At 40.4% G+C, this 51,504-nt stretch overlaps 1 protein-coding gene and 3 long non-coding RNA genes across 4 annotated transcripts; 1 reads left to right on the top strand and 3 right to left on the bottom strand.

The window, feature by feature from the left end:
- Positions 1–7,475: 7,475 nt before the first annotated feature.
- Positions 7,476–17,478, bottom strand: stm (starmaker). The gene is made up of 15 exons (XM_051955528.1): positions 17,412–17,478; positions 16,836–16,895; positions 16,697–16,753; positions 16,604–16,630; positions 14,852–14,884; positions 14,711–14,737; positions 14,547–14,582; positions 14,408–14,437; positions 13,879–13,920; positions 12,636–12,677; positions 11,772–11,813; positions 9,826–10,719; positions 9,108–9,152; positions 8,900–8,949; positions 7,476–7,825 (listed from the first exon to the last, which is right to left on the bottom strand). The coding sequence occupies exons 1-14, from the start codon at positions 17,476–17,478 to the stop codon at positions 8,939–8,941; spliced, it is 1,413 nt and encodes a 470-aa protein (XP_051811488.1). The 3' UTR covers positions 7,476–7,825; positions 8,900–8,938.
- Positions 17,479–25,015: 7,537 nt separating this feature from the next.
- On the top strand, positions 25,016–25,355 carry LOC127536194 (uncharacterized). The gene is made up of 2 exons (XR_007945183.1): positions 25,016–25,145; positions 25,249–25,355. It is a non-coding gene; the product is annotated as an uncharacterized LOC127536194 (long non-coding RNA).
- Positions 25,356–25,807: 452 nt separating this feature from the next.
- LOC127536195 (uncharacterized) lies at positions 25,808–26,716 on the bottom strand. Its single transcript, XR_007945184.1, has 2 exons — positions 26,358–26,716; positions 25,808–26,274 (listed from the first exon to the last, which is right to left on the bottom strand). It is a non-coding gene; the product is annotated as an uncharacterized LOC127536195 (long non-coding RNA).
- A 4,033-nt stretch (positions 26,717–30,749) lies between these two features.
- On the bottom strand, positions 30,750–34,294 carry LOC127536193 (uncharacterized). The gene is made up of 4 exons (XR_007945182.1): positions 34,231–34,294; positions 33,391–33,432; positions 33,245–33,277; positions 30,750–31,388 (listed from the first exon to the last, which is right to left on the bottom strand). It is a non-coding gene; the product is annotated as an uncharacterized LOC127536193 (long non-coding RNA).
- Between the last annotated feature and the right edge of the window lie 17,210 nt (positions 34,295–51,504).

The raw sequence follows: 51,504 nt of genomic DNA on the forward strand, positions 1-51,504 counted from the left end.
ACTTCTCTGAGGGAGAAAAGAATGAACTGAATTCTCTGCTACAATGAAGGAGAATGTTTTCGTAAATTTTGACAGAAACTCAAACAGACGTAAATCAAGCAACAGCTGTTTCCAGAGAAATTAAACAAACTGCAGGAAACATGATCAGTGTTCAGGTGAACAGTGTTAACCGTCAGCCAGTGGAGGGCACAGCTAACCTGCTAATCTACACACACACACACACACACACACACACACTCAGCTGATCAGGTTTCAGCTGTAATTAACTTCAACAGACGGTTATTGTTCAGCTGAAAGATGCGTCCGTGAAAACCTCCAACAATAAAATGAATATTGCAGGAATGTGAAGGCAGCAGATTTGTTAACAACAAACAGCCTAACAACAGAAACATGCGCTGCTGGAAACAGAACAACGTGAAACTCAGACATGTCTTCTGTTAGTAGATCAGTTCGAATGACAGAAACCAGAGAAATGGGGAAAAAAGTGGAATTTCTTTGGTTATTTATTCTGCAAAAATATTTTTAAAAAATGGAACCAACATGTTTCCTTATTAGAATTTACTACTCTGGAACTAATGTTGTCTCCTCAAACTGTAGATGCTTTTCTATCTTGCTTCCTCTCTAGATGTTTCCTTTCTACTCTGCTCATCAGCTGTAGAAAGATGTTTCACCATGCTGAATATATCTCCAACAACCTGCTCCTCTGTTCACTGTTTCTTAGCCATGCTGCATTTTTTATTGATCCAGTCTCTCTGTCTGCAGTTCAACTTGAAATAATTGTTAAATGATGTTTACAGGAAGACATCAAAAAAATTGCAATCATTGGTTCCCTAAAATAACATTCCTAAAACTAAACAATAAATGAACTCTTTGAGTAAAAAACTACTTTTTTTCTGAATTTATTTAAAGTTCTTGTGTTGAGTTGACCTAATATTTTGGTGTTTCTGTCTGACATCATTTATTCACGTTGGTCAGACTAATTATTCTGGATTAAAAATTACATTTTAAATAAAGTTTATCCAAATTAATGAAGATTCACGATTTCAGAGACTTTTATTCTTCATTCGTTCTCCTCACTTCCTTACCTCTGTCCCTCCTCACCCTCCTCCTCCTTCCTCACCTCTTCCTCCTTCCTCACCTCCTCCCCTCCTCCCCATCTTCCTCACCTCCTCACCTCCTTCCTCACCTCCTCCTCCTTCCTCACGTCCTCCCCTCCTCCCCATCTTCCTCATCTTCTCACCTCCTTCCTCACTTCCCTCCTCACCTAATCCCCCTCCTCACCACCTCACGTCCTCCCCCACCTCTTTCCCTACCAACTCACCTCCTTCCTCACCTTCTTTCCTCCTTCCTCACCTCCTCACCTTCTTTCTCACGTTACTCCCTCCCTCCTCTCCTCCCCTCCTCTCCTCCTTCCTCACCTCCTCCCCCTTCTCCCTCTTCACCTCCTCTCCCTTCCTCACTCTTCTCTCTTCCTCACATCCTTCCTTACCTCCTTACCTCCTCCTCCTTCCCTCTTCACCTTGTTTCCCTCCTCCCATCCTTCCTTCCTCACCTCCTTCCTCACCCTCTCCCCTCTTCACCACCTTCCATCCTTCCTCCTCTCCTTATCCTCCCTCGCCCTAAAAACTAAGTATAAAATTAAAGCCTTGTTTTCATCAGATTCCTGTTTATTCTGCTGCAACAAAAAATGTTTGTCAAGGTAAAAGATTTAAGAACATCAGGAACTTTACAGCTTGAAACCACCCAGAGTTTTATTGTTTTATGCTTTACGGGCTGATTTTATAGTTTTAGTGTTTTCATGTTTATACCACTGGTGTAGTCCAGGGTATACGGCGGTATACGGCGTATACCCACTTATTTTTCAGTTAGCATTGTCTATACCCACTTCTAATGCTCCCTGGTGCGCATTATTCAGTAATATCTGTGTGCCAGGTAGCCCTCTTTTCCTTAAGGATGATGAAGCCATGAACAACCCTCCTCTGCCTGTAATTGGCTGGTACATGCTACCTTCACTGATTCGATTGGTTAACTTTAGGGATGAGCCAATCAGAGGCAGAGTAGGGCGGGTCATACAGAGGAAAATTTTGCTAACACCTCTGTGGCACTCCAGTTGATTGACAGGTCTGCTTGAAAGATGCGTGGAAATGCGAGAAAGTCAGAATAAACACCTTTCAAGTGAGTGGCACGTACCTACTTTCATGGACGATATAATTCTCAGGTAAGTTTTAAGGTGGTTTCCAAATGAATCATTGTTTTAAACTACTGGCAACATGACTGCACATTTCAAGGAGAGGATATTTTGTCGCCATTGGTTAAAGCTGCAGTCAATTCCAGCCATTTTCAGTACAAAAAATCGCTAATATTCTATTTGTAAATAAAAAATATGACGAGAAATACAGGGAATATTGGACGCGCATCGTGAGGTGCATTTCCTTGAAAACGACCTATTCGTGGAGTATATACCGTCTTCAAGACATGTTTTGGACAAAATAGTTTACTGGCTTGTGTCGTCTGGATGTCTAAGGTTGGATTATGGCCGTTTTTTGTGGAATATTTTCATCTGTATGTAATAATGAACCTGGAAATGTGAGTCGCACTGTGTACGTTGAAGCCGTGTATAGAGAACGGATGGATGGATATTCGTTGTTTGTCGGACAAATGTGTTTATATTACCGCTGTGGTAATCACATCTGAAAGTGGTTTATATCGGCGGATTCATGAGAATCTAAGCTTTCCATCGGCGTATAGTGTTTGTATAATCGTGTTTGCAGTTTCAGACATTTAGCAAATTGCTTATGCAGATCTCAAAGTGTACCGCGGGCGGGACACTGAAGCATAACTGAAGCGCAACAGGTTAAACTGAGTGTCGGGCGAGTCTGACTAACGTTTTGAAAGGCTAACGTTATTCTAACGTAAGTCTGAAGCTAGCTAGATTGGGATAATGTGGGAAAACCTCCAGGCTGGTAGTTGATTTTAAAGTAAGTAAAAACACAAGAATGGGGACAGGTAGTTTAAGATTCGACCTAAAACAATATTGAAGTTTTTTTCATGATGAAATATGAACAAGGATGCACTGTCAACTTCATATTTGAAGTATTTTATTTAAATAAATGTTCAAAAGTAACTGAAACACCATGCTTGCCTCATGATAAATACATGTTACATTAATCCAGTTTGCTTGTGTGACCAGTAACAACTACAAACTGCTCCTAATCAAGTCATGATAATTTTATAATAGTGGGCAAGTAGAAATGACTGAATAAATTGAACAGAGTAGTCTTCTATGTCACTGTTTCTAAAACAGGGCGTTTTTCTGGACTAATTAAAAAAAAGGTGAAAATTAAGAGTATACCCACTTCTCCAGGGACCACTACACTACTGGTTTATACTTGTATAGTCTTTATGTTTTATTGATTAATTACTGTTTCACTTTGATCCTTTAATTTGTGATATTTCATTATTTTGATGTTTGTGGGTCTGTGTGTTGCACTGCAACCTGACAATAACTGGACTGTCAGTCCTGAGTTTGTTACTCCTGAAGATTACAGTGGATCAGACGGAGTGAAACTCGGGAAACCCGGCGACCTTCTGCGGTTTTATTTGGAGCTGAGTTTCGTGCTGTCTGTGGGAATCGGGGCAGAACATGAGTTTGCATCCATCTGCTGCAGGACGTCCTGAAACCGGAGGCGAGCTGGAGCCGGTCGGCCTCCGGGATCCGGTCCAGAACAGGAATTAGGGGCACTTTAAGGTATAGTCTGGTCCAGCTCGGTTCTGAATGACTGGAGCTCACCTGGACCTTTGATCCTGATGTCCGACTGAAACCAAGAGCTGTGGGAGCAGCGGGAGAGACCCAGAAACTCCAGGACCAGAACCAGATCAGATAAATATGGACTAATGTCCTGAATCATATTCTACTGACAGTAACTCTGCTTTGATGGACATTTAAACACTTTAACTCGTTAATAAGTGCAGGTTTAATAGTTTAACTCTGCTTTAATAAACATCCAAACACGATGAACACCCCCACCTGCTCAGGTGTGTGTGTGTCTCAGGTAAAAGGTAAATCTCTTCTCACAGATATCCGCCTATCAGCTGCTTCCGTGTGAAGCTTGCCTGCACAGTTTTATTTTACATCACTCACAGTTATAAGTCAGGCTCCACTGAGTCGCCCCTGCTGACCCCCATTAACCAATCAGGGCTCGATCTGGAACAAATGCTCTTTATCTGGCAGGAAGTCCCCTCCTCTTCTTCTTCTGTGGTGTGTGTGCGGCGGTTAACCTCCGAGGACCCGCAGGTCAGTTTTCATTCATCTTCTCACAGAAACTTCATCCTTCCATCTCAGGAGTCACTCTTCCACACCAGCAACCCGTGCAGCAGGTAACCCGACTCCTCCCCCCAACTCACCTGAAATCAGCTTCAGGTGAGCTGCCCCGAATACCTGGAAATGTCACAAGCACCGGCCTGACAGGTGATGTGAAATGATGGTTCAGGCTGCAAGAGTGAATGAAAAATAGACAGAAAACCTGAAAACATGTTGAAAATGTCCAGAACAAAAACACTCAAAACACAGGTGGAACAACAGGTGGAACAACAGGTGGAACAAAAGGTGAAACAACAGGTGAAAACGTGGATAACAGGTGGAACAACACATGCAAAATAGTTAGAAGAACAGGTAGAAAGCTGGTGGAACAACAGGTAGAAAATAGGTGGAATAAATGGTAGAAAACAGGTGGAACAACAAGTGAAACAACAGGTGGGAACATGGAAAACAGGTAGAACTACCAGTAGAAAACAAGTGGAACAACAGGTGGAACAATGGGTGGAAATGGTTTTTTGCGCTTTTGATCGATCGTGACGGTTTATTAAACTGCTGCAGTCCTGGTTTGATGTGCTACTTGTATGTTTTAGAGCTTTATCTTTGTATTTTTGACCCTTGAATTAATATTAAGGTGAGAAAACACAAATTTAGATCTGCCTGTGTTCGTGGCTGAACATGTGCATTTGTCTGTTTTTGCAGTTCCTATGTAAGCCACTAGAGGCAGAGCTTCCGTTTCACTCGTCGATGTAAACAGGTGAGTTTTTCGGTCTCAAGGAACGTGAAGCCTATACATGTTATTAACAGTGATATAGGCATGTTACGCAGCAATAATTAGAAATATAACTTCCTTGTTGTTGTGCTATGCCAGCCCCCTCCCCCATCTCCATTCTCACCCCAACCAGTGGAGGCAGACGGCTGCCCTCCCTGTGCCGGGTTCTGTTGGAGGTTTTACTTTCCTCCCTGTTAAAGTTTTTGTTGTTGTTGTTGTTCTTTCCTAGTGTCGCTGACTGCTGCTCAGAGGGAATCAGAAATTAGTGATTCAGAGTTTGAGGAGTTTTGTTGTTATAAAAATAAGCCCCGTCCATTTCAGACATCCAGTCCATAATAAGCTGTGGTTACTCTGATTGGTCAACCCGTAAACCTCAAACAGATAAAGTGTGTTCACTCTGCTGCTTCTGAGGAACGTATTCGAGTCAGTAAAAACTGACTGAAGGAGCAAACAGGTGAGCTCAGGTGTGACGCTGCTGCCATGTTGTAAGAACGTTATGAACACAATGCGAGTGGAACAAACAGCAGAATGCAGACGGGAAACATCGGGAATCTGATCCAACCTGCTATTTACAGTAAAACTCATGAGTGCATGTAGTCCCGCCCACTGCCACAGGTGAAACAACACATTCAACAACATGTACTGCATGTACACAAACCAGCCATGAAGCTTTTACAGCTGTAATTATCTGTGTGTTGTTGTTGTTTATTTGTTCTGATATCATGAGGGTGTTTCCAGGTGTCATCATCGGTTCAGTCATGTGACTACAGGTGACACCTGAGACAGCTGACTGCACGTTCACCTGAGCTGCTGTAGGAATCTTTATTTCATTTCTCTTGTTCATGAACTCGAAGTGTAACTACTAATTATCTTTGCATGAATATTTACAACAGCTAAACTGGTTATTTAGTTTTGATGAATAAATAAGTGAAAATAAAGAATCTTCTTTGTGTTTCTGGTCTCTGCTCTAGACTTCTTTATAGATTAGATTGATTGTACTGTCATGATTTTCACTAATTAGTCATTGAAAGACAGAAGTAAGCTTCAGTCCAACTTCTTTCCATGCAGTGAATTTTATTTCTCAGTTCATGTTCTATCTGCTAAAAGGAGACTAAAAATAGACTGAAAATGAGAAAACTTAGACAAAAAACAACAAAAAGAGATTGAAAATTTGTTAGTGGTTAGCAGTTTCACTTTGCAGCTAGAGGATCCCCGGTTGGCGTCCTGGCCTTCCCAGGATCCTCCTGCATGAAGTTTGCATGTTCTCCCTGTGGATGTGTGGCTTTTCTCCAGGTTCTCCAGCTTCCTCCCACAGTCCAAAAACATGTGGAGGTTAACTGGTGATTGTAAATTGTCCATAGGCGTGAATATGAGTGTGACTGTTTGTCTCTATGTGTAGCCCCGTGATGGACTGTTATCTGTCCATGTGTACTAAGTCGGCTGAGATAGACTTAGTACCCACGCGACCCTAACGAGGTGTATAAATAATAGATGATCAAACTCTTAAGTGATCTCATTAAAATCACATTTAAACTGTTTCTGTTTGTGTGAACGACACTCTGCATCTTCTGATTTGTTTCGATGCGTATTATTGTTTTCGAGTTATTATATTCTCTGTATGTTTTTCGGTTGGTTTGCAGAAACAAACATGACCTGAAAGTGAAACAGCAGTTTGCTGCGACTGTCACTGCACATTTCTGGTTCAACTTTGATCTCAAAAACGGGTAAAGTTGCTGCAGTGAAGCCCGCGCTTCATGGATGTAAAACAGGTGGTGAAAGCGCCACCATGTGGTGAGACATGAAGTCGTGAACATGTTTTGGATCAAGTGTAGAAGCTGAAGATGTTGGATTAGGCTCCGCCCCTTTACCCCGTCAGTTTTTTTTTGCCATTTTGATTGTTTTTGTTTGATCCATAGTCAACATTTTTCATCATTTTGACACCAGACTTGGATGGAATATTTTTGGATCAGAATAAATTCTAACCAGGTGTTTGGTTTCCTTCATCACTGTTTCATGATTGGCTAACAAACTGTAGTGGGCGCGGTCAAATCCTGAAAACCTTTCTGGAGTTATAAGTTTAACCTGACTCTCTGGATCAGATTTAGATGTTTTTTTAGCACAAGGTGGCCCTATAATAAATGACCAGAAACGACTAAATCAGCTTGTTGAGGTTCGAACAGCTCCAACAAAACATTCACATTTCTACCTTTCAGTATCTTCGGCGTCGGCAGCAGCTCCGTTTGGCGTCTTCAGCTTCACTCTGGGATGTTTTCTAGATTTAATGTTTTTTATCTAACGTACCACATTAGTTCTGCTGGGTCATCTTCTGATCTGAAAATCTATGTGCATCATCAACGCGCTCATAAAAACATTGAAATAAAGACTCTGTGAGGTTCTGACAGTTCAAACTTTATTAGCACTTCGTCCGTGTACAATCAGCGACTTTGTGCTTGTCCCTCGGCTCCTCTTAAAAATCAGTAAACGATGGACTGTATGTACACGTTAATGTGAAATCAGCAGCAGTTTAATGTTTCTGCGGAGCGTTAAAGGTCACATGACAGCGACGCCGGCTGGCGACTGGTGGAAGAGTTCAGGTTTATCGCTACGGCAACCAGAGGAGGAAGAGACAGACGACCAATCAGGATGCAGGCGGGAAAACAAACAGAGGGTAGGGGGGTTTCAGATGCGTTTAGCGGGTTGTTGTCATGGCAACAGTATTCCACTGTGGAGGTGTGGCTCTGTGGAAACAGGAAAATGATGTAAATCATGTTTACATGCTTCTGTTGTCAATAGTAAGAGTCATCATTTATGTGTAACAAATTAGTATTTAAATTCAGATTAAGTCATGTAAAATGAAAAATACATAAAAAAATACTTAAATGGAATATTTAAATTAATCAGGTAAAATTATATAATAAATGAAATTGTAACAATAACATGTAAAATAGTCAGGAAAATTTACAGAATCCGTTCATAATATTGTCTTTACCTGAATATTTAAATAATCAGCTTAATGTACAGAACTAATAATATTGTTTCAGGCCTTACTTGATTATGTAATAAATCAGGTTAATTTACATAATTAATAACATTGTTTAAAACTCAGTAAAATGTACATATTAAATTATATTGTAGACTTGTCATGTACATTATTTGAATTATTAAGATACATTTATATAATAAATAACATTGCAGGGTGTCAACTTTAATATTTAAATTAGTATGGTATATTTACATATTAACAAATATTTAAATCAACTGGATACGTTTACATAATAAATAATATTCTAGGGTCTTAACTGTAACATTTAAATTAATCAGATAAATCACATAATAAGTTACACTGAAAAAGCTAAACTTTAACACTTTGCTCAGGAAAGTTTACATAATCCACTCATAATATTGTTTTACCTGAATATTTAAATTCAGGTAAATTTATGTAATAATTAATCAGGTTAGTTTACAGAATTAATAACATTATTTTAAATCCAGTAAAAAGTATAATATTTGAGTTATTTAAATACATTTGTATAATAAATAATATTGCAGAGTGCTAACTTTAATATTTAAATGGTAAGGCATATTTATATAATAACTCATATTTAAATTGGAAAGGTACATTTACTTAAGATTAGTATTGAAATTATTCCAATAAATGAACATAAATAACATGGTAGTTTCTGAACCATGATATATAAAATGGTTAACTGATAAAACTGTGGTGTTACACTCTGGCTCTGTGTCTGTTGTTTTAGAAGTTCTGCGTAATTAATAACTATATTAAATAAAGTGTGATTAGTGTTAGGTGATACCTGAAGTCTTCGAGCTTCCACAGTTCAGACGATCAGCATCTAATTTGAAGCTACAAGAAGAAAAACGATTTAAACAGAGTCCGAAATCATCAGTAAACAGCTGGAAACACTGTCTCTGTCTGTCAGAGCTTCAATGTGATTGGCTGTGAAACTTGATTGGCTGTGAAACGTGACTGGATGTGAAATGTGATTGGCTGTTGAACTTTACCCTGTGTGGTGTCATCAAGCTGGTCTGGTTTGTCAGACGCCGTCGCTGCAACAGAAAACAAACCATAAATGTGAAATTCTCTGTCGGAGATTTTGTGACTGTTGAGCTGTAAATAAATTAAGTAAATTAATCTCACATGTGAACGTTCAGATTATTGGGTTTTTATCATTTCTCTGACCGATCACTTTTAAATTATTCATCTGGACCATTAATCTTTCAGCTTGAAGTCTTGTTTATGCCAACCTCCAGAGAACCTTTTCAGTTCTTGTCTTTGCCATTCCTTGAATGTCTCTTTGCGATTGTTTTGAGTCTCTTTGTGGTTGTTTTATGTCTCTGAGACTGTTTTGTATCTCATTGTGTTTGTTTTATGTCTCATTGTGATTGTTTTGTCTCTTTGTGGTTGTTTTGTGTCTTGTGATTGTTTTGGGTCTTGTTTAGGCTGTTTTGTATCTATTTGCGGTTGTTTGGTTTCTCTTTGTGGTTGTTTTGTGTCTCATTCAAGTTGTTTTGAGTCTCTTTGTGATTGCTTTGTGTCTCGTTTAGGTTGTTTTGTATCTCTTTGTGGTTGCTTTCTATCTCTTTGCGGTTGTTTAGTTTCTCTTTGAGGCTGTTTTGTGTCTCTTTGTGGTTGTTTTGTGTCTCTTTGAGGTTGCTTTTCTATACACATTGATCTGTGTTGTGTTCTGTCAGTCATCAGTTTAATAAATCAGCAGTTTACCTTCAGTGGAGTCTTCAGGGTTTGGAACCATCACCACCTCCTCTAGCTCCTTGTCCTCCTCCTCTGTGTCCTCGTCCTCGTCTGGCTCCTTGTTCTCGTCCGACTCCTTTTCCTCCTCCTCCTCCTCTGACTCCTTCTCCTCCTTCTCATCCTCCTGTTTTTCTTCCTCCTCTTCTGCTTCATTCTCCTCCTCTGAGACGGACTCGGAAGTGTCACTGATCTCATCACTGACATTCTCAATACTCTCACCTCCTTCAGTTTGACTTTCATCGTCATCAGCTGTGATTTCAACCTCTACGTTATCTTCTGTGGCCTGCTCTGAGCTCTTCTCATCTTTATTGCCTCCTTTATCTCCTTCCTTATTTTCGTCACTCTTCACATCCTTGTCTGACTCCTCAGCCTCCTCTCCATCCTGAACCTGACTTGCATCTTCGCTTGCCTCTACATCAACTATCACCCCCTCCTCTGACTCCTCCCCCTGCTGCCGTTCCTGCTCCTCTGTATCATCCTCTACCTCAGCCCCTTCGACACTCTCCACTCTGTCATTCTCATCGCTATTAATGCTGTCGACTCTTTCTTCTGTACTGTCATCTCTGTTGTTTTTGGCATCACCGTCAGGACCGTCATCAGGACCATCATCGGTGCCGTCATCAGGACCATCATCGGTGCCGTCATCAGGACCATCATCGGTGCCGTCATCAGGACCATCATCGGTGCCGTCATCAGGGCTATCATGATCAGCGCCATCGGTGACGTCATCAGTGTCTTTGCCTTCATTGATCTCCACATCATCAGAGCTGTTGTCTTTGCTGTTGTCGGTTGCTTCGTCCTCATCAGCTTTGCTGCTGCTGTCATTGTCTTTGGCATCTTTTTCTTCATCGGTCTCTTTCGTGTCTGTGGATTAAAGATGTTGCATCATTAATCCATTTGTTGCGATTCTGAATGCAAATACAGGAGCAGAAGTTCAGACTCATTTAAGGATTTCACTTTGTAGGACATAACTGAAGACCTAAAAAATGTGAAAACATATTCATGAATTTATGTGGTGAACAAAAAGGAGAAACACGTCCAACACTTTCAACACCTCCAACATCTCCAACACCTTCAACATCTTTGACACTCTTGACATCTTCAACACTTCTGATATCTCTGACACCTTTGACATCTGCAACACCTTCAACACTTTCGACACCTTCAACATCTTCAACACCTCCAAAACTTCCAACGTGTCGGGCACACCCAACACCCCCGACACCTACAACATCTCCAACACCTTCAACACCTTCAGCACATTGAACATCATCAACACCTCTGACATCTTCAACACCTCCAACCTTTCCAACATGTCCGAAATGCCCGAAACCCCGACACCTCCAACAACTCCAACACCTTCAACACCTCCGACACCTTTGACACCTCCAGCACCTCCAACAATGTCAATACCTAATCACCTTCGGCATCTCTGACACTTCTGACATCTCTGACACCTTCAACACCTTCGACATCTCTGACACTTCTGACATCTCTCACACCTTCGACATCTGCGACATCTCCAGTACCTTCAACACCTTTAACAGCTCCAACACCTCCGACATCGTTGATATCCCCGACACTTCGGACATCTCTGACACCTCCAACACCGTCAGTACCTCAGACACCTTCAGCATCTCTGACACTTCTGATTTCTTTGACACCTTCACCTTTCCTGTCTTTTTCTCCTCATTTTGTGGTTGTTTTGTGTGTTTTGTTCTTGTTTTAGCTTGATTCTCTCACATTTTCTCACTCCATAATCACATTTGTGTAACTTCAGTGTCTCCAGTTTGTTCTACACAGTAAAATTAAAGGAGAACCCTTGAATGAGATGGTCTGTGTGAGTTATCGGGGTTCCTCTGTTCTCGCCTGGTTCTTCTCATTGTGTCAGCTGGATGAACATTCAGTGTATTTACCAATGTCATTGGCCTTCTCTGTAGACTCTCCGTTATCTTGAACTGCAGACACAAAACATCAGAACAACGTTTTAACAACACTGAATGAATGCAGCAGATCCGTCAGTGTGAATTAAACAAATATTAGTCAGACAGATTAGCAGCATCTGTGGAGACAAACGTGTGTCAAGATGGAGGTTAATCAACCAGTCAATAATTAAATATCACTATTGTACTGCTGCATCACTGACTTCATGTCAGATTGACAAAACAATAACAGAAATGCACATATTACACCAAGAGACCCCAAAAAGAGACAAAGACACAGAAAAAACAGAAAGAGACACAAAAGAAAAAGAGACATAAAAAACACAAATAGATGTTGGTTCAATGCAAACACAGAAAATAAACAATTTTTAAATGAAAAAATGGACTGCTAGATACAGAATGACTGAAAAGAGATGCAAAAGAACCACAAACAGATGCAAACTAACACTACATAACTACAGCATTATTGACACAAGATGCGAAATGAAATCAAATACAAGTAAAAGTGATCCACAATGACCACAATGACACAAAATTACTCAAAGTAAATAGAAAAGCACAAACAAATAAACACAAATAGAGGAAGATTTAGTGCAAACATTAAAACATACAAACCAATAAAACAGAGGTGGAGAATAAACATAAAAAAATGCAAAACTTCCAGTCAAGACACGCAAAATGTCTAGAAGGGAATAAAAGTGACTCTCACAAACAGGAGACACAACAACACTCGAAAACAAACACAGACACGACAAACTAACTGGTGTCAAAGAAGTCGTTGGTGTTTCTGGATCCGTGAAAAACACCAAAACCACAGATGTGAAACCTTTATCTCACCTTCAAGGCTGCTGATGTCGGTGCTGTCTACGTTGAGGTCCTCTGAACCAGCATTTTAAAAAAGGACAGGATTTGGAATTAAACAACGCAAAAATAGAACATAAAACACAGACATAGAATTAGAATGAAGTAAAACACTGAGCAGCCGTGGAAACACTGCCTGCAGTTCAACTGAAAGCTTTTCACTGTCATGGAGAATCATTTGTAACGAAGAGGGGAAAGGATTTTTTAAAATAAAACGTAGAATAAAATAAATTTGAATAAGCATGATGATTTGACTTTGACTTCACCACAGAACTGGAAATCATCCGTGACACGTTCATGAACATCTGAAAACCGAAAATCTGATGATTCTTTCTGTTTAACTTATCGGTCCCCTGTTCCCTTGTCTGAAAAAAATCCAAAAATTCAGCAAAAAAAAATTCACAAATTTATAAAACAAATTTGCAAAATCTTCAAGAAGAAAATTTCAAAAATTCCTTGAAAATTTCCCTTAAAAATTTTATTTAGAAAAATTAAATAAAATTGTAAATATTTTCAAAAAAAATGAATAAAAATCTTTCAAACAAAATCCTAAAAATATCCCAAGTGATTACATATATATCAAGAAAAATTATAATATTTTCTTGAAGAACATTTGGAAAAAAATCAACCAAAATCCAGCCAAATTCGCTGGATTTTGGTTGATTTTTTTCTGAATGTTCTTAAAGAAACGTTTTTTTAAAATAATTTCTTTTTTCCACCCAAAAATGTTAAAAACATTCCCAAAAATGTTGAAAATGTGAAAATTTTCACTGTGAAATTAATTTTTTTCCCACATTTTCAAACTTTAAAACGGGTCAATTTGACCAGCTGAATGATACGAGGGTTAAATGATTTCCAGCTGATAATTTGATTCAGATTCACAGATGTTTTAAAAGATAACATGCCTTCTAAAAATGCACACTTGGTCTGGACTTCAAAGTTAATAAAACATCCAGATGTGACAGCTGAAGGTTTTAATGTATTTCTGGTTGCTATATTCACTGCTGTTTGATTTACAGCCAGTGTGTTGTGATGCCAGCAGAAACATTTCCCAAACAACAAACCGGTTTCCAGTTAGAAGATGTGTCTATTTGTGGTAATTTTATTTCTGTCATTGCTCTTTTTGTGAGTCTCGCTGGTCATTTTGTGTATCAGTAATCACCTATGGCAGCACATTCAGAAACTACAAAGACTGACACAAATAAAACGTTGATCTCACCCCCAGCACTGCTGCTGTCTGCATCTGAGGTCTCTGAAGCAGCTTTAAAAAATAACAAAGTTTAGAATTAAACTATTTACAGAAAGCAAGTCATAGTATCACTAATCAGGGCTGCAGTTATAAAATAAGACATTCTACTAATTAGGGCTGCATTGGCTTTCCTCTCAGACCAAGGCTTTCTATCTTCTGACTTTTTCACTGAAGATATTTTTAAATGTAAATATGTGTGAGTTCTCAGCAGTCGTTGTTTTTAACTCCTGTATTTAGTGACTTATCTCGTTCTGCTGTGGGACAACAGAAACATCTGTCAGTGAGAACAGCTTTGTTGTAGTTCAGCTGTATTAAAATGCAGTTTAATGAGCACAGAGAGCAGGAGAGAAGCTAACAGATGGAAACATGAAAACACTGTACCCCATTCGGTCCTGGTTTACCGGTTTTAATAACCATCTCTGAATGTCTCACAGTGTTACAAGTTCAACATTATTTCAGTTTACTAATGAACTGAAATAAGCTTCAATAAAACACAAACCTGGTGATTCAGTTGAACCATCTGTAGGAGCTGAAACACACACCAGTAAACGCATAGGTAAACACACAAGTAAACACATAGGTCTGTTAATTGTTATTAGAACAAAATATGACATAAAAGTATAAAAATTTGATCTCACCTTCGCTGTTGCTGCTGTCACTGTCGTCTGACGAAGCTGTAAAAAAGACAGAATTTAAAATTAAACTGTCAAAAATAAAACACAGAAGCAGCAGGATAACATTCATCAAACAAAGTTTAAAGTGGAAAATAATTTCTATGTGAAAATATCAGATCTATACTGACTTGATGCTGCAGTAGAATCTGGGACAGCTGCAACACAAACACACAGGTAAACACACACACAGGTAAACACACATACAGGTAAACACACAGATCGTTATTAGAACAGAACACAACATTAAAGATATAAAAACTTGATCTCACCTTCACTGTTGCTGCTGTCACTGTCGTCTGAAGCTGTAAAAATGGCATAAAAACACAAATAAAATAATAATAATGAAACTTAGAACACCTGTAATCCAGGTCAAAAAACCTGTCTTAGTCTCTCTCTCGCCTTTCTCTCCCACTCACCTATTTTGTCTCCCCAAATCTCACGTTATTCTTTGGATTTCGCGGGGGTAAATGTCATGGGACTATTATCCAATTAGTACCCTCCATTCAGTAACTCCGTTCTCTTTAGTATGGCGCTGCCTGTCATTCCAGCAGCCGTGGGGCAGGCAACACGTGTTCGGAGCTACAGGTCTGTTTAAACCCCTTTAATTGTGCTATTTCTGCGTCACTTTCGCTTAGCATTTACTATTTCGAATTGCTAAACTTGTAGATTCCCCCTACCGTGACCCTATCCGCGTGGAAACGGGCGTTTGGGTGGTGATTAGACTGGGAACTGGTGAGTGTTTGTATGTCCTCACGCTAGCCGCATTAGCATTAGCCTAGCCGCCTCCATTCATTTACATGGAGCACTACCCTGTTTATGCCTTGTTCATCAAAGCATTGCAACCAAACAAGCATAACTGTGTCTGAAGTTCTATGGAAGCATATTTATGGCAAAAGTCCTTTTGTGATTTAATGTGGGTTTTTTTTTATTTTTGGTGTTTATTCACTGAGCTGAGATATTAAGCACATTTATTTTTTTTACCCATTTATTGAATAAAATTGTGTACATTTTTCCTTTATAAAAATAATGTAGGCAAAGCTTATTTTTGAACTCTTTCAATTGTAATTGGTATACATTGCTTTTGATATTTATGAGTTTTGTATGCATTTATATTTGGAAAATGTATTTTAGAATCTCAACTTGCATTTATCATGCAATAAGCGCCATTTAATTCTGAATTTTGTATACACTTAACTGTTTGTAGCTACTTAGATTATTTATGTAAATTTGCAAATGATTCATTAGAGCTTTTTGGTCCTGTTTAGGCCAAGGTTTTCAGATGGCGAGAAGAAGCCTCGAACCTAAAGAACTGGCAACTGCTTCGATCACATTCCCTCCGCCAGGTCGGTAGGGGGCTCTGTAGCCCATAAAAACTCTCCTCATGGCTAATTAGCCACTGCCACCTAAACCTCATAAGCGCTAAACTTCCCTTTCGCAAACTCTTTCTGACTCCCCTTCCCTCTGGACAAACAATTGCAGCCCAGACGTGGGTTCTGGAAAACTTTGGGTGGCCTGGACTGTGGACTTGGGTTTTTTTGTTGTCACGAAGTTTTGTACTTTGCGTATGGACTATGGACTTGATTTTAAATGCTCTAAATGTTATGCATTTGATTGTTGTTGGTTGCTCCTGATGAATATGACGCGTTGGTATGTTTGAATGGCCATTCACATTTTCTATTCGAATTGTTCACTGTAAATATTTTGCACTTTATTTCCTTGCACTTTACTGAAACCAAAATAACTGTACCATCAAAAGCATTCAGTGTCTTGTCAACTCTCTCCTACAGCCAAAACTAGACCTTCTGTTCACTAGCCTATCACCTCTATTACAGCTGTGTTAGTTTACATAGACATACTTTATGCTAGTTAAATATTTGGCAGTCTTTAACTATACTTCTATGCTTTTCCACCAGATAGTTGCTACACACAAACAGCAGCAGGAGAACATTAATGAAACATTTTAATGGTTAAAGTGGAAAATAATTTGCTTTTATAGATGAAAATATCACACACACACTGACCTGATGCTGCAGTAGAATCTGGGACAGCTGCAACACAAACACACAGGTAAACACACAGGTAAACACACACAGGTAAAAACACAGACAGGTTACCTTCAGGTTGCTCTTGACTTGCAGTAGCTTCTGTTGGCTTCACAGTCACATTATCACCTGTAACGTAAACAACAGAGTCAACAACAACACATGCGTGTGTGTGCACTTGCGTGTTTGTGTGAGTGTGTGTGAGTGTTACCATTCAGCAGGTCCTGAGGAGTTTTGTCTGAAACAGAAGAAACAGAAACATTTTTATTCTCTCACAATCTTCCTCATTCAAGAAAACAAAGTTTTAATTGGAGAGCTGCAGCCTGCAGGGGGCGCATTCCCTTCAGTTAAAGTACTGATACCACACACTGAAAGTACTCTGCTACAAGTACAACTGAAGCAAAAGCAACATAAAGTACTATTGCCACATAGTAAACATACTGTGTCAAGTTAAAGTGCTAGAAATACTCTGGTACTTGCAAATCTCCTGTAAAAATACCTTAAATACTCTGAAATATGAGCAGTGAATCTAAGCTGTATTTGATATTGTACATACACCCCCGTCACCCCGCCTCCTCCACCACCCCTGACCTCTCCATAACAGCTGATCAGGTGTGATGTGAGCCAAAAAAGAACAAGAAAGGCCAGAGGTCCTGATGGACTCAGCTCCAGACTCCTTAAAGACTGAGCAGACCAGCTCTGTCAGGTGCTCCAGAGTCTGGAGAGGGTTCCTGTGATATGGAAGTCTTCCTGTGTAGTTCCTGTATTGAAGACTTATGACCCTCACTTTCCATCTGATGAAGACCATGGAGAGGAGGGTCCTCAAAAACCTCCATCCTCAGGTGAACCCACATCCGGATCCACTGCAGTTTGTGTACCAGCTGAACATTGGAGTGGATGATGCAGTCGTCTACCTGCTGCACAGATCACTGTCTCCCCTGGAGAACACCGGCAGCACTGTGAGGGTCATGTTCTTTGACTTCTCCAGTGCTTTCAACACAATTCAGCCTTCTCTGCTCAGAGGGAAGCTTGGAGGAGCGGGAGGAGACTGTCACCTGGCTGCATGGACCATCGACTTCCTCACCAACAGTACGTGAGGCCGCCCCCCACAGGGGACAGTGCTCTCTCCCTTTCTCTTCACCTTGTACACATCGGACTTCCACTACAACTCTGGGAGCTGTCACCTCCAGAAGTTCTTGGATGATACAGCCATTGTCGGGTAACTGATGGGAACGGGCTGGAGTACAGGACGGTCATCTCTGACTTTGTTGACTGGTGTGAGCTAAACCATCTTCAGCTCAACGTCAGTAAGATAGAGGAGATGATCATCGACTTCTGCAGGAGGAGGACACCTCAGACTGCACCGGTGAACATCCAGGGTTTGGACATTGAGATAGTGGACTCTTACAAATACCTGGGTGTTCACCTCAACAATAAACTGAACTGGACACATAATACAGAGGTCCTGTACAAGAAGGGCCAGAGTCATTTCCACCTACTAAGGAGACTGAGGTCCTTTGGAGTGTGCAGGACTCTGCTCCGGATGTGGTGGCTTTTTTTCATTTCTATGCAGTGGTCTGCTGGGGAGCAAGGAGCAGACAGATACAGAAAGAGACTGAACAGGCTGGTCAGGAGGGCCAGTTCTGTTCTGGACTGCTTCCTGGACTCCATAGATGAGGTTAGGGTTAAGGAGGAGGATGTTGGCAAAGCACACATCCACTATGGTTGAACCCTCTCACCCACTGCATGTGACCGTAGGGGCTTTAAGCAGCTCCTTCAGCAGCAGACTAAAGGCTGGACTATGCTTTCCACATGAACGTGACGCGCAGAAATGAGACGCTCGGAATTCTACTCCGTCTGCTCCCAAACTGCAGGGGCATTGTACCGTAAACCCACATCTACCATGGAACTAAAGTGGAGTAGAAGAGGTTTTCCATCGTGTACACCACTTACAACATGGCATTTTAACAAATAGCTGCATTTCAGCAGGTAGTTTGAATTGTTCATAACCCAGTTATCGCGGTGATCTGTGTGATGAATCGGCTGTATTTCTGAACATCTACTGCTTGGAGCTCTTGTTCTTCTGCTGTTTTCCCATAGACTGTTTTCCACGTCTCTGTTTGTGTTGTTTGAAAAATGTGGAGGATGATGTAACATGGAAATTGAACCGTGCGGACATATCAAGCATAAAACAAGCTTGAGATATCCACCCTGCAAGAAGCAGCGCTGTCGCAGGTCATTCATACCACCTGCTGTAAGACTGAGCAGCATCACTGGATCTCTTTTATTTCTCTTTTATCACTCTCTACCCTTTTATCCCTTTTAAAATTTTCCCTGCTTGTAGTCCTTCTTTCTAACTTGGTGATCGTAATCTATTACTGTCTTTTATTGTCTCTTCAGCTGCTCCCTTAACCCCTTCGTTCTTTTAACCAGCTTTAAATTAGCTATTCATTCTGTACATTTTGTAATTTTTTATGTTCTGTCACAGCACTTTGTGAAGGTTCTTCTTAGAGATTCTATCCAAAAGTTGTTGTTATTGTTATTATTAACTGGACTGAAGTCATATCGTCTCAACTTGCAATAAAACATTTTCAGCAATTTTGGCACTGCTTGTATTTTGCACTTTATAATGCTTTTTACAGTATGAATACTGTATTTATTCATTTTCATTTTTCATCCTTGTAGATGCTGTACATATTATTATTAATACATACATGTGTTTATTGCTGCTGTAATAATGCAAATTTCCCCCGGCATGGGGAGCAATAAAGGATTGTCTTATCTGATCTAAACTGTATTTCAGTAAAGTACTGTAACGTGGCAGCCTGTGGGGGGCGCCGTTGCTGTACAGTCTTTGCTAAGGTGCATCGCTCTGATTGGCTGCTCCCTTCTATGACTCATCCACTGATTGTGATGTCACAGGAGGCGGGGCTATCGGCAGGTCAAAGGTCACAGCTGAAGCAGATATTTACCATCTGTTGATCTTTCTGCAAGGAGACAAAAATATTTGAATCGTGTTAAATAATGTGGTAAAAAATTTTAAAAACCTAATGTTAAAGATAGTTATAAGTTTAAAAGTAAGTTAATAATGATATGAAAAATAAATAATAAACAATAGCTTACAACATTAATCACAGTGAGTCATATTGAGACAGACAAATAATCAATATTCATAAACAAACAGCTGTTAATGGCAATAAGTTAATTGATTATTGATGTCATATCTTACTGTGAACAGGAGCCGAGAGAGAAACGGCAGCCAAGGCAAGAATCAGCAACACAACACACCTGCAACACAAACAGACACACACAGGTTTGACTACAGCAGGTGATTTGACTGCAGCAGGTGATCTGACTGCAGGTTTGCATGTTGTTTTGTTGTTTTATTTGCATGTGTTTTTTCTGATTCCGCATTCAAACAGCAGCGATTTAAAGTTTCCCAAAGTTCCGTTGAAGTTCTTTTGCAAAATGTCACTGAAACAGGTCGAGCTGAAGGAGGCGGAGTCTAGAATGTCAGGTGATCACAGGTGAGCTGAGTGGCGCCTGCCTAAAGGGTTAAATAACGGCGTCTCTTTGTGTCTCAACAAAGCCTCTCTTCTTTTCCGACGTATAGAAAGAATCGAGCTGCAAGAGGAAACCGACTCTGAGGCTGAAACACTGAAGGATTCATAAGCAACTTCCTGGAAAAATCATCAAATCTGAAAGATTTAATCCCTAAAACTCAACTTTAACTCTTTAAACTGCAGCTCTGAATCATTTCGAGTCAGTTAATCCAACATTAGTCTGAAAAGTACTCAGGTCAGAGATAAAAGTACCAGAAATACTCTGTTACAACTAAAATTTAAGTAAAAGTATCTGAAATACTGTTACAAGCAAAACATGAGTAAAAGCATCAGAAATACTGTTACTGACAAAAATGTAAGTGCTAACACAAATACAAATAAAACTAAAATTAAAGTGTCAGCAATACTCTGTTACTAGTAAAACTTTCTTTAAAGTACCAGTAATATAAGCAAAACTTAAATAAAAGTACCAGAAATACTCTGCTACAAACAAAATGAGTGAAAGGGATCAGAAATATTGTTACAAGTAAAATTTAAGTGTAACAATACTCTAAAAGACAAATAAAGCTGAAAAAAGTACCAGAGATACTTTGTTAAAGGTAAAATTTAAGTAAAACTAACAACAATACTCTAAAAGACAAATAAGACTCAAGTAACAGTAACAGAAATACTCTGTTACAAGTAAATTTACTTAAAAGTACCAATAATATAAGTAAAACTTCAGTAAAAGTACCAGAAAAACTGTTAAAAGTGCAATTTACATAAAAGTAACAACAGTACTCTGAAATACAAATACAACTCAAGCAAAAGTACCAGCAATACTCTGTTCTAAACATTTAATTTAAGTACAAGTACCAACAATACTCAGATATGTAAGTAAAACTAAAACAAATTAATTAGAAACACTCTGAAATAGAAGCAAAACCAAAGTAAAAGCACTACCGATATGTTAGAATGCAAGCAAAACTTTGGTAGAAGAACCACAAATACTTAGACAGAAGCAAAACTACCACAAGTACCACATTATGTTGATCAGGCCAACAAAAACTACTTGTTATCCCTCTAATCAAGCACAAAACCCTGGTGATTGTGCTTTCCAAGCTGTGGAATGCTCTTCCTCTACAGCTGAGATCGGTCCTGTGAAGCTTTTATGAGGCAGCAGAAAATACGAGCTTTTGGTCGACCTGAAGCCGCTTTATTTTATTTTGTTTATTGTTTTTGATGCACTGTATTTTAGCTGTTGCACCCCGGTTTAAAAATTTACTACCTTTATCGTCATTTTTACTCAAGCAAATGTGAGCAAAACTGAAGCAAAAGTACTAGAAATACTCTGTTACTAGTAAAAGTACCACTACTACAACATAGAATTATTCTATCCAGCAAAAATCTATTACAAATAAAACCTGAATAAAAGCACCAAAAATGCACAATATTACACCAAACAAAGTAAAAGTACTCAGTATCCAGGAAAATGTGTATTACTGGACAACAGTTACTTTAATGGTGCAGAAGTTAATTACTACAATCAATACGTTATATGGCTAATCTGTAACATACAAGAGTACCTCTGTGGAGTACTTGAGTAAATATACTTAGTTACTTTTCAGCTTTGTCTGCCAGCAGAGATCGATGTGAGATATTTTAAAGCAATCTTCTGAAATGCAGAAATGAAGAACTGGGCAGTGATCAGACGGTTAGTTACTGATGACAGAAGTAATCTGATTACAGAAGTAATGTGTAATCTGACCGACGGGTAGCTTCGGCTGTAATAACTTCAGGTTCAGAGATTCAGAGAACTAAACTCCTTCAGGTTTAAAGTGAATCTGAACTCACCGTCGCAGCATGTTGTTGTTGTTATTTTCGTTGTTCTTTCTTGTTTTGTTGTCGTTAATCGAAGGTCGACTGGAAACTTTGTGAGTCGGAGCTTCAGGTCGTGGAGTTTTAGATCTGAGCTGAAACTGAGCTGCAGCTTTTTATACTCGGACTGTGGCCATCCTTCAGCCCGCCTCCATCTGCCTCCTCCTCCCGCCGGACCGCCTTAAATCCGCCTTAATTCAGTCTGAGCTGATGTCAGGGAAACACAATTTGCATCAAGTCAAACTCACATTTGCATCAAAACCTACTGTGGTCATGTGTTTGTTTCAAATCTAGACTAAAATGGAAATTTGAAGAGAGATTTGACTTCGAGAGCATCAGAATTTCAGACCAGATTTGGAGGGTTCAGATCAGATTTATATCAGAATGAACATAGCTCTGTCAGATTTATATCAAATTTATCTCATTTATAACACTTAAAGCAGTTTCATACCAGACTTATATCTGATGAATACCAGTGTTGCTTTCTAGAATTACTCCTGAGTATTTACATATAAAAACAGGAACTGTGTATACAATAACAGTTGGCTGATCCAGATCCAAGACCAAATTTATGCCAGTTTCACACTAGATTTATATCAGATTTAACCTCATTATGAAGGAGTTACAAGAAAGAGAAAAGTGGGCGAGGCTACCAGGACACCTATGAGTCCTCTGTTCATCCAACAAGCAGTCAAAGCTTTATGAAGGAAGAGAGAAAGATGCCTTACATCTTCACAAACCATCCCCATTGTGAACCATTGTCATGATGCAAAGCATGGAGGTGGCAGCATCATGATGTGAAGCACAGCATATTTACCGCACAAAAGCTTTATTTAAAAACTATTTTTTCTGTGCAAGATTTTTATTTATTCATTGTATATTTACTGTATAATAACTTTATTTATTAATTATATTAATTGTGCATTTACTGCCTTCGTTTATTAACTGTATTTTCCATGATGTCCACAGAGCTCATGTCAGATCCGTCCTGCTGCAGCAAATCTACTGATTCAGTTCAAGAAAAACAGATTTTCACATCAGTGCTCTTAATAGTTCAGCATTTTGATATTTACAGAATTTACCTCAACATTGGATCCTGAAGCTGTGATCTGTTGCTGCTGGTTTTATTTCACCTGTTGTTGTATTCATTTCTATTTCTGTTAACCGAGATGTTTGTGTTGATGCTGGATTCTCTTTGCCTGGGGACCAGACAGCCTTTATATTGTGTATTACAAATACACATAAAGTCAGTCTGGAACTGCTCCATTGAACCAAATCTAGCCCAGAGGCGGGACTACCGATCACAGCTTGAATTGGAGAGAGCCAATCAGCGTAACACATGTGTGACGCAATCACTAAGCGACCTAACAACTGCCTTTCCGCCATGATGTTTTGTAGTTTTAACAGCTTCCTTCGCCGTACAGGGGTCCTGAGGAAAATCTAAGCTCTCCCTTTCAACAGTGGAGGGCAGCATTACGCATTCTATCGTACAGCCTGCCGGAATTAAAAGAAGAAGAAGAAGAAGTAGTCCAAACAGTTATGGCGACCAGTTTTAAGGACAAATTCAGCCCGTGCAAAACAGAGGAAAGCGCACGAGAGAAACCTCGCTCTGTTGCGGTCGCCATTTTGTTTGTATGCGGGAGGTGCACAGGTGTTAGATGGGTAATCTCGGCCCTGAAGATGACGCATCGTTAACTCCAGCCTCTGGTGCTCTGATTGGTTCGGTCTGATCTGCTCGGAGCTTGACAACCTGTCAAAATGTGTCAATGGAGGGCTAGACCGTATTCCCGTATATCCCTTATAACGGGAATACAAAGTCCAGCTAAGCTAGGCTAGGATTCTCTGACGCAGAAATATGGATCCATCCTTATATAGACATTTATAGGACTGACATGATAATTTTCCATTTTCTTCCCATTTCTGTAAGCCAGATTATCACTTATTAGCATAATTTTTTTAATACAATTGTGACTCATTCTGGAAAAGTTTAAAGACTTTTGATTCCTTTTTGAGAGTTTTTAAGTTTATCTTTTTACGACAAATTCTGAGTAATTTTAGATAAATTCGTAAGCATTTCGATCAATTTTGTGTCATTTAGGACAGTTTTCAAGTTAAAAATGGACAAAAATGGACCTTTGTGTTGTCAAATTTCCACACATCAGGGGTCTGTTTCACAAAGCAGGTTCAACAAAATCTGAGTTTAACCCTGAACTCTGAGTTGATCTACTTTGAGATAGGAAACTCTGAGTTCCACGACAACTGATTAGAGCTGGTTTAATCAACTCGGAGTAGTTTCACCTGGACGTAAGCACATGCACCACAACTATAAAAAAACAGTATCAATGGAGCACCGATTCAGCGAGTCACCATGGCAACAGGGAAGTGGAGGGCTGCGTTTTCTGCACCACTTAAATTGGAAATCTTAATGTGCGCTCATACGGCGAGTTTGAACATGTTTTTAGAAAGAAGTTCAACACTGTTGTAGCTGCAAAAGAGAGAGAGACGGCGTGGAGAACACTGCAGCCCAGGTCAGTGTGTAAGTTTAAATGTAGTCCTTTGCAATCAGAATAATATTACAGGGATAAGTGTTTGAATGGTAGCTTAAGTTATTTCATTTAGGTGAAATCCCGTGGGGGAGAAGCGCACGTGGCAGCAGCTTAAGATGAAATATAAAAACATTTTTCAAACAGGTCAGACCTCAGCATTATCTCATGGAGGTACTTCATGTTGATCATGTTTTACATTTTAAAGTAGCCTAAATATTAAGTGGCTGTTTGACTGTGCACTTGTTTTATCCACACATAGTCTAAATGTCTGCATCCATATCATGTTCTGTTAAATAATTAAGACTATTTAAACTAATCAGCCAACAATAAATATTTTAAAGCACATTCATACAAATATTTATTTCTCTTTCGTGTCTTTTTTGTCTTTTGGCCCCTTCACACCACAACAGACCTTGTAACTGTAAGTGGCCAACACTCCAAAGATTTATCCAAATGGTAGTTTAAGTTTACTGAAACATGTCACTGATCTAGGATGAAGAGGATGAAACTGTGTCTGCTGCCTTTACAGAGGGGGATCCAGAAAGGCATACAGAGGTATGTTACTGATAGTTCTCTTCTCATTCACATTTTGGGTGGAATATAGAGTGTGACATTTAGCCTACACTGAAGTATTGCACATTCTCATCCTTTTTAACAGAGCATGGCTGGACAGCAGCAGGATGGTTCCTCAGCTTCCACTGCACAGACTGACACAGTGAGATGGATGTTCAGGAAACACCAGAGCTTCATTCTGTGGAATTCATGTGCAACTGTATAATTTAATGTCCTCTATGTATTAACAGTTATCAGTAAAACAGATTTACAAACTGCATTTGCTAAGAAAATCCAAAAAAACAGATGAAGAGTTTATTTGCAAAAACAGATAACTGTTTTGATAAATTTCTTTTTCTTTTATTGTTTACTTCAGATAATATCAATCAAACTGAAGTTGAATGGATTTGACCCAGTAGAAAAATACATGACAAAATAGAGAAAAAATAAATTATTATTATTTTTATTATCTCAAGTAAACAATAAAAAAATAAGTTTTCGGAAAATTTCAAAAATAGTTATCTGTTTTTCCAAATAAACTCTTCAGATAAAGAAATGCAACACTTTGACCGCCAGATTAGGAGGGCAGATCTGGAAATTGGAATACTGGAGCACAAGTTAGAGGTGGTGATGGTCACAGATGAATTAATGTAACTATTGGAACATGAACTGAACTATCTTTTATTTGTAGGAAATAAAGAAGACCAAATGAAATGTGTATCATGTCTTTATTTGCTGTGGTGGTGATGATGGTGACTTAAACTCTAAAGTGATTATTGCATACGGTGTCTCTGACTGCTCTGCTGTCCTGGATAGCTGCAGGTGGATGGGCTCATCATCTGGGTCTTCAGTTTGTAGGGCAGGGTGTTGCTCTCCTCTAATAGTGGTAATATTATGAAGAACAACACATGCCACAGTAATATCACAGGCCCTCTCAGGGGTCACCCTGAGGAGACGTAGGCTCTGGAAACGGGCTTTCAGCAGGCCTATGGTCATCTCCACCCGGGCTCTGGTCCTGCAGTGAGTCCGGTTGAAGTTCTGTTGGGGGCCTGGTTCAGGGTCAGGGTATGAGGTCATCAGCCTGGGTTGGCATGGTAACCCCTGTCACCCAGCAGAAGGCCATCAAACTCTCCTGTAATGTATAGTGGATACATCAGAGTATATTAAAGGAGGGAGACAAGAGAATTCTATTGTGAAAATCTTTATGCTGCTGACCACGCTGCAGTCTGTTGCTCAGGTTAGACTCTCCATAAATCCTGGAGTCATGAACAGACCCAGACCACGTGGCCTCCACATTAGAAATGATGTATGCAGCATCACATATGATCTGGGCAGTGCAGAGAATGACAGATGTTGAACTATGATGCAGTCTTTAACATTTAGAAACAGTAGTCAGTCTACCTGTAGCCTACCTGCACATTTATGCTGTGAATGGACTTCCTGTTCATGATGTGAGGGAGCTGTGATGGGGATGTGTGTGCATCTATGCAGCCAATCACACTGGGAAATCCTAAAAGAAATTAAAATGACTAATCCCAGTCTGAGGCTGCAGCACAATGTCATTAACAGAATATGATTTAAATTGAATGTAACAGATCTCTACATCATTCACCTGCAATCCTGTGGAACTCCTCCTTGATGCTCTGACAGGTTCAGTGTTTCCCCTGGGTTGAAATGGCTGTGAGGTGGTGGGTTGCGCCGGAGGCGCGAAGCAACCTGGGGGGGTCTGGGGGCATGCCCCCCTGTAAAAATTTTGAAAATCAAGATGCAAAATGGGGCATTCTGGCACAATTTGGAGCACATTTTGTTGTATTTGTAGCCATTTCCAAAAACTAAATCAAATAAAAATTTCAAGATTCTTTTCTAAAAATGAGTGATAGGGAGAAAATATGACAAATATAAACCCACTTGTCCTTGCGATCAAAACATGTCAACTAGTCCAGTCTGTTATATTCTAGTCAGATTTCCACAAGCCATTCCAAAATGCCACGTCAGTTCTTATTACAAATTTGAAAAAGATGACAAAGGACTTGAATCTGGAATCAAGTGGTGACTTTTACTTTTTTCTAAAAACAACTCCATGTTAGGTACCAAATTCCCACTTCATTTTTATTTATAATAAAAAGGTTATGTCATGACCTTCATTTTACTTAAAAATGTGAAAGAAAACTTCAACTCTGGGTTAACAACTGGTTTTCTGAAGGAGTTAGTTCTGTTTTCAAAACTTACCTTTGTGAACACAGAACTAGAATTTGAACACAGAATTTGTTTTGCCATTGAATGATATAATTTCGGGCACTCTATAAATCATTTTATCAAAAGAAACTAGGAACTTTATATTCCGTTGAAATCATTTGTCTCGTTCGTGAGAACGGGTTTTGTCGTGCCTAAATGTTTTAACTGGAGCCATTTTTGCAGTCACTGTCAATTCGTATCGCCACGGACAACAAAACAGTAAGCAAACTCGGTAAAGGAAGCGAGATCGATCCCTACACTGCGTTGCTCACTTTATTTTGATGACATGCGATAGTTTTGATACTTAATTTGACATATGTCTGTGATACACACCTGCTTTTAGCCCCGAAAAACGAAACGATGGAGCGCTGCCGCTTCTTGTCCGCCATGCTCGTTATTCGCCAATCGGAACGACCGACATTTGAAACACGAACTCGCGGGATGTCATACGAGAACTGAGTGTTACCGACCAACAGGGATGTGTCTGCTGTCTTCACCCACGGTGAGAAAAGGCTGCCATTCTGACTTGTTGATTTCAGCAGCGAATATACCGGACTTATGTGTCAATGCTTTCTAATATTTAGCATTACTTTTTTTTTTTTTTGGCGCGGACCAGTGAGGCGGCAATGTCGGCAAAATTGTAATGAGGCGGTGGCCTATACCAGCGAGGCGGCCCGCCTCGTCGTTTATATAGGAGGGGAAACACTGAGGTTTATGTCCAGGGAAAACCACAAAGATGAGTAAAAGCTGTTTCAGGTTCAGGAACACTTTTCTGACCTTCCTCCATATAGTTGCCTTACTGAAGTGCTCTGTATCTCTGACATTATATAAAAAACTTACACTTGCAACACACAATATCTGCTGGATGTGAGAGCATGACTGCGGCTGGTAATGTTGTAAATGTAAGGACGGATTAGGTTGTTTATGTAGATTATGGACTGTGACATGAAACAGTACCACTCAAACAGATAATTGTCCGGAAATGCGAGAACATCTATGCACGGTCTCATAACAATCTCCTTCTTCTTCTTTTCCTTTCAGCTTTTCTCTTCAGGGGTCACCACAGTGAATCAATTGCCTCCATCTAACCCTGTCTTCTGCATCCTCTTCTCTCACACCAACTACCTTCATGTCCTCTTTAACCACATCCATAAACCTCCTCTTTGGTCTTCCTCTAGGCCTCCTGCCTGGCAGTGGGAAACTCAGCATCCTTCTACCAATATATTCACTCTCTCTCCTCTGGACATGTCTGAACCATCTCAGTCTGGCCTCTCTGACTTTATCTCCAAAGCCTCTAACATGTGCTGTCCCTCTGATGTCCCAGCCCGATCTCACGGGGATTCGTGAAACTGTCACGTAAGTTTTAGTTTCGGTTTCGTGCGCACCAACACGATTTCGTCATGTTTTTCGTGCCGCTCACCACGAAATGCGCACCAATGTATTTTAAACGGCGGACTTTTCGTGCCACTCAGAACGTATTTCAAAAGAATGTGTATATTATATTTTTAATGTAAAACCGTGGCGAATCCAACGCTATATTTTGCATGACATCGTCCCTAAACATAACCCTAACCATAACCATAACCATAACCTAATCATAAGCCGGTGGTACACTTACCAATTTGCATAGGAATGTCAAGAATGTCCGGCGGCCGGCGGCCGCAAACGCGATCACACAAGCAGTATACGCCGATGGACAGCTTAGATCGTCATGAATCCGCCGGTATAAACCACTTTCAGATGTGATTACCACAGCGAAAAACATTTCGTGGTGAGCGGCACGAAAAACATGACGAAATCGTGTTGGTGCGCACGAAACCGAAACTAAAACTTACGTGACAGTTTCACGAATCCCCGTGATGTCCTCATTCCTGATCCTATCCATCCTGGTCACTCCCAAAGAGAACCTCAGCATCTTCAGTTCTGCTACCTCCAGCTCTGTCTCCTGTCTTTTCCTCAGGGACACTGTCTCCAGACCAAACAACATGGCTGGTCTCACCACAGTTTTATAAACCTTTCCTTTCATTTTAGCTGAAACTCTTCTATCACACATCACACCTGACACTTTTCTCCAGCCGTTCCAGCCTGCCTGTACACGCTTCTTCACCTCTTTTCCACACTCTCCATTGCTCTGGACTGTTGACCCTAAGTACTTAAAATCCTCCACCTTCTTGATCTCTTCTCCCTGTAACCTCACTCTTCCACTTGGGTCCCTCTCATTCACACACAGATACTCCGTCTTGCTGCGGCTAACCTTCATTCCTCTCCTTTCCAGGGCAAACCTCCACGCCTCTAGCTTCTCCTCCACCTGTTCCCTGCTCTCACTACAGATCACAATGTCATCTGCAAACATCACAGTCCATAACAATCTCCCAATAAATATTTAATTCTGTGCTCAGTAATGCTGCTCCTTCATCCACTGGATCATTAACAAAAGGACATGCCATTTTGACACACGGCAGAAGTAGGCTACGCCAAAACTCACCAGCTGACTGAATGAATGAATGAATGAATGAGGAAATCAAATAGCGTGTGTGGCTGAAAGAGGGCAGAGATAGAGAGAAACTTGAGGTCTACTGAGAAAAACCTAGTCCTGACCAGGTTAGGTTCATAGAGTCTGTTACAGTAACTGATCGAGAGCTTAAGTTACCTCTCTTTGTGAAACAGGCTAGAGTTACCCGTCTTTGTCTGGTTTGAGTTACCTCCCTTTGTGAAAAGGAAAACTCGGAGTTTCCATCATTTCAGGGTTAACACACTCAGAGTTTTCATTAGACCTGCTTTGTGAAACGGACCCCTGATTCTACTGATGTTAGAGCCTCAAACTTTGGGGAAATGTCAACCAAAGACTGTATTTAGTTGAAACATGGATCCATCTCTATCAGGAACTTTATGGAGACACTAAACCAGCCTGGATTGGAGATTTGAATTTGGATCAGAAAATATAACTTCAGAACAGAAGCAGCTGAAAGTTCAACCAAGGACAGAAACAAGAAACACTGAAGAGAGAAATAAATCTGTGTGTGTGTGTGTGTGTGTGTGTGTGTGTGTGTGTGTGTGTGTGTGTGTGTGTGTGTGTGTGTGTGTGTGTGTGTGTGTGTGTTAGCATGCTAACAGCCTCTAATGAACTCGTGTTTAAATCAGCGGCCGTGAAAGGACTCATGTTGAAACTGAAACTGTTCAGATGAAATCAAGAAGTAAAAAACTTTTCAATCAGTATTTTAACTGAAGAAAATGAAAAATAAATTCTTATTGATAATAATAATAATAATAATAATAATAATAATAAAGCTATTTTGTAACAAGTTAAACTGCAGCAACAATAAAATGTGAAAGAAATTTTGAACACAGAGAAAGAATTGAGCAACACTCAGCTGTGTCTGAGAGTAAATGGATTTATTTAAATGAAGTAGGTCAGCCTCACAGGTTCAAGGGTTTCAATATGATGCACACCAGAGATACAAAAGCAGATTTTTGTTTAATTCATCAGGTTCCAAACTTTAGTTTCTATCAGCTTGTTTGTAAGAATCCCATCAGGAAACTTTCATGAAACAACAGCGATAAAACGTTCCCAGTTTAGTAGAAATATGTTCGCAAAAAAATACGGAACCTTTTTTTCAACATTGCTTTCAAAAAGTAAAAAGATAAAAGTCTCATTAAATATTCTTCATTTTGAATTATAAATTCCTCATTTTTATGTCAGACTCTTGATTAAATTTTACTATTCTTCATCTGGATGTTTACATTTTTAAGCTGAATTCTTTACATCAACTAAACGTATTTCATCAGCTTTTTCATTCATGTTGAGTTCATTTGGTTTTTTCTTTACCTTGACTTGTGAACTCGATATCTTTTTCTTTAATATTCCTGTTTATTTATTGTTCTGTCTAAGTTAAAGTGCTTCTTCTTTATTTTTCATCTTAACTCCACTTTGCCGTCTTCATCAGACCCGTCTTGGTCGTCTTAATCAGATCAGTCTTGGTCGTCAGGGCTTGTTGTCTGGCTCTGAGGCATCTGAAACATATTTTAAAAAATGACAGAGTTAGTAATTCAACTATTTAAAGACAGAGTACATCAGGTTGTTTTAAGTTTTCCAGTAATTGCCATGCAGATGAATACATGTGTGTAGCGTGTATGTACGGTTATACAGGAACCTGTGTTTACAAATGTAGCACATAAAAACACAGAAACAGAAAGAGGAGGAGCACATCAATGTGATTTTTAAAGATTATAAATGGAAAAAAAACATTCTGATTTATCATGAAGAACAGCTCAAACCAATTAACTTCAATCTGAAGTTCCTTAAACACACTGACAGAAAACCAGGATAGTCCTAGTAGAGAGCGAGTCATAGTACCGCTAATCATTGCTGCAGTTTTAAAATAAGTCAGAGGAAACATTCAGTGTACACCCCCTGTCAAAAGTTTTAGGACACTTTCTCATTCAAATAAAGTAGAACCTGTCCTACAACTTTGGACAGGGGGTGTATCTACCAAATTTGGTTCACATATGCAGCACATCAGGCTGAACAAAAAAGTCAGTGACAGACACATTCCAAACCCCTATTTTGCGTTGAATGTCAGATTTTGCCCATTTTTCATTTTTTTCTAGAGTGAACTCCTCCTTGGGGGAAACTCCAATTCACCTCAAATTCGGCCAGTACATACAGAAGGCCTTAATGAGCCACAGTTATTAAAATCTTTTTCCAAAGTAAAAAGGGCGTGTCCGTGGCGGCCTCTGGAATTTTGATCCTTCGCCATGAAATTTCAAATGCTGTGTAAATGCCCTGAACATGCTCCAGTCTGCCTGAAACTTTACATGTATGATCAGAGTCCTGCCCTGATCACATCCATGTGATGAAATACACCCCTTGTCAAAAGTTGTAGGACAGGTTCTACTTTATTTGAATGAGTGTCCTTTTGACAGTGGGTGTATTTACCAAAGTCACCAGGCACATCTGTAGGCTCTAAGACGCCATAATCTGCAGACACAAAACATCAGAAGAACGCTTTAACAACACAGAACAAATGCATCAGATAAGTCGGTGTGAATTAAACAAACATTACTGTCAGAGAGATTAGCAGCATCTCTGGGGACAAACATGTTGCATCAACATGGAGGTTAATCAACCAATAAATAAATATCACCAATATCATGCTGCTGCTGTTGCATCACTTATGTACATACACGTATGGAGATCATACATCCAGTATCTTTACTCCAAACTAACCGACTTTATTTCAGACCGACAAAACAAGAGAGATGCACAAAATGACTCCAAGAGACCCCAGAGAAGAGACAAAGACACAGAAAAGCCAGAAAGAGACGAAAGAAAAAGAGACATAAACAAACACAGACAGATGTTGATTCAACGCAAATGCAGATAAAACCACCTTTTAGACACACAAATGGACTGCTAGATTCAAAATGACTGAGAAGAGATACAAAACAACCACAAACAGATGCAAACTAATAATAAATAACTGCAAAATTAGTGACAAAATGCAAAATTAAAACAAATACATGTAAAACTGATGCAAAATGGCCGTATAGATGTCAGATTACTCCAAGCAAATAGAAAAACATAAACAAATAAACACAAATAGAGGAAGATTCATTGCAAACATTGTAACACACAAACCAATAAAATAGAGATGCAGAATGAATGCAAAAAAATGCAAAATGCCCAGAAAGACACAGAAAATAACTAGAAAGGGAATAAAAGTGATTTCAACAGATGAAAAATGAACACAAACAGGAGACACAACAACAATCGCAACAAACACAGAGGCCACAAACCAACAAAGAGACACAAACTGAGCTCAGAGACTCAGAAAGAATCAAACTAACTGCTGTCAAAGAAGTCTCACCTTTGGGGCTGCTGCTGCTGTCCCCTGAACCATCTTTAAAAAATGACAGAGTTAGGAATTAAACTATTTACAGAGAGCGAGTCATAGTACTGCTAATCAGGGCTGAAGTTTTAAAATAAGTCAGAGTAAACATTCAGTGTATTTACCAAAGTCACCAGGCACATCTGTAGGCTCTAAGACGCCATAATCTGCAGACACAAAACATCAGAAGAACGCTTTAACAACACAGAACAAATGCATCAGATAAGTCGGTGTGAATTAAACAAACATTACTGTCAGAGAGATTAGCAGCATCTCTGGGGACAAACATGTTGCATCAACATGGAGGTTAATCAACCAATAAATAAATATCACCAATATCATGCTGCTGCTGTTGCATCACTTATGTACATACACGTATGGAGATCATACATCCAGTATCTTTACTCCAAACTAACCGACTTTATTTCAGACCGACAAAACAAGAGAGATGCACAAAATGACTCCAAGAGACCCCAGAGAAGAGACAAAGACACAGAAAAACCAGAAAGAGACAAAAGAAAAGAGACATAAACAAACACAGACAGATGTTGATTCAACGCAAATGCAGATAAAACCACCTTTTAGACACACAAATGGACTGCTGGATTCAAAATGACTGAAAAGAGATACAAAACAACCACAAACAGATGCAAACTAACAATAAATAACTGCAAATTTAGTGACACAAAATGCAAAATTAAAACACTGAGGTTGTTTTGAGTCTCTTTGTGATTTTTTTGGTCTCGTTTAGGTTGTTTTGTATCTATTTGCGGTTGTTTTTTGTCTTTGGGGTTGTTTTGTGTCTTGTTTAGGTTGTTTTCTATCTCTTTGCGGTTGTTTGGTTTCTCTCTGAGGCTGTTTGTGTCTCTTTGTGGTTGTTTTGTGTCCCTTTGAGGTTGCTTTTCTGTACACATTGATCTGTGTTGTGTTTTGACAGTAATCAGTTTAATAAATCAGCAGTTTACCTACAGTGGAGTCTTCAGGGTTCTCCTCCTCCTCTATCTCCTCCTCCTCCTCTTCCTCCTCCTCTATCTCCTCCTCCTCTATCTCCTCCTCCTCCTCCTCTTCCATTTCCTCCTCCTCTTCCATTTCCTCCTCCTCCTCCTCCTCCTCCTCCTCCTCCTCCTCCTCCTCCTCCTCCTCTATCTCCTCCTCCTCCTCTTCCATTTCCTCCTCCTCCTCCTCCTCCTCCGTGTCCTTGTCCTCCTCCTCCTCCTCCTTCTCTTCCTCCTCCTCCTCCTCCTCTTCCATTTCCTCCTCCTCCTCCTCCTCCTCCTCCTCCTCCTCCTCCTCCTCCTCCTCCTCCTCCTCCTCCTCTTCCTCCTCCTCTGTGTCCTTGTCCTCCTCCTCCTCCTCCTTCTCTTCCTCCTCCTCCTCCTCCTCCTCCTCCTCCTCTGTGTCCTCCTCCTCCTCCTCTTCCATTTCCTCCTCCTCCTCCTCCTCCTCCTCTTCCTCCTCCTCCTCCTCTTCCATTTCCTCCTCCTCCTCCTCCTCTTCCTCCTCCTCCTCCTCTTCTATCTCCTCCTCCTCCATCTCCTCCTCCTCCTCCTCCTCCTCTTCCATTTCCTCCTCCTCCTCCTCCTCCTCTTCCTCCTCCTCATCCTCCTCCCCTGCCGCCTCCTCCTCCTCTGCTACCTCCTCCTCGGTATCTTTTTCTCCATCGGTCTCTTTAGTGTCTGTGGATTAAAGATGTTGCATCATTAATCCATCTGTCGCGATTCTGAATGTAAATATAGCAGCAGAAGTTCAGATTCATTTAAGGATTTCACTTTGTAGGACATAACTGAAGACCTCAAAAATGTGAAAACATATTCATAAATTTATGTGGTGAACAAAAAGGAGAAACACCTCCGACATCTCCAACACCTCCAACACCTTCAACATCTTTGACACTCTCAACATCTTCAACACTTCTGATATCTCTGACACCTTTGACATCTGCAACACCTTCAACACTTTCGACACCTTCAACATCTTCAACACCTCCAAAACTTCCAACATGTCGGGCACGCCCAACACCCCCGACACCTACAACATCTCCAACACCTTCAACACATTGAAAATTATCAACACCTCTGACATCTTCAACACCTCCAACCCTTCCAACACGCCCAAAACCCCGACACCTCCAACAACTCCAACACCTTCAACACCCCCGACACCCTTGACGCTTCCAGCATCTCCAACATGTATAGCACTTTGTGCTGCATTTTAATGTATGAAAAAGTGCTCTATAAATAAAGTTTTGATTTGATTTGATTTGATTTGATCACCTTTGACATCTCTGACACCTTCAACACCTTTAACAGCTCCAACACCTCCGACATCTTTGATATCCCCGACACTTCGGACATCTCTGACACCTCCAACACCGTCAGTACCTCAGACACCTTCAGCATCTCCGACACTTCTGATTTCTGTGACACCTTCACCTTTCCTGTCTTTTTCTCCTCATTTTGTGGTTGTTTTGTGTGTTTTGTTCTTGTTTTGGTTTGATTCTCTCACATTTTCTCACTCCATAATCACATTTATGTAACTTCAGTGTCTCCAGTTTGTTCTACACAGTAAAATTAAAGGAGAACCCTTGAATGAGATGGTCTGTGTGAGTTATCGGGGTTCCTCTGTTCTCGCATGGTTCTTCTCATTGTGTCAGCTGGATGAACATTCAGTGTATTTACCAATGTCATTGGCCTTCTCTGTAGACTCTCCGTTATCTTGAACTGCAGACACAAAACATCAGAACAACGTTTTAACAACACTGAATGAATGCAGCAGATCTGTCAGTGTGAATTAAACAAATATTAGTCAGACAGATTAGCAGCATCTGTGGAGACAAACGTGTGTCAAGATGGAGGTTAATCAACCAGTCAATAATTAAATATCACTATTGTACTGCTGCATCACTGACTTCATGTCAGATTGACAAAACAATAACAGAAATGCACATATTATACCAAGAGACCCCAAAAAGAGACAAAGACACAGAAAAAGCCAGAAAGAGACAAAAGAAAAAGAGACATAAACAAACACAGACAGATGTTGATTCAACACAAATGCAGATAAAACCACCTTTTAGACACACAAATGGACTGCTAAATTCAAAATGACTGAAAAGAGATGCAAACAGCCACAAACATATGCAAACTAATAATAAATAACTGCAAAATTAGTGACACAAAATGCAAAATTGTGTACGGTTATACAGGAACCTGTGTTTACAAATGTAGCACATAAAAACACAGAAACAGAAAGAGGAGGAGCACATCAATGTGAATTTTAAAGATTTTAAAATGGAAAAAAAATTCTGATTTATCATGAAGAACAGCTCAAACCAATTAACTTCAATCTGAAGTTCCTTAAACACACTGACAGAAAACCAGGATAGTCCTAGTAGAGAGCGAGTCATAGTACCGCTAATCGTTGCTGCAGTTTTAAAATAAGTCAGAGTAAACATTCAGTGTATTTACCAAAGTCTCCAGGCTCATCTCTAGGCTCTGCATATTCTGCAGACACAAAACATCAGAAGAACGCTTTAACAACACAGAACAAATGCATCAGGTAAGTCGGTGTGAATTAAACAAACATTACTGTCAGAGAGATTAGCAGCATCTCTGGGACAAACATGTTGCATCAACATGGAGGTTAATCAACCAATAAATAAATATCACCAATATCATGCTGCTGCTGTTGCATCACTTATGTACATACACGTATGGAGATCATACATCCAGTAGCTTTACTCCAAACTAACCGACTTTATTTCAGACCGACAAAACAAGAGAGATGCACAAAATGACTCCAAGAGACCCCAGAGAAGAGACAAAGACACAGAAAACCAGAAAGAGACAAAAGAAAAAGAGACATAAACAAACACAGACAGATGTTGATTCAACGCAAATGCAGATAAAGCCACCTTTTAGACACACAAATGGACTGCTAGATTCAAAATGACTGAGAAGAGATACAAAACAACCACAAACAGATGCAAACTAATAATAAATAACTGCAAATTTAGAGACAAAATGCAAAATTAAAACAAATACATGTAAAACTGATGCAAAATGGCCGTACAGACGTCAGATTACTCCAAGCAAATAGAAAAGCATAAACAAATAAACACAAATAGAGGAAGATTCATTGCAAACATTGTAACACACAAACCAATAAAATAGAGATGCAGAATGAATGCAAAAAAATGCAAAATGCCCAGAAAGACACAGAAAATAACTAGAAAGGGAATAAAAGTGATTTCAACAGATGAAAAATGAACACAAACAGGAGACACAACAACAATCGCAACAAACACAGAGGCCACAAACCAACAAAGAGACACAAACTGAGCTCAGAGACTCAGAAAGAATCAAACTAACTGCTGTCAAAGAAGTCTCACCTTTGGGGCTGCTGCTGCTGTCCCCTGAACCATCTTTAAAAAATGACAGAGTTAGGAATTAAACTATTTACAGAGAGCGAGTCATAGTACTGCTAATCAGGGCTGCATGTTGAAAACAAAGTAATGCCCCACTAATCAGAGCCACGGCTATAAAGTGAGACATAGTAGCACTAATCAGGACTGCAGCTAAAAAACAAGACATGACCTGGTGATTCAGCTGAACCATCTGTAGGATGGTAAACACACACAGTCCAACACACACACAGGTAAATATGTAAAAAGTACATTGCTTTGGTTAAACATCTGCTACAGTGGGTACGGAAAGTATTCAGACCCCTTGAAACTTTTCACTCTGTGTCATTGCAGCCATTTGCCAAAATCAAAAAAGTTCATTTTATTTCTCATTAATGTACACTCAGCACCCCATCTTGACAGAAAAAAAAAACAAATGTAGAAATTTTTGCAAATTTATTAAAAAAGAAAAACTGAAATATCACATGGTCCGAAGTATTCAGACCCTTTGCAGCGACATTCATATTTAACTCACATGCTGTCCATTTCTTCTGATCCTCCTCCAGATGGTTCTGCTTCTTTATTGGAGTCCAGCTGTGTTTAATTAAACTGATTGGACTTGATTAGGAAAGGCACACACCTGTCTATATAAGACCTTACAGCTTACAGTGCATGTCAGAGCAAATGAGAATCATGAGGTGGAAGGAACTGCCCAAGGAGCTCAGAGACAGAATTGTGTCAAGGCACAGATCTGGCCAAGGTTACAAAAGAATTTCTGCAGCACTCAGGGTTCCTAAGAACACAGTGGCCTCCATAATCCTCAAATGGAAGAAGTTTGGGACGACCACAACTCTTCCTAGACCTGGCCGTCCAGCCAAACTGAGCAATGGTGGGAGAAGAGCCTTGGTGAGAGAGGTAAAGAAGAACCCAAAGATCACTGTGGCTGAGCTCCAGAGATGCAGTCGGGAGATAGGAGAAAGTTCCATAAAGTCAACTATCACTGCAGCCCTCCACCAGTCGGGGCTTTATGGCAGAGTGGCCCGACAGAAGCCTCTCCTCAGTGCAAGACACATGAAAGCCTGCATAGAGTTTAAAAAACTCATGAAGGACTCCCAGACTATGAGAAATAAGATTCTGTGGTCTGATGAGACCAAGATTGAACTTTTTGGTGTTAATTCTAAGCAGTATGCTTGGAGAAAACCAGGCACTGCTCATCACCTGCCCAATACAATCCCTACAGTGAAACATGGTGGTGGGAGCATCATGTTGGGGGGGGGGGTTTAGCTGCAGGGGACAGGACGACTGGTTGCAATTGAAGGAAGGATGAATGCGGCCAAGTACAGAGATATCCTGGAGGAAAACCTCTTCCAGAGTGCTCAGGACCTCAGACTGGGCTGAAGGTTCACCTTTCAACAGGACAATGACCCTAAGCACACAGCTAAAATAACAAAGGAGTGGCTTCACAACAACTCTGTGACCGTTCTTGACTGGCCCAGTCAGAGCCCTGACCTAAACCCAATTGAGCATCTCTGGAGAGACCTCAAAATGACTGTCCACCAACGTTCACCATCCAACCTGACAGAACTGGAGAGGATCTGCAAGGAAGAATGGCAGAGGATCCCCAAATCCAGGTGTGAAAAACTTGTTGCGTCATTCCCAAGAAGACTCATGGCTGTACTAGCTGAAAAGGGTGCTTCTACTCAATACTGAGCAAAGGGTCTGAATACTTCTGACCATGTGATATTTCAGTTTTTCTTTTTTAATAAATTTGCAAAAATTTCTACATTCCTGTTTTTTTCTGTCAAGGAGTGCTGAGTGTACATTAAGGATAAATAAAATGAACTTTTTTGATTTTGGCACATGGCTGCAATGACACAGAGAGTGAAAAATTTCAAGGGGTCTGACTACTTTCCGTACCCACTGTACATGAAATTGTAGAAATGTAAACACACAGAGACAGACAGACAGGTGAATAGAAAGACAGGTTACCTTCAAATTGGTCTGCACTTGCAGGGGCCTCTGTGGAGGGAAATAAACACGTCACAGTCACATACATTATCACCCACAACATAAACAACAACAGAGTCAACAACAGCACACCTCAGTGCTCTGTGTGTGTGCGTGCGTGTGTGTGTGTGTGTGTGTGTGTGTGTGTGTGTGTGTGTGTGTGTGTGTGTGTGTGTGTGTGTGTGTGTGTGTGTGTGTGTGTGTGTTTCGTTTACCGTTCAGGGAAGCCAGCAGCCGCCGAAGATTTTTCTCTGGAACAGAGGAAACAGAAACATTTTTATTTTTCTACAAACTTCATAATGCAATAAAACATAAAATTTTAAGTGGAGAGCTGCATCCCGCAGGGCACGCACTCCCTTTAGTTAACCCCTTAGTCCCTACAGCCCCCACCGGCGGGGGCTGTAGGGACTAAGAGTAGGTGCCTCACAAACAGGGCTCAGGGACTAAGGGGTTAAAGTACTGATACCACACACTGAAGTACTCTGCTACAAGTACAACTGAAGTAAATGTAACAGAATCGACTATAGTCAATAAAAAGTACTGTGGTTCAAGCTAAAATTAAAGTGGTAGAAATACTCTAGTACTTGCAAAACTCGAGTAAAAGTAACTTAAATACTCTGAAATATAAGCAAAACCAAAGAAAAAGTACAAATAACACAGTTCAGAAGTAGTCTGTTACAAGTAAAACTTGAGTAGAAGTACTAATACCACAAAACAGGAAAACTGTAGTTAAAGTATTAGAAGCACTCAGCGCAGCTGAGTTGTATTATTATATTATTATAATAATATTTTTTTCTTTCATTAATGTGAAAACATTTTCAACTGTTGATTATTTTCATCATGGATTAACCTGCTCATCATTTCTTCCATCAGTCAACTGATTGTTTGGTTTGTAAAAACCTGAAAAGTTTTGTCTGATTGTAAATACATTTTTTACGGTTTGAACCGTTGGTTTGATTAATCATGAATAACTGAAGGTATAAAATGTTTTAGTATTATCAGAAATATTGTCTTTATGTGTTTGATTTGTAAAAACCAAACACATTTGTAAAGTAACTAAAACTGGTAGAAAAATGTAATGAAGTATCTGAGCTGTATTTCAGTAAAGTACTGTAATATGGCAGCCTGTAGGGGGCGCCATTGCTGTACAGACAATACAGAGATGCCAGCTCTGATTGGCTACTCTATAATAATAACTGTTTTAAGTTAAAAAGTAAGTTAATAGTTATGTAATGAATAGTAAATATGAACTTACACCGTTTTTTACAGTGAGTCATATTGAGACAGATTTTAATGTTCAGTGTCCAGTGATCTGTAAATAATCAACATCCATAAACAAACAGCTGTTAATGGCAATAAATTGATTATTGATGATGTCATATCTTACTGTGAACAGGAGCCGAGAGAGAAACGGCAGCCAAGGCAAGAATCAGCAACACAACACACCTGCAACACAAACAGACACACACAGATTTGACTACAGCAGGTGATTTGACTGCAGGTTTGGATGTTGTTTTGTTGTTTTATTTGCATGTGTTTTTTCTGATTCCATGTTCAAACAGCAGCTATTTAAAGTTTAGCAAAGTTCTGTGAAGTTCTTTTTACAAAATGTGACTGAAACAGGTCAAGCTGAAGGAGGCGGAGAATTAAACTTCTCCAGGTTTAAAGTGAATCTAAACTCACCGTCGCAGCATTTTGTTGTTGTTGTTGTTGTCGTTGATCGAAGAGCGACTGGAAACTTTGTGAGTAGGAGCTTCAAGTCGTGGAGTTTTAGATCTGAGGTGAAACTGAATTGAAGTTTTCAATACTCAGACTGTGGATCCCGCCTCCATCTGCATTTCTGCATTCTCGTCCATCCGGACCGCCTTAAACCCGCCTTAAATTAGTCTGAGCTAACATCAGGGAAACACAGTTTACATGAAGTCAAACTCACATTTGCATCAAAACCTTCTGTGGTCAAGTTTTGTTTTTAAATCCAGATTAAAATGGAAATTTGAGGAGAGATTTGACTTAGAGAGCATCAGAATTTCAGACCAGATTTAGAGGGTTCAGATCAGATTTAAACCAGATTTAGTTTAGATGTCCTAACATAGCTCTGTCAGATTTATATCAAACTTACATCTCATTTATTACAAAGTTAAAGCAGTTTCATACCAGATTTATATTAGTGGTACTTTCTAGAATTATTCCTGAGCATTTCCATGTAAAAGCCCAAAGTGAAAATAAACTCAACACATTCATGCTTCTACCAGGAAATGAAGACGCCTGTTTGTGTGTGCATGGGTGTGTGTGTGTGTGTGTGTGTGTGTGTGTGTGTGTGTGTGTGTGTGTGTGTGTGTGTGTGTGTGTGTGTGTGTGTGTGTGTGTGTGTGTGTGTGTGCACGTGCGAAGCTGAAATAATGTGACTGAGCAACATTTCTGTGAACCAATAGAACCAAACCTAAACAAGTTACTGTCATAGTTTGAACAGTAAACCTGCAGCAGTTTGTCTGAGAAACAATCATATGTTCCTTGGATATGTTTCTGTTTTTTGATATTTCTCTGAAGAAAACTTTAAAAAGTGACTTTTGAGCACACCCTGCTGTGTTTAAACTTTTTTCAGACCTAATTAACTCATCAGGTTGTTCAGGACAGTTGGAAGCTTTATTTTCAGCTTTTCAACAAAATAACCCAACAAGTGTGTTAACTCAAATAAAAACTGTAAAAAATTATTTTCCTTTTATTGACATTAACACGGTGCCCTGCTTTAATTAATATATTTAACCACACAGATGATTGGAAGCATTTAACAGGAAACAGTTGGCTCATCCAGATCCAACACTAAATTTATTCCAGTTTCACACCAGATTTGCAAAAGATTTAACCTCATTTTGAAGTAGTTACAAGGAAGAGACTAGTGAGGGGTCTACCAGGACACCTATGACTCCTCTGAAGGAGTTCCAAGTTTCAGCAACTCAGATGGGAGAGACTGTTCATTCAACAACTGTTGTCTGTTCTTCACCAGTCAAAGCTTCATGGAGACAAAGAGAAAGATACTTTACATCATCACAAACCATCCCTACTGTGAAGTACGGTTGAAGTACGGTGGTGGCAGCATCATGACATGAAGCATGGTGGTGGCAGCATCATGATGTGAAGCACGGTGGTGTGGTGGCAGCATCATGATGTGAAGCACGGTGGTGGCAGCATCATGACATGAAGCACGGTGGTGGCAGCATCATGACGTGAAGCAAGGCGGTGACAGCATCATGACGTGAAGCATGGCGGTGGCAGCATCATGACGTGAAGCACGGTGGTGGCAGCATCATGACGTGAAGCATGGCGGTGGCAGCATCATGACGTGAAGCACGGCGGTGGCAGCATCATGACGTGAAGCACGGCGGTGGCAGCATCATGACGTGAAGCACGGTGGTGGCAGCATCATGACGTGAAGCACGGTGGTGGCAGCATCATGACGTGAAGCAAGGCGGTGACAGCATCATGACGTGAAGCACGGTGGTGGCAGCATCATGACGTGAAGCACGGTGGTGGCAGCATCATGACGTGAGGCACGGTGGTGGCAGCATCATGATGTGAAGCACAGTGGTGGCAGCATCATGACGTGAAGCACGGTGGTGGCAGCATCATGACGTGAAGCACGGTGGTGGCAGCATCATGTGTGAACCTCGGTGGTGGCAGCATCATGACGTGAAGCACGGTGGTGGCAGCATCATGATGTGAACCTCGGTGGTGGCAGCATCATGACGTGAAGCACGGTGGTGGCAGCATCATGATGTGAACCTCGGTGGTGGCAGCATCATGACGTGAAGCACGGTGGTGGCAGCATCATGATGTGAAGCACGTTGGTGGCAGCATCATCAGCTTTTAATTCATTATTAGACTCAATTGGGTTTTCTCAACATGTAAATAAACCAACTCATAGTTTTAATCACACTCTTGACCTTGTCCTGACTTATGGCATAGAAATTGAAGAGTTAACAGTATTTCCCCAGAACCCTCTTCTTTCTGACCATTTTATGATAACATTTCAATTTAAAGTAAAGGATTGTATAGCAGCTGAGAACAAATATCATTACAGTAGGTGTTTGTCTGACAATTCAGTATCTAAATTTAAGGAAATAATACCCTCACTGTTTACTTCAGCAACATTTACTGATAAATCAGAAGGCAATTATTATTATTTTACCCCCACAGAAGTGGATTATTTTGTTAATAATGCTTCAGCCTCACTGCGTACAACTCTTGATAGTGTTGCACCTGTAAAAAAGAAAGTTATATCTCAGAGAAGACTTGCTCCTTGGTATAATTCCCAGCTGCGGACTTTAAAGCAGGCATCCCGAAAGCTGGAAAGAAAGTGGTATTCCACTAATTCAGAGGAAGTGTATGTGGCTTGGAAAAATAGTCTAGTAATCTATAAAAAAGCTCTTCGTAATGCCAGGACAACTTATTATTCATCTTTAATAGATGAGAACAAGAACAACCCAAGGTTTCTCTTTAGCACTGTAGCCAGGCTGACAAAGAGTCAGAGCTCTGTTGAACCTTGTATTCCTTTAGCTTTAACCAGTAACGACTTCATGAGCTTCTTTACACATAAAATAGTTATGATTAGAGATAAAATTAATCTGGCCCTTCCTACAAATGTCACAGATGCTTTTGAATTGGCTGTTAGACCTGATGAATCTTTAGAATTCTTCACTCCTATATGTCTCTCTGAACTAATTTCAACAGTTTCTACATCCAAACCATCAACATGTCTTTTAGATCCTATCCCAACTAGACTCTTCAAGGAGATTTTACCTTTAATTAATTCTTCAATGTTAGATCTGATTAATCTCTCTCTAGTAACAGGCTATGTACCACAGGCTTTTAAGGTTGCTGTCATCAAACCCTTGCTTAAAAAGCCCACTTTAGATCCAGATGTGCTAGCTAACTATAGACCGATATCCAACCTACCATTTCTCTCTAAAATTCTGGAAAGAACAGTTGCAAATCAATTATGTGAACACTTACAAAGGAATAATTTGTTTGAAATGTTTCAGTCAGGCTTCAGAGTGCATCATAGCACAGAAACAGCTCTAGTGAAAGTTACTAATGACCTTCTCATAGCATCAGATAATGGACTAGTCTCTATACTTGTTTTGTTAGATCTTAGTGCAGCGTTTGACACAATCGACCACAACATTTTATTACAGCGTCTAGAACATTCAATTGGCATTAAAGGGACAGCACTGGACTGGTTTAAATCCTACTTATCAGATAGGTTCCAGTTTGTGCATGTCAACAATAACTCTTCTGAGCATACTAAAGTTAATCATGGAGTTCCTCAGGGTTCTGTCTTAGGACCGATACTTTTCACATTATACATGCTTCCTTTAGGCAATATTATTAGGAAGCATTGTATTAACTTCCATTGTTATGCAGATGACACACAATTGTATTTATCTATGAAGCCAGATGAAACTGATCAGTTAGCTAGACTGCAAGATTGTCTTAAGGACATTAAAACCTGGATGACTTTTAACTTCCTACTGCTAAATTCAGACAAAACTGAAGTCATTGTATTTGGCCCCAAACATCTTAGAAACTCGCTTTCAAAGCAAATAGTTACTCTGGATGGCATCACATTGGCCTCCAGTACTACTGTGAGGAATCTTGGAGTTATTTTTGACCAGGACATGTCCTTTAACTCACACATAAAGCAAGTCTGTAGGACTTCCTTTTTTCACCTGCGTAATATTGTAAAAATCAGGAACATTCTGTCTCAGAGTGATGCAGAAAAATTAGTTCATGCTTTTGTTACTTCCAGGCTTGACTATTGCAATTCCTTATTATCGGGTTGTCCAAATAGCTCTCTCAAACATCTACAGTTGATCCAAAACGCTGCTGCGAGAGTACTGACAGGAGTTAGCAAAAGAGATCATATTTCCCCTATACTTGCCTCTCTTCACTGGCTTCCTGTTAAATCCAGAATAGAATTTAAAATCCTTCTTCTGACATATAAAGCTCTTAATAACCAATCTCCATCATATCTTAAAGATCTGATAGTACCTTATTATCCTAGTAGAACTCTTCACTCTCAAGCTGCAGGCTTACTTGTTGTTCCTAGAATTTCTAAAAGTAGAATGGGAGGCAGAGCCTTCAGTTATCAGGCGCCTCTCCTGTGGAACCTGCTCCCAGTTTGGGTTCGGGAGGCAGACACCCTCTCTATTTTTAAGACCAGGCTTAAAACGTTCCTTTTTGACAAATCTTATAGTTGGGGCTGACTGGGTGACCCACAGGGGTTCGGCTTGTGTCTTCATTTGCACAGCTGACTCCTTCTTGGACGTCCCTTCGTTCTGCCTCTAGTCATGCTGCTATAGGCCTATAGGCTGCTGGGGGACTTTTCTTGACGCACTGAGCCCTTCTCTATCTACCTTTACATTTAATATGTATACCGTTATTGCAGTACATTCACTCTGTTTCCCCCTGTGCTATTTCTCCGAGTGTCCCTGGTCCCAGAGCTGGATGCTTCAGATCTGCGGTTGATGTTCCACCAGCTGGTCCAGTCTCCACCATGTCCACTGTGGGATGCTGTTGCTGACCTTCCTCCAGCCCTCTGCTTCCAACTCCCTTTTTCCACCAGTCAACTCTGCATTGCCTTCACTATACTGTTATGCTAACTTACATACTGTTTGAATTTTACTGCTAGCTATATATGGAGTATGTTTAATGTCAGAGCCGTACATCATAAGAGTAAATTATGAGTCAGTTTTCAATGTTAGCTTATACTTTGTCTGTGTCACATATCCTGTCATGCATGTATCCAAATGTGTGTTGTGTTTTCCTTGCTTTCCCACCCCTCCCTCTTCTCCCATCCCTCCCCTTTGCCCTCTTCTGTCCTTCTCAACCCGCCCGGCCAGCAGGCAGATGGGTCCCCCCTATATAGAGCCGGGTTCTGCTCGAGGTTTCTTCCCTGTTAAAAGGGTGTTTTTCCTTGCCACTGTCGCCTTTGGGCTTGCTCTGGGGGTCAGGCATTTGGGTTCTGTAAAGCGTCTTGAGACGAGTTGACTGTAATTGACGCTATATAAATAAAATTGAATTGAATTGAATTGAATTGAATTGAATCATGATGTGCAATTTATGCAATTTGTTGCTCTGATGTGTATACGTGTATTATTGTGTGTTATTGTGTGTATTTTTGGGTAATATTCAGTTTAACTTTATAGATGCACAACTCCTATTTCATAAATGTAGAAACATTTCATTGAAGCTGTAAATCATTTTTTTTTCTGATTTAATCACTCAGATGTCAAGTTTTTCTGGATCTGTCTCTGAACCGTAATAACTGTATAATAACTGTACAATAGCTTTATTTATTTACTGTAGAATAACTTCATTTATTTTCTGTGTTTTCTGTTGTGACAGACTGAGGATGAATCCTGACGTGAGCTCTGTGACCTCCATCAACATTCTTCTTCTCTGACGTGAAGCTGTTTGATTCCCGTCAGGATTTATTTATTTTCTGCTGTTTTCTCTGCAGTGTTTCCTCTTTCACGCCACTTCTTGGAATTCCCTCCGACTGACCCAACAGGACGGCTTTCATTCTGAACTTTCCTCCTACAGGTTGTCAGACCTGTTTGCCGACAGTTTCCTTTTAAGTCCGTCCTGCTACAGCAAATCTGCTGATTCAGTTTAAGAAAAACACCCAGATTTTCAGATCAGTGCTCTTAGTAGTTTAGCATTTGATATTTATTCACTTCAAAACTGGATTCTGAAGCTGTGATCCGTTTCTGCAGGTTTTATTTCACCTGTTGTCATATTCATTTATATTTATATTAACAGAGGCGTTTGTGTTGCTGCTGGATTCTCTGATGGAGAAATATGGATCTATCCATATATAAACATTTGCAGCAACTTTATGGAGACACAATACCAGCCTTATATGATCATTTTGCACTTTTTTCCATTTTTAAAAAACAGATAATCACTCAGTCTAATTTATTTATTTATTTATCTATTTATTTATACAATTTTGGCTCATTCTGGACAAGTTTTAAGACTTTTTTTGAATCTTTATCTTCTTTTGGACAAATTCTGAGTAATTTTAAATTGCTAAACATTTTAATCAATTTTGTGTCATTTAGGACAGATTTCAAGTTAAAACGTACAAAAACACCATGACCTGGAGCAGTACACCACAGCTGTCCTGGGATACAAAGGGTTCTGCACAGACGTCGTCACCATCCTTACACCAAGCCTTGGATGACTAAAAAGCTGCAGAACCTGCTCCGGGAGAGGAGCACCGTCTTCAGGGTTGGTGATGGGGTGCTGTACAGCGCTGCCAGAGCCAACCTGAAGAAAGACATCAGAGAGGCCAAGGCTGCGTATAGAAGGAGGATCAAGGACTGTTTCCAGAGCATATCATGAACTACAGACCCAGCAGCCTCACAACGGACCATGGAGGTGCCTCATTAGCAGAGGAGCTTAACACCTTCTTCTCCCGCTTTGAGGTGCAGCCACCAGAGATGGACATCCGACACCCACCAACCCACAGCAGCCACGTTCTGACGTTGGAGGAGCAGCAGGTGAGACAGGTGCTGAAGGATTGTGTGGATCAGCTGGCTGGGTCTGTACCACCATCTTCAACCGGTCCCTAAGCCAGGCTACTGTCCCTCCCTGCCTGAAGTCCTCCACAATCGCCCCCTCCCTACGAAGTACACCATCAGTGGACTGAACGACTATCGCCCGGTGGCACTTACACCCATAGCCATGAAGTGCTTTGAAAAAGTGGTGTGGGTCCACATCAGTTCCTGTCTTCCCCCTAGGTTTGACCCTCACCAGTTTGCCTATTGAGCTAACAGGTCCATGGAGGATGCCGTGGCTACAGCTCCCCACTCTGCTCTGAAACAGCAGGGGAGCTACACCCGGCTGCTTTTTGTGGACTTTAGCTCTTCATTTAAAACCATCCTCCCCAGCAGATTGGTAACTAAATTGTTAGACCTGGGAATGTCTCACTCGATCTGCTTCTTGTATTTCCTGACGGACCACTCCCAGAGGGTGAAAGTGTTCCCCCACCTCTCCTCAACCATCAGCCTCAGCACCAGCTCCCCCCAGGGCTGCATGCTGAGCCCCCTGCTGTTCACCCTTTACAGTCATGATTGTGCAACCCTCCTCCACAGTAACAGCATCATACAGTTTGCGGACGACACTACTGTGGTGGGGCTCCTCTCTGGGGTGATGAGACTGCATAACGGGATGAGGTGGAGCGACTGTCAGTGTGGTGTCAACAGAAGGGTTCAAGGATATTTATTGTCAATGCATTTCTGCCTTGAAACTTTGTTGGCACTTCCAAAAAAAAAACATAGTATAACAAAACAAAAGTACAAAAATATTATATATATATATATATATATATATATATAGAAGTAAATGGAGCAAGTATTTCAAAAAGTGTAAACTGTAGTAGTGCAATGAGGTGCAGCGTCTGCTTTAAAGTGTCTGATGCAAGTGAAATGCTCGGTATGAAATGGTTATTGCACATTAAGAACAATCTGATCCTGAACACAACCAAAACAAAGGAGATTATTGTGCACTACAGAAGGAAGAAGACAAACATTCAGCCACTGCTCATCCCAGTGGACTCTGTGGAGAGGGTTTCTGATGTTCGCTTCTTGGGTGTGTACATTAAAGGCATTATGGAGGATTTTTTTTTTTGTTTAATTTGTCTGATTCACATAAAATGAATATACTGACCTTTAGTGGACTTGTATGTATGGTCTCTAAAATAATGAAAATAAATAAATAAATAACTGTGGACATGGCAGGACCTGAATAACATCAGCCAATCAACGCGCTCGGACCGAGGCGTTTGGTTTGCTCCCTTTCCTGTCAATCAAAAATCTTCCGGCTCAGGCCAAGTTACGTAGATTACGTACGCCTTGGACTTACGTGTTTTGTGTATGTGTTGCTTTGGTATAGCTTCGAAGTTAGCTGGCGACTTGTTTTGCTCATCTTTTTTTACATAATGGCAGATAAAGATCCAGGGGGACCCAGCCGTAAAAGACAACTTCACGAGTCCTACGCAAGTTTCTGGAGGGGGGCGTTTCTTCGTAAATGTTAAGAGGGGAGAGGTTAGAGGGGGGTTAGGAGAGGTTGTATGTGTGCATGCGCATGCTACGTTCAAAGTCGTAGGAAATTAAATCTCCTCTAATGTCTTTAAGGACAACCTGACCTGGAGTGCAAACACAGCAACCACTGTGAGGAATTCACAGCAGAGATTGCCCTTCCTGAGGGTCGTCAGGTGCAGCAACCTGCTGGTGGCCTTCTATCACTGCTCCACAGAGAGCATCCTGACCTACTGCAGGCAGGAGGGTCATCAGTACGGCACCTGTTTGAACTTCTGCCATCAGGTAGACGTTACAGAGCACTGAAAACAAAAACAAACTAAGAAGTACTTTCCATGCAAATGCCATTTATGCACTAAGGACACATCAAACAATTCTCGTCTTACAGTTTTTTATGATTGTATGAACACTAAAAACAAAAGGACTGCATAATTATCAACACCTTACACTCAAGGAGCAAAACACTGGACCAGATTTTCACCACTATAAACACAAAATCAGCCTCACACTTTTTGCAAAACAGTACACACACAGTGATTTACCAAACACTAAACACACGTGTTACATTAGACACAGAAGTACATCATGATGTCGCCTCCTTGCAGTTCCAAGGCACTCACTGACAGATCACTACACCCATGAGCCAGCTGGTTAAACACACACATCAGGAATGCAAACACACGATTACTTTATTGTAGACACACCAATCAGGTTTGAGCACAATAAAAACACCATCATGCCGATATGGGCCCTTACAACACAGATCACATTGTCACGTTTTTGGACCAATCGCACAATCTCATCACAGCAATTAACCAAATGCTCCAGATGCACCACATTGCCATCTAGGTCAATGTGTCATTCCACCGCTCTGCTCTGGTCCTGAACTTGCCTGGAAAATCCAGACTGACTTTATTTATGTATTAATATAAATACAAATAAAGGCAGTCTGGCATTGCGATGATAGGAGACGATTTCAAAAAGGAGGGGCTAACGAATGCAGCTTGAACGAGAAAGAACCAATCAACGTAACACGGATGTGACACACAAACAAATCGACCTTGAAGTCCATGTAGTCCAAACAACAATGGCATGCAGCCGAGAAAGCGTCGCGGTGAATGATTACTGCCGTTTTTGTCACAAAAATCTGCGAATACATGGGGTACTCTCAAGTACAACACTTATTTTTGAAAAGGCTACGCAACAAAAGACTCCTTCCGAACAATGAGCAGTGTTAGGAATAACTTTAAATCGGAGCCAAACCAAGTCGGTGCGTATGTGTAAAAGTTGCTTAAATTTACTCACACGTTTGGAACGGGATTTTCCTCTGTACAAACAATGGCAAGAAGCCGAAAGTAATGAGCCATCCACTGCCTCCTCATCATCGGAAACATCAAGTGAAAAGAGGCAACGACTAACGCCATCCAAAACGCCAAGAGACCACAAAAAGATTCGCTTTGGCCCCCCTCCTCTCTCTCTCTCTCCTTCTTGTTTTACGGCGGTGGCCCCCCTCCTCCTCCTCTGGCATCATCTTTATTGGTAATCCAGGCGCTGAAGATGACGCAGCATTAACTCCCGCCTCCCGTGCTATGATTGGTCGTACCAAACTGTACCGGGAGGGAAACGCGATTCAATTCGCACAATACCAAACTGACTCTCCTGTATCTCCTAACATGGAGATAGGAGATTAGATGGAGATTCAATTTGGATTTTCCAAGCTAGTCCTG

This window comes from Acanthochromis polyacanthus, chromosome 11, assembly GCF_021347895.1.
Source record: "Acanthochromis polyacanthus isolate Apoly-LR-REF ecotype Palm Island chromosome 11, KAUST_Apoly_ChrSc, whole genome shotgun sequence".
Classification (NCBI taxonomy): domain Eukaryota; kingdom Metazoa; phylum Chordata; class Actinopteri; family Pomacentridae; genus Acanthochromis; species Acanthochromis polyacanthus.

Coding starts and splice junctions, on each gene's coding strand:
- stm (XM_051955528.1), bottom strand. CDS start 17,478: ATGTGGGTTCACCTGAGGATGGAGGTTTTTGAGGACCCTCCTCTCCAT. Junction 13,921..14,407: donor TGGTTCAACTGAATCACCAG/GTTTGTGTTTTA, acceptor TATTTTTTAAAG/CTGCTTCAGAGACCTCAGAT. Junction 9,153..9,825: donor CCCTGAAGACTCCACTGAAG/GTAAACTGCTGA, acceptor TTTCTGTTGCAG/CGACGGCGTCTGACAAACCA.